Below are 72,089 nucleotides of genomic sequence, written 5' to 3' on the forward strand. Positions count from 1 at the left end.
TTTTCATGCGCAGGTTAATCGGATCTAGAGAGTGTGCGCAGAGTGGAGACCAGGCAGTCCTGAGATGTCACAGTTCCTGAGCAGTAAGATTAATATGGCTCAGTGGGGTTGTGGGTATTTGGGCAGGATACCTGGCCCATGGACCCATTTTGGCGCAGATGGACGTAGACAGGCTTGCCTTTGGTGCGCCTTTGGCGAGCCAGCGACGCGCCCGATCAGCATGCACATGCCTCTCTATGGTCAGAAAGAGTGGCTCCCTCCTCTCTATGGTAGAATGAGTCACCCAGCAATTCCAGAACTTTGCATGTTAAATAAACAACAAAAAGTGAAAATGAGATTTTTAAAAGGTGAGGCAATCAAATTCAGACATTTAATTCAAAGCGTAATTATGCTCTGTTGGCTCCAGTTAACAAGCATTGGCATAGCCAATAGGTCTCGCCTTTGGTCTTGCCTGTGGGACCTTATAAGTATTTAATTATGCAGCACAATATCCTTAGTGGAACATCATATGTTGCATGGCTAAACACTTATAATATCCCAAAGGCGAGACCTATTGACTATGCCAATGCTTGTTATATTTTTTCCGCACACAAGATCACTGGGTCTTGCATGCAGGGAGGAGAAATAACTATCAAAGGGCGCGCCCTAAACAGACGCATTGAAAAATCAGAGGTATCTGATGCATTCAGTACTTAAAATGGAAAAATGAGAGTGCAGGTCCCCCGTATCAGAGTGCCTGCTTGTGTCTGTCGCCAATTAAAAGTATTGCATCACTCTTGAGAAGTGCCGGTACTCTCCCATTAAAATTATTACGTCACTCTAGAGAAGTGCCGGTACTCTACAATTGAAATTATTACATCACTCTTGAGAAGTGTCGGTACTCTCCCTCTCAAAATAAAAAAGTGCTAGTTCTCAGTACCAGCCAATACCCATCTATTTAAAGCCCTGCTGATGGTATTAAATAATGCTGGTATACAGAGTGCGGCTCATAGGAAATCTGTGGAGTGTCAGCAGATTCCATATTTCCAGCAAGCAATTAAGGAGGCTTTTAGTCATTTAACAGCGATAGTTAATGACCAACTAACATATCATCTGTGAAAGGGTTACGTTAATTCTTCAATAAGGGAGGTGACCTGTTCCTAATTCAGGATTAAAAAATAGGATTAAAAAATACTATTTCAGGAAGGAAACAGAATTCACAAGACTTTCACAGTGTGAGGGGCGTATCTTTCACAAGCTAAGAAAATGCCCATCGCTTTCTGAACTGTACGTAATCAAAGTACCCGCCGGGCCATAGAACGGCTTGAAGAAATTTACAATAATTTAAAGCAACCCTTTTGCACCTCCTCACTGTCAGAGACGTGTCATGAGCAAGGGCCTGGATGACAGGTTTAAGGGTGAGGTCGATACTGGCACACAGTACTCTGCTCCTCACTGTGACTGGGTAAGTCGCTTCATCTTCATGTGCCCAGGCAGGTTATTTAAAAATGATGGTTATCAGAAAGATAAAGAAACTTTACACATATTCTAAAAATATCGACAGTGCAAGTGGTCTGACCCTTATCTGCAGATCCTTTGATACAATGTAAACGACTGCACGCGAGAAAAACAAGTTTAATCAAAAGCTTTCGATGTTTATAGATTGAGCTTGTTGGCTGGATTCTAAAATAACCCATTAACAGCGAAGATTTATGGAGAACGCACAAAAGCGGGAATTTAAATAGCACAACAGACATGCTACGCCCTCACCAGGAAGGCCTATGGGTGACAGCTTGTAAGAGGTAACTAAATATATTACAGAGCCATGTGTAATGTGAACGACAAACTGCTTGCAAGTTCATCAGAGAATCGGAGCAAACTTCTTAAAAGCGTCCTCGGAGAGTTTTCGCAAACGAGGAGTGGCTTTTAAACAGCCTACTGTGGATTAAACTATTTGGAATCCTACACCGCGTGCATGCATCGGAGAAACGGAAAGCAATGCCTGAACCATGCTGCTAACAAGCTGAAATATTGCGTTGAGATTATGTGGGCGGTACTATTTAGTCCCATCATACATGCAGAGTGCATAGTCTACTCATTGCTCCCCGTGCCTAAAAATTACTCAAGCTCCCCGTGCCTAAAAATAAATGAATGTGTCTGCCTGTAATGCAACTGAGGTAGGGAGCAGGAGGTGAGCCCGCTGGCTATTGCAAAGTAAGAGACAGAGGAAGGTAGACATTGGAAGGAACATATGGACGCTGCGCAGCCACGATAAAAAAGAAGCACAGGTGGTGGCGCGAGTTGTGCACGCTCGCGATGAGAAAAAGGGCTGTGCACGTCGCGCGCGCGCATGTGCGCATTTTAGCAAGCTGGTCGCCAGCCAGCAGCAGTTTCAAAACTCACTACTCTACTAAAGTCTCTCCGAGCACCGAATGCGTGCTGACTCAGCAAGACCTAAAAAAGAGAACAAAGTGCCAGGATAGTGTTGAGGGTAAATTGAGGAGGCAAGAATGGCATAAGGCCCCCCCTAAGAGTGTACCGACACCTGTAGTGCCTTCTCTCAGCTGCGCGTCCACACTGCTGCCGTCATTATTAGGCGAGGCCGATCAACTAGAGCGCTAACCTGCTTGTGCCTCTTGATGGTCAAGAGAAGTGGCTCCTTCCTCTCTATGGTAGAGTGAGTCACCCAGCAATTCCAGAACTTTGCATGTTAAAATAATCAACAAAAAGTGAAACAGCAATTTTTAAAAGGTGAGGCAATCAAATTCAAACATTTAATTCAAACCCAGACATTTCTGAAAACTAGACACCTAGAGGAGTCCATGGAGGTGTTCTCCGTGTGGATCCCACACCACATTCTTACCCACAATTCCCTTCAAACCTCAGACTTTGCCTAAAATCACAGTTTTTTCTGAAATGTCTGTGGTTGGTAGATTTCCATGGGTGGTGTCTAAACACAGCCCAAAATACCGCAGCTACCCCTACCGCTGATCTTTTCACGTAGCGCTTTGTGGTTCTGAAAATTCTGAACCTGTGTTATAAATATCATGATTCTGTTATGAATTTGGTATCAGCGAACCGCAAATGACGAATGCGGTATGCATGAGTGTTTTCATCATGTTACACCAATGGATTCACTGTGTATTTGAAGGTTCTGTTTTAAGCCTTGGGTTCCATCTTGTGAATAGCAGCCATTTTGTGCATTGCCCTTACAGTAGGCTCTCACCATGGTAGAACAAGTATTTAAGGACATAACCTTAGCATGGGTTTGTGCTGACTTCTGCATGACCTGACGAAAGCTGACCCTGTTGCTTGAGGCTAACCTTGCCAAGCCAGTTCCTGCCCTTTTAGCTGATCAAGATTATAGATCAGAGCACAGGACATTGTAAAGATTTACTACACACAAACGTGCCTATCTTACTTCCATCTGTTCCTGTTCCTGCCTCCACGAGCTATTTATGACATGGGCTGTGTTCTTAATGTTTTGGGTTTATCCGGCCTTGTCAGCTAGAGAATGTACGCATTATGTGGACATTGTTTATGGCCTGGACTTATCTTGAAAGTGGGTTTGTCATCATACAGTGCTTTGTGTGCACGTCCTGGGAGTGACCAACAATAATTTACTTCAAAGAAAGAATGTGTGCCTAGGGCATAATAAATTGTATAAAAGGTCTGTGCGGAGACCAGTCAGGCAGGCTATCTCATTCAGTTGCTTTAGGTGTGACTGGGCGACGTAGCCTCACAATTAATTGTAATAAAGATGTCTTTTCATATTTCAGATTCTCTGTTGATTTATTTGCTGCTTTTGGATGGACTACTTTTTGGTAAGACCCCTGAGAAGGAGTATGAGGATTTTTAATTTTCATCAGCTTTAGGGTCATTTGTGTTGCTGTCTCTTGGCCCACACACACGAGAAGGGTACTGTTATTACCTGGAGATATAATTACCTATTACGGGTAATATCCAAAACGCCGGAAACTGACCAGGAGCAGAGTCGCCATCCCAGCCAGCGGAGCCGTCCCAGGAGCACCATTGCCGCCGACCTTGCTGCAGCTCCACCGTCGAGTACCCCCCCCCGCCGCAGCCTCACAACAACTGCGCTGCCGCCGAGTGGGGGTGAGGGAAAGACTACACTTCCCAGCAGCCTCCGCGACCGGAAGTCGCGTTGAGGCGGAGCGCGCCAGGAGGCGCTTAAAAGCAGCCTTCAAACCTCAAAGGAGTGGGTAATATCCAAAACGCCAGAAACTGACCAGGAGCAGAGTCGCCATCCCAGCCAGCGGAGCCGTCCCAGGAGCACCATTGCCGCCGACCTTGCTGCAGCTCCACCGTCGAGTACCTCCCCCCCCCGCCGCAGCCTCACAACAACTGCGCTGCCGCCGAGTGGGGGTGAGGGAAAGACTACACTTCCCAGCAACCTCCGCGACCGGAAGTCGCGTTGAGGCGGAGCGCGCCAGGAGGCGCTTAAAAGCAACCTTCAACTCCCGCATCGCGGGAGCGCGCGGGGCCGCGCCGGGCTAAGCCCGGGCAAAGGGCGGGCCCTCTGTGGCCCTCCGGGGACCGAGGAGTCCGGGACGGGGCCACCCCCCTGAGATCCTGCCCAGCTGACATCAACCAAGGTAAACGCCCAATGCTAATCTAAATCATCTGCACTCGCAAGCTATTACTTCTTTATTCAGCAATATAGCCAACAACTGAAAATAACGTTGCGAGGATGAGTAAAAGTCGAAATACCCCCGTGACCACAAGATCAGCTACCAGATTGAAAGATGTCACCAACAGCCCTCTTCCCACAATAACCGCCATAGACTTAATGCTACAAAAAACGATCAATGTCGTGGCGGATGCAATTCAGGATTCCGAAAGACGCCTTTCACTTACTCCAGATTTATGTTTCCCCGACCTCTCTTTACACACCACAGGTAACATAAACATTCTGGATAACACTATAAACTCTGAGGAGTCTATTCTAACGTTGTCATTTACAGGGCTTCCTAGTCCCCAAACAAGAGACAACACGCAAACAGCCTTGCTTATTTCACCCTCAGGCAACAGCAGGAACAATAGTCTTGTACCCACCGGTGAAAACAGTAGTAGCACCCATATGTCACCTATAGCTCACTTACACTCAGTAGCCCCTTCCTCGGGTGGTTTTACATCTACAACGACGAAACCGGTTACTAAAGTCAGTCGCTTGATAAAGAGCAAAACTAGGTCTACTAGCATACGAGGCAAACCCAAGTCATCTATTGTAAAAAAACAAAAATCTCACCTCAAGGCCAAAAACCTCAGCTCAGCTAAAGATATTTGGTCTACATTTAGACTGGCTAAACCTGCCCCAGAGAAGGCGACCTTATGTCCTTTCATAAGCAGTCAAAACCCAGACCTGTTCTTGAATAAAGAGACGACAGCACCCATAAACACGTCTATACACACCACAGCCAGGGCTGATCATACAATGATAAATACAAAATCACTTCTGAGTGACCTTGAGAGCTTGATCAAGTCCCTTCTGTTACCTATCAGTGAGAGAGTCTTTAACATTGAGAATGCCTTAGGGAAGTTTGAAAGGGCCCAAAATGACGCAACATCCACCCTGCTTAAAACATTGAAGGTATCACAACCAATTTCTACCTTCACACCAGCCAGTAATTCCCTTACTTTGATTAGAAATAAAAATCCCAGGGTAAAAAAAGCCATAGCTAACCCTACCCTTGCTAGTAAGCAAAATCAGCCAAAGACTCCTCTAACCACCCCAGCGACAACCCAAGATAGAGGTACCATCATATCCCACCCAGTGGCAGCCATACCAAGTAGCTCTCAAACCTTACATGATGCAGAGACAGAAGATTGTGAATGGGCTGCTGAAAGTTCCCCAATCAAAATAGCAACTACCCAGGTAGAACAAACGAGACCAACCAAAAACCCCAAACAGGGCATATCTTCAAATCAATCAGGTGCAACCACGACAAAATCGGTGGTAGTAAAGAGCCCACCTCATGTTAACCTCCCGCCTGAATGTAGCCCGTACACCATTGTAATGATTGGTGTACCTAAACTAACGGGGGACAGGGTAGAAACACATGGGGACCTAAAAAATAAGGTGAGCCATTGGCTCACAACTCATAGACCGATCCCTAAACATATTAATGGTCATATTGCACAGGTAAGAAGAGTAGACTGGGTAGGAAACAGATTTAAATCGACCGAGGGTGATTGTATAGTGGTAACCTTTGGGGATAGCCGTGCTGCCAGCTTTATAAGTAGCTGGAAAAGCGGTGTGACAAATAGCTTGATCCGTACCATGGCTTTAAGTTACTTTTATCCAAATAACCATGGTCATCGTCGCACACAAGTGCAGTCAACCTATGGACAGGAGGGGCTGCTTGAGCCAATAGTTGATAATCAATCAGGGGCCTATACACTGCCTATTGGCCCATATACTCGAACAAATCACATCGACTATAGGCATGAACAGCCATGGCAGAGCAGACCTAGCAATCATCCTAGTAGATATCAGGAGAGAAGCGAGCTTTTTACTCGTCCCCAGCAGCAGCTTTTCTCACATCCCCAATATTTAGACACACAATATGGGGTACCTATTTCTAATAGGTTTGATGCTTTTTATAATATCGACTACTTAGACGAGATCGATTGACAAACCGTATCTCCATCCTCCTACCCTATCCCTGTTGAGCCCCCAACTAAGGTAGCTCCCCTTTATAAAGTATCAAGCACCTGTCCAGAGTGCATAAGTGTTTCCTCCCCGGGGGCCAGTGAAGCGCCTAGGGCAGCCCCTTCAGTACAACTCCAAGTAAACACATTGAATGCGAATGGGCGCAGCCACCCAGGTTCCACCAATTTAACTCAACGCATAGTAACCATTAGCAATGTATCGCAAGAACACTTAATAACGGATCATGGGGTCCAAGCAATCTCTCCTCCCGCAGATCAGGCCCTGATAGCAGGCCTGGGCCTCATCGAACAACGCTCCATACATCTTTTATCCTGGAACATAGCCGGCTTAGCCGTTAAGGTTAATGATCCTGTGTGGTTAGCCTATGTAAAAAATTATACCATTCTATGTTTTCAAGAAACCTGGCTAGCAGATGAAAATGCATACATTGAGGGCTTTCAAAGTTTCTTCTTACCAGCAACCCCATCAAATAGCGGAAGATCCAAAGGGGGCCTGGCAACTTACATAAGCCTTGCACTCAGCTGCCAGGTCACAATCAGAGCATCGGACAACAAACATATTCAAATCTTAGTGCTCAGGAATGGTAAAAAGGCACTGACACTTATTAATTTTTATAATGCCGTGTTATTAAACAAGGAGTGTAACATTCTCAAATTACAAAACTTTTTAGAAATAAAAGCGGACAGTCTACCTCGAAATATCATTATCGCTGGAGACTTTAACGCCTACCCCTGTGGCAACCCTGAAACGACACCTATTGGCCTCTTAGGCTGCAACAGGAGGTCTGGCTTTCATTTTGATCACTCGCCCCGAGGCACCAGTATTAATAACTTAATAGATGGAAGGAATCTAACCGGCGCCATGACCACACTGGAGGACTCACACCAGTTTAACGTCCCCACGTACAAAGGCCACGGTAAAGGCTCCTACATAGACCACATATTCCTCTCAAGAGATCTAGTTGATTTAGCCACTGACTTTGAAATTCTAACAAGCATTTATAGCGACCATAACCCTTTGTCGATCAGGATCGGAGGTGACCTTTTTGATCATAGGAAGCCCCGACCTGATCACGGTGTCTTAAAACCCATCAACGGAAATCGTCGTCTGAAGTGGTCAAAGGTTAACAGCGATTCCCTGTATGACTCAATTACCACTAGTTGCGGTAATGACCTAGATCTTTGTGTTTCTCCATCTACTTTGCCCGAAGCGACTCTGATTGCCTTTGCTGCTGTTGTTGAGAAAATTGGCCAAATGCTGTCAGTACCAACAAAGGGACGACATGAACACCAACCAGGGTGGTTTGATCAAGCCTGCTCAAAGGCCGGACGAGACCTAAAAAAAGCACTTAAGGCTACCCCAAGAGACCCTGTTCTTATTAAGTCATTGCGATTTAACTACAAGACAGTGCTGGCAGCCCGGAAAAAAGAAGTAAAAGCCGGTGTTTGGGAGAAGCTATGCGATCCTGCAATTCTGGGTAATAGCTCCAAGTTCTGGAGCATTGTAAACAAACCTTTGTTTGACGTCCCCTTAAATTCTATTGTCGGGACCAATATACCGGAGGAAGAGTGGATGTCACATTACAGCACAATTTTTAAAAGTGATAATTTGCAAGCAGACTTTGTTTTTAAATCTTCTGATGAAAATGTGTTGTGTTTCACAGTGGGGGAGGTAGAAAAGGGGATACAAGGATTAACCTGTAACAAAGCACCTGGCCCCGATGGTATACCACCCGACCTATTCAAATCAAACATTCTCCTATGGGCACCAGTCATCACCGCAGTTGTAAATGCAGGTATTCTGGCTGGTTGCCCAAAAGCCTGGGGGTCCTCCACCATTGTCCCTGTTTTTAAGAAGGGTGATCGTGGTAGTGTTACATGTTACAGACCCATATCCCTGATTAACTCAGTCACAAAGGTGGTGGGGGGTATTATCCTAAACAGATTAACAGCCTGGGCTAACGACAATAACATACTGTCTCCAATACAATATGGATTCAGACCAGGCCACTCCACGATAACCCAATGTCTGAATCTATATTTAATAAACAGTAAATACACCCTAGCAAGAAAAGGGACGATCCATATGGCCTTTATGGATTTATCGTCCGCGTTCGACTGTGTAGACAGAGGCAGGCTATGGGAGGTGCTGTTAAAAATGGGGGTGGAACAAAACCTGGTCAACCTTCTTGTTGACCTCCACTCGGACACAAGAGCAAACGTCCGTTACACCCATGACTTGAAGGTAACCAGAGATTTTAGAATAACCCGAGGTGTCAGACAAGGGTGCATCCTTGCCCCTTTTCTTTTTAATCTTTATATTAATGAGCTGGAGGAGCACCTACTAAAAACTGGTACAGACTTTCCTTACATCGGCAAGAAGGGCATACCGGTCCTATTATATGCGGACGACGCCGTTTTAATATCTAGAACGGCGCTCGGTCTCCAAATCTTGCTAGATTCTTTTAATGACTTCATGAACTCCCGTGGCCTGAGCATTAATAACTCGAAATCCTTTACAATGACGACAGGCGTATCTCCAAAAAAAGTATATCCTCACTTTGTAAATGGAGATAAAATACCCACTACAAAGACTTTCTCGTACCTTGGTGTTCTTTTTGACCACAAATTAACTTGGGCACCAGCAATACAAAAGAAAAAGGGCGAGGTAGTGCGGGCCAACGCAGCAATACTGGACTTCACTAGAAAAATGGGCAATAGTCCGGTGGCTGCTGTCTTGAAATTATATCAAGCCAAAAGCACCGCAATTGCACGCTATGGAAGTGAAATATGGGGATCAGAATCACTAGGTGCCCTTGAAGTCACGGAGAATAACTTTTTAAAACAGGTCCTAAGGTTACCCAGGGGGACGGCCAACTTCCCGGTACACGAGGAACTTGGCATCCCACATCTAAGTGATAAGCTGGCCGTGAATCCTTTGTTATGCTGGCTGAATAGCTGGCTAAACACAGCCATACCTCTCACCAGAAACATTCTTCAAGAGGCACTACAGTGGGATGGTAGACTTAAGATCCCATGGTTAAAATACGTAAGAATGTGGCTTTTTGAACTAGGTCGACCAGATTTATTTTTATCCCCCGAAACAATAACCAAAACTGATGTAACCTTTGTTAGGAACACTTTTATGATGTCCAGGTCCATGACACGGGAGGAAAACGAATACAAGAAAAGCAGTGTGAGACAGTATGCCTTAACCAAAACCTGTTTATATATGGAACCCTACCTGTCCTGGCCCATGTCCGGTTATGACCGTTTTTTATTAACAAGGTTCCGATTTAACATGTTTCATTTTTTATTAGCTGTACCTAGTGGAGCGCATAGAGGACAAGTGTTGCCAGCTTGCGGCTGCGACAATAAGTCTCCGCAAGATCTGGCACACTTTTTATTTTTTTGTCAATTTTATACACTCCCCCGTAACTTGTTTTTAAAACCTTTACTTAGGCACCTGAATTTTGTACAATACAGACCTGCACTGTGTCACCTTCAAATGTTAAATAGTGAATGTACCATGTTTGTATGTAGCTTCTTAAAACTCGCAGTTAAACACAGAAAAAGCATGGAAGGGTAACTAACTCAGCTGCTGATTGTACTCTTACTTCTAATGTATTTTATTCTTTTTAACCATATTATTGTGTATATGCTTGTGAATGTCTTGTTGTAATACCACTCTTCCTATTTTTTTTATTACTGTATGGATTAACCTGTATGAAATGCTCTTTTATGATTGTTACATGCAAACAATCGAATAAAGATATTCTATCTATAACCTGGAGACATGTTGGATATCTGGGTGGTACAACATGTGCGGATCTCAACAGATTCCGGGACTTTACTGCACAGATAGGAGTAAAATGTGTATTTTAGTCAACTTTTAAGTTTTGAGGTTTGCAAGGCTTCTGGATAGGAAAACCTGGCCACCACACCCTAGGTTCCCACGGTTGCCTAGTTTTCAAAAATGTGCAGGATTGCTAGGTTTCCCTAGGTAGCAGCTGAACTAGGGCCCACAATCAACCGGTACTCACATTGCAAAAAAATGATTCATTTTCAGGGAAAATGGGATTTCTCAATGTTGTGTTTTTGGCCCTTTCCTGTCACGGGCACTAGGCATACTCACACAAGTGAGGCTCCTTTTTGATCTGAAAACTTGTGGGTATGTTGGGTGGTAGGGTAATTTGTGGATCCCAGCTGATATCAGAAGTTTTACTGACATAAATGTGAGTAAAATATGCCTATATTTTTTCAAGGTTTGCAATGGCTTCTGGGTAGGATAACCTGGTGAGAACCACACAACTCACCCCGCCCTGGATTCCCCAGTGTGTCTAGTTAAAAAAATGTGCAGATGCTAGGTTTCCCTAGGTTATGACTATGCTAGGGCTCAAAATTCACAGCTACCCACTTTGCAACAAAAGGATCCGTTTTCAGTCGGAAATTGTAATGCATCCATTTTGCAATTGGGCCCTTGCCTCTCCCAGGCACTAGGCCTACCCACACGTGAGGTACAGTTTTTATTGGGAGACATGTGGGAACACCATATAGTAGATCATTTTGTTCTTATCAATTGGATTTCTCTGCATATGTGCCATCCAAATGTAAGCAAGTGTGTAGAAAAAGAAGACATTTTGAAAAATGCCCTCTGAATCACATGCTACTATGTGTATCCACAAATTCAGAGATGTGCAAATAACTACTATAATATCAGAAATACATAGGTTTGATTCATACCCATTTTTCACTATCGATCTTTTACCATGTGAATTGATCTATACTTGTTGCACAATGAAAAATCTTTGTAAGGTGCAGCTCAGTTGTTGGCTTCGGCTATGTCAGGTTCTTGTGCAACCTACAGACCCTATGTATCCCCGCAACCACAAGAGTCTAGAGTATTGATATATTGCTTTTGTAAATCAGCCATTGTGACACGAAGTTACAGATGAAAACTGTGTCACAAATTGCTGTAATTCCTAAACATTTTCAATATTTTTTTAACCAACCTTTAGTTTCCTTGGGAAAACCTTGAGGGATCTACAGAAACAACCCCTTGCTGAATTCAGAATGTTGTTTACTTTTTAGGATTATATAGCTTTATGGGATCACCCTGGGCTTTACTCCGGTTTCCACCACAAACTGAAAGTAACTTGAAAGTACAACAATTTGAAAAATGCAAAAAAACATGTTTCTGAAAGTTGGGAAGATGGTAACATAAGCACAATATTTTTTTTAATGATGCCACTTTTAGGAGGAAGTAAATTACACTTTTTGCCTATTTTTCCCCCCATATCTTTCATTTAGTTATATGTTGGCTATTTTCTCGGTCCCCTTCTGGGGAACCCTCAATTACTCAGTTCATTTAGAATCCCCATGATGTTGGGAAAAACGGTGCACATTTGGAGTGGATACCTTTTGTGGAATTACCCCAAGTAGCCAAAAAAAATGCTTCTCACTAGGGTGTAAAAGCCTCAGCAGTTAAGGGGTTATGCCAATAGGTTTCCTCAAGAAAGCCATTTTATTAGTCCTTTTGAATATTGGCAACCTTGCCCTAACAGTAAAGCACCTCTGCCATTTGTGTTGCCAGTATTTATGAAACGTTCATGTAAAATTCAGTTTATCGCTATATTTTTCTCTAAAGTTTCTTACAATCCATAAAACCTCATAGGGAAGGTCGAGCTCCGTCAGTACATTTGTTTACCAAAACATATTTGCCTTGCTAGACCTGCCATTTGCTCCCACTTTGGGCCTGATTGGCCTGTGTACTATATTTATTCCTCAGTAGTAGGCTGAAGATTGATATTTCTGCTCAGAAGAATCATTTTAATTTGATGCATTTTAGTAAAATATGTACTTTTGTTCACACGCTGATTTGCTCATATCATCACAACTGAGACACATGTTAAATTCAGCATGGCTCTGCTATTAGATTAGAGACACATGCATGAAGACATTTGGCTGTATAGGAACCTGGAAGTCATATTTCTTTCTCTGCAAACATGTGTCAAGATGACAGCATGTGAGAGAACTATATAAGTCGTGCCTATAGCCCACCCGTGGTGCAAGCCTGCATTACAATTTACTGAATAAAAAATATTGATGAGTCCATGTCATGTCAACTTGTATAGTAACAGACATGCCAGTTGACTGGCCGCCAATGTCAGTGTGATACGGTAGGAGTTCATCGCAGTTCAGGCCTGTGCAGCGAAAGTTCTTATGTAGTCACAAATCCTGCAATTTGCAAAATCATGGGGTTTGCAACCGCAAGGGGTATTTTTAAAATGTTCTAAAGCCCTTTTATGAATTTGAAAAAATATTTCAGACTCCTAACAGTTCTTTTATATCCCTTTCTGATCATGAGGGTTGTAAATGGGACGTTGCCCTCCAGGTGGCGTATCCAAAAAAGATGTATCAGCGGGTTTATATCATTGATGAGTTATCAAAACCTGCCGTTGTGGTGGTAACTGGTTTGAAAACAGGAAGCTCCCATGGGACTACAGCTTGCTCCATATTATCGTTGCAAATGGGAAATATTTTTAGTTAAACCATCTCCTGTTCTTTAGTTGGCGTGAGCTACTTTTATTTAAAAAAAAAAGGTTTCCCATTTTGGAAAGCGAATGCAGTGACGGAGGTCTGCTGTCAGTTGCAGGCCTCTATCCCTGCATTCTGAGGCAGTCACTAGTTGCATATACTGCAGTCACTAGTTGATATTTACTAAGCGGCTATTTTGTGATCCCATGCGAATTGCAAATTTGCAATGCAGTCTATTAGTACACTGGTCACGTTGCAAATTCCATTCCCATTCTCAAACTATGTGGCGTGCACCCCTTGTTTATGAATGAGAATGATGCACCTGGCCCTTCATCTTTATCTTCTCTCTGGCTTGTCTGTTGTCTGTTATACAAGCACTTTGATTCCACCTATCACCATCTGTTGAAAATCAGTCATGACAGGTCTGTCTCTTTGTGCAGAAAGTGACCTCTTTGCTGGTAGGTAGTAGGAGAATACTGTGACTTCAATCAATCAATCAGGTGTTTTGTAAAGCGCAACTACTCACCAGTAAGGGTTTCAAGGCGCGGGTGAGGGGGGACGGCTGTGCGTCTAAGCCCAATGAACATAACAATATGAATTACTGCTTTTAGAAATGTAACAAAGATAATGTTTTGTTTTGCATCTTTCAACTTATTTTAGGAAAGAACAAAGCCATCAAGGAAAAGTCATACACATCAGCCAAATATCTTAGTTTCCCCAACCCAGGCCTCATACACACACCCTCTCTCACTCTCTCACACACTCTCATTTGCAAAACCTTTAGTTTAGCTGGATGGAGAACTGGGGATTGAACGTCTATTGGAGCTATAATTTTCCTTTCATTTCATTTTCCCAACAAAAAAACCGCTTCTCTTGTTATATGCCCTCTGGCTGACGTCAAAGAAGATCAATGTTCTATCATTAAAATTTGATTCTTACCTTCCTTTTTGCTGTTGTTAGTCCGTTGTGCCAGTCATCTGTAAGTGTTATGATTTTTATCATGGGAGTGACTGCTGTTGATAAATGAATGCTCCCCAATAGAGGACATCCGCCTTTTCCGTGTCTTTTGTTTTTCTGCTGTTCTTTGCTTCTAAGGGAGTACCCAACTTTTTCTGCCAGATCATCCACCTAGATGGTGTACAGGTCATCCTAATGTAGGCAGTGAACACGTAATTTCATTCTGGGTAGAGGACCTTCCTGGGCTCCTCTGTAAGTAATGAAACTGTGACTGCATCATTGACTGGACCATCTAAATCTGGATGATGAACCACTTCTGAGTGGCAGTGGTGTTGGCCAACTGCTTGAACTTGGACATATAAACATGAGCTTTCCTCCAGCTTGTGAAATATCCTTTTGAACTTAACTTTTGTGAACTTTTACTGCTGGAGCTTCCAGAAAGTGGAACTGAGTGCCAGGCCTGAAGGCCACAGTTCACACTCTGGTAGCCTGAAATACTACTGACCTTTACTGCGTGGTAACCCCGAGGCAGCCAAAAGAGTCTAGCAATGTGGACACAAACCTTGAGGTCTGCTCTACTCCTCACCAGAGACAGAGACCTGAGGAGATTTGCCCAAAAAATCTACAACTACAAGCAATAGTGAGCTCAAGAGTGAGTATGAATACCGGACATGCTCCCTTTTTGCATCAGCATGCGCTCCACAAATCCCCATTCACTGCTCCTCCGATTTCGCCATACCTTTAGCATTCACTCTGAAGTCAAGTACATCTGTTTGACTTCGGATGCATGCACAGTAAATGAGGCATGCAGGACCTTCAGCTGCACCGATATTGGACCAAACTAGTTCTAGCAGATGAGCTTGTGGCCTAACAACACCAACTCGTGAACACAATGATGGACCGAAGTCAGGGCCAAGACTGCACACTTCATACAATGAAGATGGGCTGCCTACTCAACCCCAATAACCTGTGCTTTGTTTTGTTAAAAAGAAGAATTCTCTGCAGGGCCGGACTAGCCAGAGCGGGCACTGGGCAATCCCCCGGTGCGCCGCATGGGTGGGGCCGGTTTTGGGCCCATGGGCATAGCTGCAAAATCGGCCGTGTACCAAAATCGTCCGAAAACCAGCCCCGGCAAAGATCTTGGCAGCACCTCCAACCCCCGGGGAGGGGCAAGCACTTTGCCAGGGCCGGTTGTGGTTCCCAGTCCCGCCCAGATTCTCTGTAAGCAGTGCACAAATTAAGCAGGCCAGTTTACCATGAAGCTTGCTGGCATGAAGATTGAACACACTAAAATGTAAATGCCCTTTCTCCCCCAAAGATCTGGGACTAACTTTGAATTTGATTGGACAGTTGAATTTATGCCAACTGACCGCGGCCTAGATCTGTGCAGCATTTTCAGTGTTCATTTTGTACTTCATGGAGCTCAGCATGGATTTGTTGAGGAAGACGAGGACCAGAAGCAATATTCATGGCTGTCTTCCTGTGAGGTTAATGATTACACTGCTAGGACAAAGAAAAATGCTTTGCTGCTGAAGTAGACAGCTAGGAGTAACTCCAACATATGTGCTGACATGGATAATTATTACCAATAATGGCAAAATATGGTAACAATATTTTAACACCTCATAAAGCAATAATATAAGTCTTTGCCTGTAAATTATCAGTTTTTGTATATACTGCAGGCTTTGTCATTTTATTCATATGTACAAAGTCTGAAATCTGATTTTTGTGATCTATGTGCTGATTAAACTAAATGTTCTACTCCACACTACCCTCCAAGACTGAGTAAGCCTTGACTGATCAAATTCATTACTTCCTTAAAAAAAGTTCTTCCTTTCATTCCCCCTGATATGCGAAAGATGATCACTGTAGCCCTGGTTCTCAGTAAAACTGAATATTGCAAAGCTTTGTATTTGAGAATTCAGAATCAGTTGCAGCTTAGTCTTCAAAAATAGCAAAATGTGGCCGCTCGCAGTCCATTGAAGATACCTAAAGTTAGCTCTGTCTCAAAGAGCATTTTTGACCTTCATTGGCTACCAGTTTGTGAGAGTCAAATTCAAGGCCTTATGTATAGTCCATAGGGCCCTGCACAATACCGTCCCCCTCTATTTTCAGATGCTGTTTTCGTGGTATACTCCCCATCTTAATTTTAGATCAGGAACAGCCAAATGAGTGTCTATCCCAAAGATAATGAACATCAAGTGGGGAGGTAGAAGCTTCTCCTACCTGGAAAGTAAACTTTGGATTTATTGCCTTTCACTCGGAGATCTGAACCGTCTGGTTCATTTTAGGAAATTGTTGAAGACATGGGTTTTTACTTCTGGTAAGAAATAATTTCTCATATGCTTAGGGTGTTAGCGCTAAGACGCCTCAGCATTCGTGTGCTTTTGAAGATGTTTACTTACTTAAACTCAAACCCTAAAGAGCAAACAGCTGGCATTTTTTTTAAGATTGCAGCAATAACTGTTTCCTGTGTTTCCAAGGACAGTGCCAGCATTTGTCAGAAGTATTGCCTAACTGCCTTTGAAGGCATATGAGCCTTCGTTTGCCATATGAAGTTATTTTGTTATTGTCTTTCATTTTGCTTTTCAATTTGAATATTTAGCAAAAGGGAGCTGAGGATCTCTTCTCGCCAAGGACACACAGGCATGGTCAAGCTTGGTTGACATGGACACACTGGCAGTATCATCGTTATAGGATCTAATTTTTACAACATTGGGGACCACCTTAGAAATTGCTTTTCCAATAAATATTGATCATTGTTGCTCAGGTTTTTTTACAAAAATGTTTTTTTTTATATAGCGTGAACTAGATAGACCCGAAGGACGGATACGTTCATTTTTAGGTCGAGCAGACCTAAAAAGCATGCGAAGCATGCTTTGTCTGCGAAGACATCTTTTGCTGGCGTGTCTGGGGGAATGTGAGACAGCGATCGCCCACGCGCCTCGCTGTCTCAGATTCCTCCTCGAGGGCGCGCACGTCGCCGTGCACATCCCCTGCCTGCTGCATTCACAGCCTCTCTCAATCACACACCGTCACGCATGCGCACACACATTGCCACGCGCACACACTCCCCCCTCTCCCCCCCGGCATACACACACACAGGCAGACACACACACACACACACACACGCACGCATGCACCCCCCTCCCCCACCACTCAGGGGGCTCACGCGCACACACACACTGACACACATATCCCCCCTCCACTCACCGTGCTCTTTTGTCGCGTCACCTCGCTGAGTTCCTTTTTTTCCGGCGCATCTCCACACGCGGGGCACTTCTCTGGATCTTCACGCTACCGCAGGGCTCTCCCTCCGCATCAACGAGCAACATCGGCCTCTTCCGGCTGCGTCACAGTCCCCGCCCATGTCACGGGCAAGGATGCCTGACTTCCTGGTTTCTTCTTCTCGTTAGACTTATGGGATTAAAACACCTTCGCGCATGGAAAGTTATCCTAACTAAACGTGTGGCAAATCGTGACCTGCATTCAGTCAATCACCCTTTCGTTAGTGAGCAGTAGCTTATCTTTTGCTTTGAATGACAGATATAGCCAGCAGAGAACCGAAAATTAGAACCTGCCGGTGAAAATTAATGGGCGGATCGCATGTTACAGTGGTGGCCATACTGTGTCGTATTTAATTATTCTAAGCAAAATTACCAAGTATCTTTTTCACTATGGGCCTACAGTATTATGCTCTATCCTATAATATTAAGCATGTTTGCATAGATATATGTATATAAAAAGTTAGCTGTTGTCTATAATTTCGATTAGAAAATACAATTCCACGTCACTTGTTGTGAGGAAAGTTTGTGGAATATCACCAACTTCAAATTCGGTCTCATTTTTTCAAAGCTTTAATCAACTCGCATTCCCTAAAGCATTCTTGTTGCCCTGAAAGCGGAACTGTTTGATACTGTAGCTACTCCTTCGGCTCGTCCCTCTTTTGTTGTTATCATCGTGGTTCTAGTGATTGGCTCGGTAACAGTGAGCTTTTCTTCAGTCCTTCTTCAATGTCAATCCTTGACCCAGCACTGCACGAGCAGCACGACAGACTCGCGCAGTAGGAGTAGAATGGCAATGAGCTGGTCTCATGCAGCACTGCGAGTGGTGGGCGCCACCTCCTGTAGTCGCAGATGCCTGCATCTTTTCTCAGTCTTGAATTCCAAAAGAAGACCCTGCTGATGAAGTTCGCTTCCAAGACCAAGTAATCATTGTCCTGCTTGTCCCATCTCTGCTGCTACCGATTTTTAGTATCCTTCGCTACCTACCTTTCACTTTCTTATTTTGTATGTATTTCCAATTTAGCGAGCCTTCCAAACCGAGATGACTATCCTAATTTGCGTCACTTGCCCACATTTTACGAGCTCCCCAAGTTTCCCTCAGCCAGACCCCTGTCTTTGTTATGCATTTTGGGACGGGTTGTCGTATTCCAACACCAGCCCACTAGTCTGTTTGCATTGGCTCTACTGTGGTCAGCCGTGGGCATTCTAATGTTTGCAGACAGGGTGATGATGTATATCATTCTGCTGTCGCACAGAGGACATCTTTCCGTGTTGTCAGATTACGAGCTTTCAGTGTATCCATGTTAATGTGTAAAGAGGGTGTTTTGTGCAGCTTCAGACGCATTACTAGCTCGGGGGTGGTCTGATTGTTATCATGGCTTTCTCCTCATAAAAGTTGCAGTTTTATTTCTCTCGTTTGTTGGGAGTCTAGAATTATCGTTTTTCCCAAAATACGTCATGAATTGTACGTGTTTGGTGCACAAGTCACTTGCAGTCAGTAAGAAACACCTTGATTAGAATCAGCTTCCACCCGTGCTGTACAAATAAATGAATCCATTCACAAGCAGTTCACATAGTCACATGCTAGTCTGTGGGGTAGGATGCCTAGGATCACCTTTCAATCACTGTTGGTTAATGTTACTTTGTGATCTTGTTCCCTTAGCCCCTTACCTAGGAATGCTTATTAATACAGGTTTGCCACCAGTATTAAAGAATATATATATTACAATACCAGTAAGGACGCTAATATTTGACAGGTAAGCAAACACGGAGACAAAAAAATAAAATCACTTGCTGATGATCGCACAGTTTTGACAAGCGCTGCATATTGAATCTGGATGTGGGTATAGGCGACAGTTTGTGTTGGTGCTTTATACATGTTTACTCGCTCGCGAAACAGTATTAATGACAAGTATTTCAGGCTGCCTGGGTGCCACGTGGTGGGAGTGGCACAGATGGAACCTGCACTTGCCTCAGTTCCTCTTTAGGGAGTCTCGGAGAAGGAGCGAGCTATTCTCATCTTGCCCAGCCCATGTCATAACAAGCATTTGCAATGCAATAGGTCTCGCATTTGCGAGAGTTTAAGCTAATAGTATTTTAAATGACAATGCCTTTTATTTATATTTTTAAACGTAAAACGTAAATAAAAGGCATTGTCATTTACAATGCCAATAGCTCTAATTCGAGTAAATGCGAGACCTATTGCATTGCAAATGCTTGTTTTTATTAGGCAGGAGGAGATTAAGTGGTCTGCACAGGATGCTCAGCGTCCCTGCCGAGACTCGAACCTGGTTCCTCAGCTCCGAGGTCGACCGCTGGACAGGTTTTCTCATGTATGCTTCTGCTTGGCCTTGCATTTTATCACTGGTTCTTTATTTGTCTGTGTTTGTCTTCTCAGACTAAAGGTACACCATATTATTCAGTTGAAAACAATGAGCTCAGTATTCTTTTCTAAATTACACATACCCTTGAATATGTATATGTAAGCGGGTCCTGCTTTATGTACATGTGTATTGTTATATCTGCATTATTTCCCGAGTTATTAAGTGATACATGTAATGGCTACATTATATCGTTTGCCAATAGCTTTTTTTTCTCAAAATAAGCAAGGGCAATAATGTATGCGTCACGCTCAAATAGAAAAGAATTGTTATCAAGAGTGGTGATAGGGCAGTGTTTTTCAGCCATACAAAGAAATCGCATTTTACTTCCCAAATGAACAGTGCAGGGCTGCTTTATAGTTTACTTGCAGCGTGCATTCTTTTACAGCTACAGCACCGCAGGGTTAAGTGAGGGCATTCCTTCTCTAGAACAGCCCACGGACACTTGGGACCTAACAGAAGAAACGAAAACAGGGTATTTGTGTATTCGCCACAGCAAATAGAGCGAGTATCCAGCATAGCAACAGCGAGGGGCTGTTTGGCCCACGCTGATGTGCAGGACGGCTTCGTCATCCCATAGAAACGTCGCTATTACAGGAAAATGACATTGGCAAGTAATGGCGGAATTAAAAAAGGTATTTTTTTAATGATAGTAGGAGGAGGAGGGACACTATCAGAAACACTGCAGTAGGTGAAAGAAAAGCGGGTGTAAACTACAATGTTAAAAAGAGGATACAGTTATGTTTTTGTTGTGATATTTTTTTTTAATTGTCCTGCTTGCAGCGGATTTGCTTTGATGGCATTCCCGCACCCAGCACACGTATCCTAACATATCGAATTATTACTGCGTCACCAGGAGTCTTCATCTTGAACAGCTGTGTTCCGTGATAGTTTTTGTGGCAATCACGGTGTGCGCGTCTGGACCCACTGTTTTGAGAGAGGGCTGTGACTTTACACTTTTTAGGGTACTCAGGGTGAAGGCTCTACCTTGTATCTTTCAGAAATTGTAATAATGAGCAAAAACAAGATAGATATCTACGGAGTTCCATCTGGGAGTTTGAGCGTTGTCAAGGTAATGGATTTCAAAAGTTGCATTCTATCTATTTTATTACATTTTTGTGCAAGATCAGCACATGCTTGGGCCATTTCAAAGTAGTTGAGGTAATTTCAAAGTAGTTTGGGACTGAAAGGTAGTCGGGCATCATATGGGATGATCTCAAATCCTTCTGTGAGGGTGAACCTGCAGTCATTGTCCTTTTGTAGATATCAGCAGCCCATGATAAAGTGAGCCACCTAGCCCTCCTCAGCAAACTGAAATAATGAGGAATAAACATCTCTGCACTTCGTTGGTTCTTGGCTTTCCTTTCATGCAGCGCATAGAGCCTACACCTTCATTCAGTACACTATGCAAAAAGCCCAGTAACTAGGGAAATTATGGAGAGGTCCATGCTGACCTCTCCTCTGTTCAACGCTTATGTGGCTCCAGTCTCTTCCATTTTTCACTCCTTCGTCAGAGGTTGTCACACTGTTAGATGCTCCAATACCATTGTTTTTTGCCATTCTTTGTTGGAGTTTTCAAACAAAGTGTACATGTTGTGTCTAACAGTGTAAATGCATTTGCCCAGAACAGTCAATGGCCGCGCTCACTTGTGTCAGTGCGTGCCCCCTGGGTTTACACGAAGAAAAGTCACAAAAAGAAGAATGAAGCTCTGTAGGCTTGTACAACACCAGGGGCCATGTTACAGTAAGTGCCCTGGGGGCGCAGTGGGCATTTGCGCCCGCTTTGCACACTCCGGTGCACTTTGATTTTACAGAAGGGGCACAGACGTTTGTGCAGCCCCTTCTGTAATACTGATATCGCTGGTGCACTTAAAACCACAGCGCTACCTTCAGGGGGCTTTTCCTCGTTTTGGGGACTGCCCTATGCAAATGAGGGAGTTCCTATGCCTCTGCTCCCGTGGGTGAAGAGGCAAAGAAGCTCTCAGAAGGCACATTCACAGTGTGCCACCTAAAAGGTGCTGCCCTCTAGAGGAGGCAAAGGGGGTCCAATGGACCCTCCAGATATCCCCTTGCAGGCAGGTGCAGTCACAGCAAGGGAATCTCCAATCCCCTGTAAAAGTGCAAGCGGGGCCACCTGCACTGTGAAAACATAGAGTGGTTGCAAGCAGTGGCTGCATGTTTTCATATGAATGCGCTGCCCCAAGGGCAGTGCAAGTTCGCCGCTGCCCTGGGGGCAGCTCATTCACCGTGATAGGGCGCACTTTCATTGTTTGCACCGGCACAAACAATTAAAATGCATAATACGGCCCTAGAAGAGACAAAAACTAAACAAAACTGGAAGAACAGGAAGCTACAGATCTTAATTGCAAAACCCAAGATTGGGCCACGCTGGGCATGATGATAGCGAAGCGCAATATAGCCAAATACTGGGGGGAACAAACAACACCTACCTATGCAGAATGGTGCATGGACATGGAATGGGCAATGGTGGCTGAAAAAGCGGTCTATGTAAATAGGGGATGTCCCAAAAAATTAGAGCAAATGTGGGGAGGGTGGAACAAATTTAGGGGAAACATTTGTACCCCACCACGAGGAGATCCTTTGTCAGACTACAGTTGAAATAAAATGGTGATGGAACTGGGGAAAGATATAGCAACGATCATGAGGCAACTGGACATGAACACTAGAAAACCTGCATATGGCCTGCAACTGGAACATTTATTGTATGTGTATTGTACGATTTTTTGCAAATGTATTATAAGTCGTGTAATTAATAAAAAAAAGTTTAAAAAACGGAAGAACAATAGTTTGCATGGAGAATACCTCTCTAAAGGGTCAGGCCTCCGTTGACTGCAGTGCCATCTCCAAGGTTCCTATCTGTGGTACCAATACCATTCTCCTGTTCAAATAAAATAGCTCTCTGCCAACCACCAGCCAAACCAGTTAAAGCCTAGGAGTAACCATGGACTTTAACCCCACTCTGACGCCTCACTTCAACGAAATCTGTTATGTGATTAGCAAGACAACAGCAATGGCCATTATAGCATTTCTATCATGTTTTTTTGTAGTAGAAGGCCACCAGAGCTGAGAGAAGCCCTGACCCAAGTCATCCTTCTCTCTGATGAGAGGTAAACAGTGGTAGTCATGATCACCAACAGTGGTCTCCGATGCCTGCTACAGTGGAGAAAAGCATAATACTCTACAGGTGCCTGCCCTCAACTATAGGAAACATTTTAACACTGAGGAGCCTGACTTTCCCCACAGAAGAAAAGTAATGTGTCCTGCTGGGCCTGTGAACGACACTCTCCACAGAGCAAAATGAGAAATTAAAGAAAGCTCCAGCAGAAGCCTTCCCTTCCCAGCAAGGGATGTGAAAACAGCACAAGGGGGTGCCTCTCCCTTCCAAAGTGCATTTATTTAAAGTACTCTAGGGTCTTCTGTCTCCCATAGTAGTAATCAAGGACGTGGCTGCTGGTTTTCTTCGTGATGGCGGCTTTGTAGGATCTGAGGGTGTCCATGGGGAGTACCATTAATGGCTGTTCCTACTGAAGTTAAAGGAAGATGGGGCAACTTCCTCCAGTCCTGAACATTGTGAGCTGCCACATCTCCATTTACCTCGGGTGTGATTAACTGAAGTATACCCACAGATTTCAAGAAAATAGTGTAAACTCTGATCCCTCGACTGTGTCACATGGCATACAGAAGTTAATCACAGTGCAGTCCTGTATGGCGGCCATCTTAGTGGTACATCGTAAAATGAAGAAGGATAAAACGTGCAATTTCCTTACAATGCATGTGAGCGACCAGAGACCCAGCTATGATTGGTGCATGAGGCATAGTAATCCAGGTCCCAGGTGCTTGAGGAACTCATAATGGAAGAAAAGTTTCCTAGGCAGTTCAAATGATACAAATCACATCAATATATTTTCAACATAGCTAGAGGGATAACTAGAACTCAGTGTAAAGGAGAAACAATTGTTTAAAACATATTGAAATTTACTTTATTCATATTTATATTAAAAAGTGGATATAAAAGAGCAGTTCAACATACAATTTTATTCATCATATGTCTGTGTAACTTTATTATTTAGACTTAATTATTTAGCCTCCACACTAAATAATGAACACATCGAATTTGTTTTGTAATGTATTTAATTGTATGTTGAACTTCTTCCTTCAGGAAGAAACTTAAGACATGGCTGCTTCCCCGTTAATATACTAGGGGCCCTACTCTCAGCACAGTACTCACCAGCGCGGGGAAGCCTTTGGGTAGCCATGTGCTTTACAAAACATAAACCATGTTGTGCATGCCACACAGTACATGGATGTGATTTCAGGTCTTCAGACGCCCAACTCCTTGTATGCCCACGTTTCAAACTGGCCACAATGGGAGGGAGATCTTTCTCGGTCCTCCTACCGAACCTTTGGAACGCCCTGCCCGAGGCACTCCGTAAGGAGGGTAATCTACTCCGCTTCAGGAAAGCCATGAAAACCAACCTTTTCAGAACAGCACTCAGCTTAGCTTAAGTCCTGTCCCTTCCCTCCACCCTCTTTCAGTATCCCGGTTGTTATGTTTTGTGGTCAAAAGCGCCTTGAGACCTGCAGGTGATTCGGCGCTATATAAACCCGTTATAACAATAACAATAACAATGTGCCCCTCAGGACATTTTATAGTACTCCACGACAGACAGAGACCCTGTTTGGGGCCCCTAAATACTGTTTCCGAAAGCTTTTTCATGGTGGTCTTCCAGACATGAAACTACTGTTGGAAAGAGATATTGTAATACCGATGGTGGTGCCTGCCTCGGCACCACCACCACCATTCTGGAATACGATTTTGACCGTCGTCCCGTCCGGATCACTGATCCTGGATGACGCTGCTGTCTTCTTCCCGACCGCTGTGGGTCCAACTACTGAGATTGTAATTCAGCAGTTGGATCAAAGGGTGGTCAGAAGCCACTGACTGCCTGTCGGTGTGCAGTCCGACGGACCTCGTAATCGTGGCCTAAGTCTAAATGTAGAAATCTTCAATGCTTCTCTGACCCAAGGCTATCTGACAACGCTGCTCCCTTTTCAGACAACTCCTGTAACCTTGCCCTGCCGAACTTTACCTTGTCAGAACATCATATTCAGAAATATTTCTAAGTCTGAAGGTATGCGCTGACCAGGCCCAATAAACGTCTTTTATATGAACCACGCTCCATCGCGGTGAACCATATTTTTTAACTTTGACCCAATGTTACACGACCAGATGTCTGCGGTTGGCGCATTGATCTTTTCAGTGCTAATTTTTACTAAAAAGTTTAAAAATTCACAACTTCAGTTCTATTAATTGGATTTTTGTTGTTATGGTGTCAAACCATTTAGTCAAATTTACTCTGTTTCTAATTTAGTTTGGGATTTTCCTTGTGTTGTGTTTCACTTTATTACTGTTTGTGTGCTGCAAAATTACTTTACACATTCCTTCTAAGTTAAATCTGATGGCTTTTTGTTGCAAGCTACCCAGAATTAAGCACAGGTTAATTTAATGACTTTTTTTTGGTTCACCCTGGAAGGGATTGTTTTTCTTGACCAGGGATCACACCCCAGTCAACCAACCACCTTTTTCCTCACACTTTATAACTGAAATAAGGTAATCATTTTTTCCTTTTAATGACATCTGTTCAGCTCTTCCTGTCTACAGAAACGTTGCTGCAGCCTCGGGATGCAAGTACATTAGTATTTTTGAATATTCAAACATCTAACGCTGTAGCAATCTGTTCTTTAAGAAAAGTACAGTTTGAGTTTTCCGCCTCCTCCAAGCAAAGCCATTTGCACATTTCAAATTTGCAAAAAGGTCTGTTCTTCCACTGCCCTTCAGGACTGTAAGTCCCCATGGGAAATTTTGGCAGCCCGGCACGTTTGTTTTTCCTGCATTAATAGACCCAATTCCTCCGTTTCTCTCTCCGAGTCTAGCAGGTAGAAAACAATTACATGCTGCAGAAGTCGAATTTCTACCATGTAACGATATTTTAAATGTATCCTTGCATACTGAATATGTTGTAATTGGTACATAGCTCAAACAAGATACAGGCTGCATTGCACATTTCACAGCCATCTGAAGCTGACCTAAATTGCTTTGTATGTCGTTATTGTAAGTAAGACCAAGGTAAGAGAAAACAGACAAGGAAAATGTACATTTTTGGGCCCTTCTTGGTTCTTTCAGGGAGCCCTAGTGACCTGTGTTCACCTTTACTACTCCACCAAGGTCACAGTCATTTTGTGCACTATGAAGGTAGTTTGCATAAAATGCTATGATTCTTTGCCACAGTCTCTACAGTTCCTCTTTAGACTCTTTTATAGTGCAAACGTTAAAAGAGTGATCTTCTCAGCCTGACACATTTACCATGGCTTGTTCACAAAGATAATGTGTTTTTGTCACGGAACATTTTATTGCAACTCCAATTAAAAGCATCCTCAGAGAAGGTTTAGCACGTATGGCTTTGAAATACTAGGCGTTTGGGCTTTATAACACGAACCTCGAAACACACACTTTTTTTTTGTTTTGGATCAATAATACCACATCTTTATTGTAGCTTAATGGAATGTAGTTTAAATAAACATAACGACATTTCTAAACCGTTATGGGGTTATTGCAATTCATAATGCATAGTGTTTCAATACAAGAAGTATTCATTTTTACAAGGTCATTTATTTTGTACCCTTTTTTCAAACCCTAACGCAGGATTCCAGCAAACTATTTCCACAATACATGCTCTTCCACCTCATGCAGTTATCTGAAGTGCATTTGTGTTGAAGACTGAGCGCCTTATTTAGAGCGCTACTAGTTTCACTTGGTGGATACTTTAACCACCTTTACAGTGGAATGTGAAACTCACTTTCTAGGTAGCACTATTTGGTTTTAAAATTGGTTATCTGGTGTTTAAGGTGCTGTTGTTCCACTGTATTTTTTAAGCCTTGAGAAAACCACAGACCTACAAGTTAAAAGGAGGCTAAGCTCGTGTCAGCTGTCTAACCAGTGCTAAAGTGCTTGCGCTCTCTCCTCTAAGCATGATAAGATTGACTTATACCTAATTGGCATTATTAAATTGCGTGTTCGTTCCTAGTAAAGTGGTACTACATGTACTCAGGGCCTGTAAATGATATGCTACTAGTGGGTCTGCAGCACTCACTGTGTTACCCACAAAAGTAGCCCTTTAATCCTGTCTCGATTCAGAAAAGGGGGTGGTGATGGACAGAGTATCTGATATAAACAGAACACTCGTACCCAGTCAACAGATCAGGGCTTGATCCATCACCGTTTTTTAGCTCACTGCACCATCCCCGCTCAGAACCTGGCTACATGCAAATTAGTCCGTCCCTGGCCCATTGCATCATGGGAATAGGGCAGACCAAACTACCAAGCCAATTCTTTTACTGGAAAGGAAACAAGCTTCCGGGGACCGGTTTCTGGCATTACATTACAGTGAGCTAAAAAACGGTGATGGATCAAGCCCTGATCTGTTGACTGGGTACGAGTGTTCTGTTTAATTCAGATACTCTGTCCATCACCACCCCCCTTTTCTGAATCTTTAAACCTGTCTCAGCCTGCCATTGCAGTCGGTGAGTGTGTAGTTTTAAACACCCATTATTGAAGAAAACAACAAACTTCTCAGGGGTCCCACTGATACTTGGTCCTTTTAAACAAACAAAGAAGAAATTGGCACAAAAGCGGTAATATAAAAAGAATACATTTATTCACCTCGGGTGAGGTAGACTAAGTCACACAGAAGCCTTAGCATTAGCAACTCAATGAGGCAGTCTGAGGAGTACAGAAAACAGAGGCCTTATATATGCTTAGGGTTACATAGTCAGCATAAGACCAAGGGGCAGTCCTGGCTCATGTAAGCATGCAAAATGACTAATATGGACATGCAAGATCTGCTTGCTCAACAAAGTGGGAGGAGAGTTACTTCTCCATACAGCAGCAACAATAGCTTGACAGTTCTACAAGATGAGCAGGTGCATTCTACTAGCTAAGCTCTTCTGAGCATGTGCTAAGGTGGAAGATGCTAAACATAGTTCGTTTCAAGGCAGATTACAAGAGCCGTTATCACTGAGGGAGGACAGAGCACATGGCGAGCACGTGGCAGCACATGGCAAACACAATGGCTGCCAGAAATACAAAATCGCTTTCAGCTCATGCTAACAAATCCGTCCAATATTTAACAGATGCTCCTTTTAGCATGAGCTAAAGACATTCCTATGATCCAGTAGGAACATAGAAAATATTTGCACATTAATTTTCATAAATTTATCTACATCCTATTTCATTGCTAGGTGGGCTTTTTCCATTCTAAACATTTCATTAAGTGGGTATATATAAAAGCATAAGCAGGAATACAAAGGGAACGAAGCATTAGGTCATAATTAACATTCAGATAGCAGGAGAAAGTAATGACCACTATTACAAACAGAATTATAATTTTTTTTAGTCCTAAGCAAAAGCAAATCCTAAAATCATCTAATAAACATTTTCAGGGCTCCTATGCATTTCAGTGTCTATTCATTTTAATTTCAGAATAGCCAACAGCACATATCTAATGAAAACATTTTCCAATTGACTTTTACATTTTCCTTTCATGAGGTCTAGAACATCAGCCATATCTGGGACCAGGAGGACCACACAGAGCCATAGGAATTATGACGAAGAGCTGCAAAGGGCTACTCCTCCTCAAAAGTGGGACGACAAAAGGGGTACATTATTGACAAAAAAAAGAAGTCCTTGGGGAAATTTAAGCCACTGTACAACCAAGCAGAGGGGAGTCTTCTCCCTGTGTCCGTTTGAGCCTCACAGGCAGGCTCTTGTTTCCACGGTGGAGCTGCACAACTCGCACCTCAAGAATCACAGTCCCAGTTTCAAGGGAAAAGTCTCTTCTTTCAGGATAGGGCAGTCACCCACCAGGCAAATGCTCTCAGCGATCCTGTCCAGTGTCTCAGGCAGTGCACCAGTTTTCTTCACTTCAATCTAACAAGCACCAGAGACACAGCACCTGTACCCTAAACTCAAGTTCTTCCCTAACTCCTGTATTGCTCTGCTGGCACACTGCTCATTCGTTGGGGCCACATATTACATCCAGTGTACCCAGATATCTCTTGACCAACAAACAAAGGAGAAAACTTGCATTCACTTTAAGACTAGGATTCAGAGGCTTGATGCTAGGATCTCTGAAGCAACTCTTGTTTCAAAAGGGGTCACCTCAAGCAAGGCCTCCTCGCCATTCTGGTCGGTCTGTGACTCTCAGCTGGGCATCAAATATTCTCCTTTCTGATTTGTGACCCCGTCTTTCGCCCAAGACAGTAGCAGGGGTACACAATTCATTTCAGGGCTTCCACCTTCACTGAGGTCCTAGTTGCCAGCAATGCCTGTGCTGGTTACCTTCACTTTGGCTTCAAGCTGGACTGGTGCTGACACTGACTCCCCAGGCTGAATCTGAAGTCCGGGCCCCTCTGGCAATGGTTGTAAAGCAGCAAACATCTATTGGTGGACAGAACAAAAGGTCTTTAGACAAGGCACAGAAACAGTCTATCAACAGAGAGGATAGTGTTAGAATACTTCCTAGTCTTGGTACGCCCCATATATTAGCAAGGCACCCAAGAACCACTTTCATCTATCTATGAGAGAGAAAAAAAAACAACAGCCTGGACCTATTGGCAAATATAAAAGGAACTCTTTGGTGAACAAGAGTAATACATCACCCAATCCCAAGCAGCCAAGGAAGTCTGTATTCATTTACTAAATTGTGAGGAAACGAGAAAAACAACACAGACATACCCTAAACCCTTACATTGGGGTATTCCTGTGTGCTAATCTGAACACCCTCAAAAAAGGAAATGTTCTACACTTTTGCTCATAAACTTAACATTACTTGTACAGGACTGCAGACACTTCTAAAATGATTCTTCTTATTTATTTATTTATTCATTTATTTTAGTGTCCTATAGAGCGCAAACTTGACCCATGAGGATATCAGAGCGCTTTACAGAGTATGCAAGGTCTACAAACCAACATAAAATGAAGAGAAATACTAACACGTCTTACCCTTACTCATTCATGTAAATGATTACAATCATTGATGATGATGATGATAAAATCATGTTTATTTAGACCATAGTCTATAAACCATGTATAAAACTTTGGATCCACATAGTGATAACATAATTAGACCACAATTTATTTTAACACAATTTGCAAAAATATAAAACCATAAAATCACAATATTGGGATAGCTCTAATAATTTTAAAATCTACAACCCAAACTTCCCCGGAGCAATTGTAACATCTAAAAATGACATTTCTGTAAGAAGACAAACAGCGTCAGCACGTGAATTCACCTTATATTTAAAAAATATTGGGCGTAAAAGCGCTTTTCGTACTGCTAAAATCAATGTACAGTCAAGCAATATATCTAAGATATCATTTCTTGCTCCTAAGCCACATTTACAAATACCAGCTGGTTGTATCAAGGCTGCTTTTATTTTTCCTTCAGTCTTCCATGGATTTATGCCCACACGAACCTTTAAGATTTCGTGTCTTAGCCATTTGTTGGACAGAAAATCCAAATATGGGAACCGAACCTCCTTTTCACATTCGCTCCTTACCCAATTGACGATTTTTTTACCCTCATATAATCATGGTCTTGTGATCTAGAGTATTGGAGCCCTTGGTCCCTAGGAATTTTCTTAGTAAAGACTACATCCAGGGGTGGCGGTAAAAGGCTCAATTTTAGATGCGCAGCTACGGTCTGGAGGGTTTTCCTTACATCCCGAACCCAGCATAAGCTGCTTGTTTGGATTTCCTCTCTGCACCATATTGAGACCTTCTGTTCGCCACCAGGCTCCTGGAGTTTCCAGAATCTTAATAAGGACATCTGAATCTTTATGTTCCATGCTATTAGCCCTACCTCCATTCTAATTGCTTGAACCATGGTACAGTTTGGTAGAGACAGCAGCATTTTAAGAATCTTACCTTCTTCGCGATCCCACCCCCTTTTGACGCTCAGATAGAGCACTTCTGCACCGTAAAGGACTTGCTGGGGGGATCATAGCTTCAAATGCCTGTAAGATTGGTCTGTGTGACATATCGCCATAATCTTTATTACATTTTTTAAAGCCACAGACTGATGAAAAAGCCTTTGCAGTTTGTGCCTCCAAATGAGTACTCCACTTTAATGCGCTATCAAACCAAAGGCCTAAGTATTTATATTCGCTTACTATATCTAATTTGTCCTGTCCTAAAAAACAATTACATTTTTTTACTCTCTTCCCAAAACATAGGACCTTTGTTTTTTCCATGTTCACAGTTAAAAGCTTTTTGTCACAGTAATTTTTAAACACATTTAATTTCCTTTGTAAACCCATTTCAGTTTGGTCAAGGATCACAAGATCGTCAGCATATAGAAGGCATGGCACTTTATTTCTATTCATGCGCGTGTTTGCGCTTCTTTCAATTTCCAGTACTGCAGGAAGATCTGCTAAAAAAATTGAAAAAAGCAAGGGTGCCATAACGCACCCCTGTCTAAGGCCATTCTTTACTAATATTTTATGGCTTAGTGATCCCTTTGTATCTCCAATGACCTGGGCCCAGTTGCCGCTATGTAACTCTTTTAAAATATTCAGAATGCCGTCTGGCATTCCATAATTTTCCAGCACTTCCCAAAGGCTATTACGTTCCATTGAATCAAAAGCCACCCGGAAATCGACAAAGCAACAGAACAGTTTACCATTTTGCTCTATCGATTTCCTGGCCAGTGCCCACAGGGGCAATGATCTATTGTGGAATGGCCTTCTTTAAACCCACCCTGTTCCACTGGCACAATAGTCCGTTGTTCTACCCAGTCTTTTAGCTTGCTTAGTATTATTTTCGCAAATATCTTTTCTCCTATATCTAATAGGTTAATTAGCCTGTAGTTCTTAGGGGCATGAACATCCCATTTCTTGTGTATCAGCCTTATTATTGCACCCTTCCAGTTCGTGAGGATCTTCCCTTGTTCTAAATTTATTGCAAACATTTTAGAGAAGAATTCCGCACACCAGGTCTGGTTTGATTTTAATATCAGGGCCGGTAGGTTATCTGGGCCTGCAGCTCTTGTTAAGTTCAAAGGACATTAACTGCTGAGCAATCTTGTTTTAAATCCTCTACTAGGCCTCTCCAGTCCCTTGATATCTCATTTCCAGTTCCACTCCCCGGGGTGTATAATTTCTGTAGATAATCTACCCAAGCCCCCTCTTCCACTACGCAAATCAATGGGGCAACCGAAGATTCTGTAGCTGACTGAATTAGCTTCCAGAACTGACGTATATTCTTAGATTCGATTGCTACCAATAATTTTCCCCGACAAGTTTCTTTGTGGGTCCTTTTGGCATTGCGGATTAATGCGGTGTATTCTCTCTTTATTTTTACAAGATTTTCAGCCCTAGCTTGAACAAACTTTTTGCATAGGCTACGCTCTCCTCTCCTTACTTCTCTTTTCTTGATTAAGCAATTGTGGTTAAACCAATGTCCTTGCTTAGCCTGTAACCTACCTTTGTTCTTAGGGGCACTTACATCAGTCCTTAATTCTACACTTTTGGTTTTCACTACTTGGTTTATTTTCTCAACAAACCATGATAGGTTTTGGCCACTCTGGCAACCTAACTGAACCTTTTGTTACAGTCTAGTTAAGCTTTCGATAAATGCGTCGGATAGCCGAGTGGTTATCCGCTTTGGATAAACCATCTCTTGCAAAATAACTTTATCGCAAGCAGACTGTGGGGATATTACCAACTCAAATTTTATTAATTTATGGTTGCTACATTCCATGGGGCTAATCCTAAAATCTTTTACTAGCTCAAAATTCCATGCCAACATAAAGACATAATCTATAGGGCAGTTTTGAGTCCCATATTTAAACGTTTTCTTTGCCGGACAGTCTTGAGCAACCCTACCATTTAGGCAAAAGAAACTTTTTGTAGCTAAGTAATTACCCAACTTAGCCGTATCAGTCGGTAGTTTACTTTCAGAAAACTCAGCTTTTTTTTACCTCATATGACTCTAAAATTTCTGTTTACCACAGATCTGACAATTTTGGGTTTAATTTATGGTTAAAATCTCCCAACAACAAAATCAAGTCATTCCCATACTTATCACAGAGTGAATCCATATCATTCTTAAAATGTATCAGTTCAACCCCATATTCCTTCTGTGAACTCCATTGCATATACACATTTAGAAACAACATGTTTTCATATTTTTTGTCAGCAAACGTTGTTAATATTCTACAACCCAAGAGCCACTTATACGTCACAGATAACTGGGAGACCTTAGTCACTAACTTTGTTGATACCATGGTCAGCAAGCCACCTGCAGGGCGGCCAGAGCTAGATTTTACTGCCGGTCTATGGGTTTGTCGGAACCCTTCTACTACCGGGGGCACTCCACAGAGCCAGGTCTCTTGTATACAAATGATTTCGTTATTTTTTCCAAGTTCTTTCAAGACTTCTTGTTTTAGGTGAATTCTAGGCCATTTATATTCCAAGAGACCATTTTTTTGCTATGTGGCTGCCCCATTACCTATTCTACATCGCTTAGTGGCCCATTAAATTTGGAATCCTCCAAATAACTGTGTGAGGGGCCTGCAGGGCGTATGTTAATACTCCAATTCTTCCAGGCCTCCATCAGGTCTGAAATATTTCTTACTATATTTAAGTTTTCCAGCCCTTGGCCCACTTCCCTTCCAGGTAGCTTCACTTGTCTCTTTCCTAGCCCCGCATGGTACCGTAAGAAGGATTTCTGCTGAGGAACATTATATACTAGTGCTAGCTCTTCTTTAGGCACTAGTCTAATCCCTTCTTTACGTATCTCCTGCTCTGCGTTCATTATTGAAGTTATGACCAGGTCAGAGTAGAGCTGTACCCTGGTAAACTCCTTAACATCACCAGATACTTGAAATCCCACCAGTTGCAGATCTTCTGAGCCTATTCCTTTTAGATGTGGGCAGTGGGCAAATGTATTAAGAAGGTGGGATCTATTCAAGTAAGAACTCTTCTTCGATTTTTTCCCACCCCTTCCCATTTTCACTTGTTCAAAATAAAGCCACTTATTCCCTTTATCCGCCTCTTCTTCCAACCTTGGTCCCCCGATGTAGTTGTGTGTTAATTCAAGGCCCATCTGCCGAGCTGCTTTTCCCGGTATACCTTATCTTTGAGGGGAGCCTTACGGGCAGGTACGCTCGCTAGCTTGGAGGGCAAGTGACTTATATTTTTTGTCACCTTTTCATGATGGTTTTGCTTCCTACTACAGCTCTCCTTTTTTACTAGCATCCTACCCGAATTCTCAGGTCTTATTCTAGTTAATCTTGGTTCGCTCAATATTTTATGGGGTTCAGTCTTAGGATCTTGTTTGGCTACTTCTATTAACTCCTTCCTCTCGCTTCTCTTTTTGGTCACTCTTGTGTTACCCTTTCTTTGCACAACTCTTCCTGCCTATCTCACACGTTTTGATAAACCATAGCTTATGTATTTGCCTCTTCTTTTTACCAGCATTGACCATCTTGACACCTAAACTTCTTGAACATCAGAATGGGCTTCGATGTTCTAATGGGGGATCCACAATTCTGGCTTCCTCTTCCCCCTCCCTCACCGGGGCCGTAAGCACAGGATCTGAGACTGGTCTTAACATTGATGGAATTTGCCCCCTAATACCATGTAGCCCCAGTTTCAAGGGAAAAGTCTCTTCTTTCAGGATAGGGCAGTCACCCACCAGGCAAATGCTCTCAGCGATCCTGTCCAGTGTCTCAGGCAGTGCACCAGTTTTCTTCACTTCAATCTAACAAGCACCAGAGACACAGCACCTGTACCCTAAACTCAAGTCCTTCCCTAACTCCTGTATTGCTCTGCTGGCGCATTGCTCATTCGTTGGGGCCACACATTACATCCAGTACACCCAGGTATCTCTTGACCAACAAACAAAGGAGAAAACTTGCATTCACTTTAGGACCAGGATTCAGAGGCCTGATGCTAGGATCTCTGAAGCAACTCTTGTTTCAAAAGGGGTCACCTCAAGTAAGGCCTCCTCGTCATTCTGGTCGGTCTGTGACTCTCAGCTGGGCATCAAATATATGTCTTATAGAGCGCGAACTTGACCCATGAGGGTATCAGAGCACTTTACAGGGTATACAAGGTCTATTAACCAACATAAAATGCAAAGAAATACTAACACATCTTACCCTTACTCCTTCATGTAAATGATTACAATCATTGTCAGCTTCAGTGCTCAGAACTGAGATAGGTGTGACAGATTTGTGGGCTATACCTACATTGTACGCTTAGGACCATGCTCTCATGGTATAGGAGCAGCAGGAAAATCTAAAACTGGTAATTTAACAGGGTTCTTATCTATAAAACAACATTTCCTTCAAAACATTTTTTGCTAAGGATCACATGGGCATCTTCCCTGCGTTCTACTTTTCATGATCCAGACTATGCAACATCAGCTCTAATAAGGACTGTAAGTTTATCTACACAGACTAGCTAATAAAAAAAACTAGCAATGCCATTGCAAAACTATGTAGCATGGAATAATATACATAATGGTGTTATCACCTAATACTTTTAGAACAAAAACTACCCACATCTAGCTCCCCTTAAAGATCAAATAAGGGAAACAACAATCTAGACTACTGATCCTGTCATAATTTCATCAAACAGGATGGGCAGTAACATAACATTAATTTATTCATTTCATTAATGCTAACAATGTTTAAAACAGTATTACTGAATAGCCAATTAAATGTTGTATTGCTATTTCACAGACAGTTTAGACAGGCTAAAAAAAATTGAGAAAAGGAGAGAGCAACATACATTTTACCCGGCCTTAATTTGAAGAGGAGCTAGCCTCCTTCCCCCATTTTGACAGTAGGAAACCAAAAACAGGTTTCACTTCTGTCAACACTATCAACCCCTATTTATAGCAACTAGGCATAAACAAAGTTATAGGAGGTACATAGCACTTTTGAGAGGGCTAAAAAACATGAATACCCAAACCCCAATCCTTTTTACAAAATGTACAAATGTAACATGAGGACACATGAAGTCAAACTAAATTTCATTGCCTCAGCTTTTAAGCATTAGTGCTGTACAAATATGGCAAAGCTTATCTGTTAATCAAAGTTCACAAATACCATTATATCGTTTTCTATCACATGAGAGCAGAAAGTGCTTGTTTTTTGCCAAAAAAAGGTAAAACTTCTCCTTTTTCCCTGCGCTGCCATTTTGTCTTTCAAAAAGTTTCAGATGTCAAAATGTTAAGGCAAAACTTGCTCTGGTAGCCCTGCCAGGCTTTTAAATATAGAACTAACTTTTAACTCTTCCCAGCTGTCCTATTCTATGTGCAAAGTATTCCATGCTGCTAACCCTATTCAAAGTCACCCTGAAAACAGAAAGCTGACCCATTCCCCTGTTTGTCAGTTTAATAACTTCTGCTGGTTTTTATACATATTTTCCATTGTAAGAAGTGTGCAATATACTTGTCTAACTATATAGTAGTCAGCTATTTCTATTATACCTAAATGTATGCATTTACTGAAGCCTAAGTCACTTTAAAAGCTGCTCTGAATAGAAAAAATGCTGTTCAAATAGTGAATTTTGCCCAATTTCGACTTTGATATTTGGGGCACTTAAAAATGAATATCCTATAATTGTTTTGCATAATAGTCTTCCTCAGAATGTTTACTAGATAGCCCAGGAGTTGGAAATTAAAATATTCTATCCTTATAAAACTGAGTTTTTTTTACACCTGCACAGAGTGATATTTCATATGCAAATTTCCTGATGCTAGGAGGTGACAGTATGAGTATTAAGCTTTATAAATATTAAAAAACGAATTTAAAAGCACTTATTTTTTAAATAATGTTTCATAATTAATATATATATATATATATTTTAAGAAAACCAATCATTTTGATAACTCCACATAGGAAAAGCAAGATTCATTCCTTGCCTATCATATTTAGACACATTCATTCACAAGCCTAAGCAAAGAAGCCTAACTTGAAACATGTCAAATTTTTGCGCCACTTTTTAAAAGGACAATTATTTAACATCAGAACCACGAATATGCTTATAAAAAAATCTTTAAGAATGGAAATCCCTACTTTAAATGTTTTCCTGGTATCTAAAATAAAGAACCTGATTTTTGTAACTTTTTAAAACAGCAGTCTGAAATGCAGGGGTTTACACCATGCTAGCACTGCAAAATTCTGGCTGAATCAACATCCGTCTCTCCGTGGCCTACAATCAAAACAACAGCTATTTGCTTAGCGGCATTAAAAACACAACTGTTGTAAAGCTTTCTTTAGTGTTGAAATGTAAGTTTGGGTCTAGTCTATTTAAAACTGAGGCCTTTCAATGCATGTTCTATAATATGTGTTTAGTTCAGCAAAAATGTAATCAGATGATGTGCTTGCCTGTTAATATCTAATACAATGTACCTAAGGAAAATGGTGTAACATCTAATTGTTTATTTATTGCAAAACACACCATTTAGTTTTGTTTTTTTTAGACCTATTTTATTCCTATTCAATGTGAATTCTAATTTCATCTTTTAAGCATTGGCAATTTGTACATGTGTATAGTTGCTTACTCTTATCAATTTAATTATAACATACAGTTATTTAGCATATCATATGGTTCATTTCAGGAGTTTTATTTCATTTTTATTTAATATTAATTAAATGACATTTTGCATAACAGACTGATGACAGCAAGAAAACACAAACATACACATTGAGATCATTCCAGACATATACAGAAGGGGTCATACACTTAGGACACACAATACAGCGCGCTTAAGGCTAGCAATCCTTACACAAAGAGCGCAATCGCTATTTACTCAGAGAAGTTGCAATGTAAAACCACGAACCACATAGACATTTAAACACACACTTAACCCACAGATCAACACTTAAGACAGAAACAAAGGACAGCCCACAGACTGTACTTAAAACCAAACCATTTGTAAATACTAGTAGTAAGTCATATTTACAAGAAGAGCTTCTCAATAGTATTCCAAAAGACTGCAAAAAAAACAGCCCAACAGACTGTTTTATTTCCAAGAAGCCAAAGTACACTCAATTCACTAGCTTAGGCTGGCAGAACACCAAAAATATCGCTCTGCATATCTCCATTTAAAAAAGTGCGCAGAGAAAGGATCCTTATTTGTATTATATCCATATTTGAATTCCATGGGGATACAGAATCACCAAGGAAGAAATATGTTTTTATACCTAAACATATTTAGGTATTCCCTCAAGGGAGCCGGCTAATTGAATTCACATCTCACTATAGTACCTTCAAAAAGCAAGACATTCTTCGATGTGTGCTTGAAACAGGCATGCCAAAAATAATGCAGAATATGCAAATATTATACCCAAAGTAGCGCTTAATGTACTCTTCGTACGTTGCGCCGTTCAAACAAATTCAAATAGAGAAAAATCTCCTCATTACCTGCCTACACAAATTGAAATTCATATATCTATCACATACAAATACAAAGTTTGCCAACACAAATTCCAAAATTCCAAAGCCACGGTAAGTGTTACTAAACTACCTTACCAATCCAAGGCATCAAAACCAACTGCAAGTGCCGCAGAACGACTCTTACCAATCAAATGGTTGTCCAAATTCTAACTGCCAAATTCTGAATGACCTAACAGTCTTTTTAGAATACTCACGCCAAAAAGGTTCTCAGTCAGGGGTGACATCATGTGGAGGATCAAAATCAGGAAGACCAGAAATATACTGGGCTGCAGAGACAGAGAATCCCCAGAATATCCGTGCACAGAGTACCTCCTTAGTAGGATCCTGTCCTGTCTTCCGCAGTAGATTTCTGTATCCTGACAAGATCACTCTTTCATATAGCCACTTCTCTGATGAGGTCCACGTTGGAGCGCCATTTGAAGAAAACAACAAACCTTCTCAGGGGTCCCACTGATACTGGGTCCTTTTAAACCAACAAAGAAGAAATTGGCACAGAAGCTGTAATATAAAAAGAATACATTTATTCACCTCAGACGAGGCAGACTACGTCACACAGAAGCCTTAGCAACTGAATGAGGCAGTCTGAGGAGTACAGAAAACAGAGTCCTTATATATGCTTAGGGTTACATAGTCAGCATAAGACCAAGGGGTAGTCCTGGCTCATGTAAGCATGCAAAATGACTAATATGGACATGCAAGATCTGCTTGCTCAACAAAGTGGGAGGAGAGTTACTTCTCCATACAGCAGCAAAAATAGCCTGACAGTTCTACAAGATGAGCAGGTGCATTCTACTAGCTAGGCTCTTCTGAGCATGTGCTAAGGTGGGAGATGCTAAACATGGTTCGTTTCTAGGCAGATTACAAGAGCAGTCAACACTGAGGGAGGACAGAACATGTGGTGAGCATGTGGCAGCACATGGCAGCACATGGCAAACAAAATGGTTGCCAGAAATACAAAATGGCTTTCAGCTCATGCTAACAAATCCGTCCAATATTTAACATTATGACTTGGCAAAAAAAACTTTTGCCAAGCCCAAACCTTCCTTTTTTAATACATATAAGGCACCCCTAGGGTGGCCCTGGACAGCCCAGAGGGCACAATGCAATGTATTTAAAAAGTAGGGCACGTGCTTTTAAGTTTTGCATGTCCTGGTAGTGAAACACTCTTAAATTAGTTTTTACTTCTGCAGGGCCTATCAACCCCATAGAATAACATTGGGGTTGCCTTATTGCATTATCTAAGTGTAAATTCCAAATGGGAACAGATGACAAGTTCATGTTTTTTGTCTCCGGAATCACAATTTAAAATCCTAACTTATGTTGAAGTAAAAATGCAATCCATTAAAAGCCACTTTTAGAAAGTTAACATTTTCTTGCCTTAGCCATTAAGTGCCTGTAGCCTGTCTCTGGTCACTGACTGGGTGTAGATGACAGCTGGGCTTTGTGTATTCCTCCTAGAAAGCCACATACAATAGGGAGCGTGGGTGTGCCTGGATGGGCCATCACTGGCAGGACAGGAGCGAGGAGCTGGGCTCAGCCCTACTTACACCTAAATAAAGTGTGTCCTGCCTCCACACCAGTGGCTGTATACCACCTGCATTTAGTCTGGAGCCAGTATAGGGAAGGCTGGATGTCTGGGGACCTTAGAGGGAAACCGTATGAGCTTCTCCCTCACTTCAAAAGCACAGCTGGGTATACATTCTGGACCTCAGACACTAACTCTTCAGTACACTTCTGGACCTGTGTATACTCTGGCAGGAAGAAAGACTGCTGTGTTGCTAGATGGCTTTCCACACTACTGGACTGCTGCACTGAAGGAAATGCTTCCCCGCTGTGCTGACCTGCTGCCCTCTTGGCTGGGTGAGAAGGACTGGGCCTGCATCTTTTGAACCCAGGACCGGAGTGACTCCAAGGGCTATTTGGCTGCTCTCGTGATCTGAAGCCTCAGCAACAAAACAGGCTTCCAACAACCTTGCATCTGGACTCTGCCATCTGTGCATTTACCCTGCCAAGTGGTGCCATCTCAGTCCTGGACCCTTGGAAGAGGGCTTAAAGTGCTCTGCCAGCTGTTGTGAATCCAGCAGAACTCATGCATCTCTTCTGCTGCATGAGGCCTGCATCACATCCCAGATCTTCTAAACCACTGCATCGCCCTGACTGCTCAATTCATCATTGGTGCGGGCCCTTGCATCTCTCATCAACAGCAGCCTTGACAATGACACCAGACTCTGCAAATCAGCCTTGCAACTCTTAGAAACCTGCGGATTGCCTCGACTGGACGCTGCATCCTTGACACCCGACTTCATATTGCAAGCCTCGCCAACAAGATCCTCGATGATGGTGCAGGCCCTTTCAGCCTCACCGAATCTCTGAACTGACCCATCACGTTGGCTGTGCGACGCACCTTCAACACAGATCCACACAAGGCTCTGCATGCCAGTATTTAAGGTACCTTTTTCAGCAGGCCTAACTCGGTCCCTGTAGCCAGCTTGCACTCCATTGCTGCGGGCCTCAACATGTGACTTGGTTGTGGTCTGGTGCGCCCAGATATCCAGAGTTGGCGCTTTGTGCTTTTTGGCACCATTTTAACTTAAATCTTTAAATAGTCAGTATCGACAGTTCTACTAATTGGATTTTTGTCATTTCGGTCTAGTTTTACATATTACATTACGTGGGTGAGCAACTCCTTTCTGGTATCGGCGAGTGGAGTGCGTGAGCTGGCTGCTGCGGCTCGATTGCACTGAAGAGCCCTGCGGGTGTGGTAGCGATTTCTGAGGGGCCCTCTGTGCGAGCCCGGGGCACATTTGCGAGGGAGCGGTGGTCGGGGCCTCCTGCTGGGCGGAACGCGGGATCCCCGTACCGCCGTTCATGTAAGAGGGAGCGGATGTGAAGTGCCTGTGAGTCATGACTGCCCTGAAAAGAGCAATTGAGGCCTATCACCGGAGTTGACAGAGGAGCAGAGGAACATCACTGGGGACCGTTCTTGGTGGTCCCTGCTGACGATCTGTGCCCAGGGCTTTGCTGACTTATGAAGCTCAAAATGGTGCCTGCACCTGAGGAGAGGTGCTGATTTGGAAGGGCTGCGGGTGGCAATCGGTCGGCCCGGGGATCACGCTCGGCCTTGTGGGTGGCTCAGAGCCTGGGGGCATCATTGCGACCCCCTGAGCACGTAGGGGGCCAGCAGAGTGCAGACACTGGTGGTGAGGAAAGTCTGCATAGCAGTGGGGGCCCAATTCCGGGTGCCCTGGGTTGTGTTGCCCTAAAAGGAGCATCTTTCTGTGGCAGCCAGCACATGGGGACTGGGGAGCGTGCCTGAAGACCAGATCCCCGATCAGTGGGCCCTGACGTGAGCGGGCAGAGGGTCAGTGAGGAACACATGGAAAAGCTCGTACCAGCTTTTTCCCCTCTTTTTGCAAGACAGTGTTTGCTGCCATTATGTTCTTAGCCCGACCACGATTGTGCACCATTAAGTGCCTGACCCTAAGATGGCGAATGAGAGGAGGCATAGGCTCCATTACACCAAGGTGCCCCAGGACATCGGTACCGCTGACTTTGCCTTTGTGTGCTAACAATGCTGCGGCAGTCCTGGTCAAATGTGTCATGGGAATGCTTTTGTGTGTGTGTCTGTGCTTCTATGAGGGGGTGTGTGCGGACACGTGTGTGTGTGTGTGTGTGTGTGCGCCTGTGCGTGTATGAAAGACTATGTTCACATTTGGTGTGTGCTTGTGCATGTCTGTGCGTGTGATGGTGTGGACATGTATTTGGGTGTTTTTGTATTAGAGCATGTGATTCTATGTGTGCTTGTGTTTGTGCACAGATGTTTCTGTTTGTGTGCTATGTCTGTGCGTGTGATGATGTGTGCATTTGTTTATTTGAGTGTTTTTGTATTAAAACATGGGATTGTATGTATGCTTGTGCGTGTGGATGTTTCTGTATGTGCTCCCCCTTGTTTGCGCACATTTGTTATGTACTTGTGCATGTCTGTTCGTGTGATGGTGTGTGTGTGCATGTATTTGTGTGTACGTCCTTGGGTATTTTTGTTCAGGAGCATGTGATTGTATGTGTGCTTGTGTTCTTGATAATTTCTGTATGTGCGTGTCTGCGTGTATATGAGAGAGCACATTTATGTTTGATTGTGCATGTCTGTACATGTGATGGTGTTTGCATGTGCATGTATATGGGTGTTTTTGCATTAGAGCATGGGATTTTATGTGTGTTTGTGTTCTTGGATGTTTCTGGCTATGTGCTTGTCTGTGTGTGTCAGTGCGCATTGGAGAGTGTGTGCTCTCATTGGTGGGTGCTTGTGCATGTCTGTGCGTGTGATGGTATGTGCACGCTGGATTTGTTATTTTTTGGTATCCGCTGTCCTCGATATTGACTTTAACTGCCTGATGCCTAACCTTAGGATGGCTACCGGAGTAACAGTGTACAGTACAGTCCCCTGCCTGACCCCAAGATGGCTTCCATAGTGGTTCCCTACACGTTGTTTTACTTCCCTGGGACAACAATTGGACATTGACCAGACCTTGAACCTATCCCCTAACTTGCCTACACATCAGGACTTGGAACCTGTGGAACTTACCCCAGAATGTGGAGACCAAGCAATTTGGCTGATGCCCTGTAGAGCTACCATATAGCTAAAGAGGAGATGGGTTATGGACTCCCCCTCCCTGACATCACCTACCCGGCCAGACCTTGGGCAGATTTTCCCCTCGTCTCTATGTCCTGTTTTTCTCCGACCCCTTTACACTATCCCCTTACCCTTCTTGTGCGATTCACCTTGTCCCCTATGTTCTTTAAAGGCTTTTCTTGATACTTATGTAATTTTTAACTGATGTAATTTGCAACAATATTGTCCCTCATGTAAAGCGCTCTGATTCCATCGGGTCTAGCCAGCGCTATATAATAACCCTGTAATTAAATCTGTTCCCATTTAGTACTCTTTCTCCCTTTGCCTACCTCCCCAGCTCCTAGCTCCTATCCACTCTCCCCTGAATGTCTCACCTTGCCTGCTAGTCTGCCTAGTCCCCTGTCCTTTGTACCCTTTGACTAAGCACTCCTTCTCCCCTTTTTGGGGAAAGATCCAATATTTATACTCTGGAGTCTCAGCGTACCGGCTGAGAGAGTCCACTGCGCCTAGGGAGCCACTCACAGCTGAGGTGTGTTACGGCAACCCTTGCCAAAGCACTCCCTCTCCTCTTTTTGGGGAAGGATCCAGTATCTAGGCCTTGGAGTCTCAGAGACGCCTCTGAGAGAGTCCACTGTGTAAAGGGAGCCTCCTGCAACAGAGATAGGGAAGCGATACCACTTCCCCTGGGATCGCAGCTTACTGGACTTTGGATGTTGATTTGACTCGTCTACCGGTTTTGACACCAACACAGAGCATAATAGGCAAAAGTGTATCTTACCCCGGATGAGCCTGCATTTAGCTCTTGTAATGCCTAATCGATATAATTAATATAGTTGTTAAAAAGGAGGGTGAGGAAAAGTGCTGTTTTGCTTTTGCAAGACATGTAATACAAATGTGTCTGTCTCCCACATTGAGTCTGCTTACACCTGATCGATGTTGTTTATATGGTGGTGGGATGCCTCTCTGCCATTCTACCTTTTGTTCTGTATTATGTCTCCTATTTTAAACGTCACACTCCAGCAACTAGACAGCCTATTCCCTCTAACTCATCTATTAACCACATCAAACATCTGCACTACCCCTTCCAACACCACTAGTAACACCTAACGTCAATTAATTTAAGCTACCACAAAGAAATTGGAGGGAAGGCATGTCATGATTTGCTTGAGCATATAAAACTAATCCTAAACAAGCATTGGAAATGCAATAGGGCTCGCACTAGGAAAGTTTGGGCTATTGGTCTTATAAATTATTATTATTTTTTTTTTTTAAATAGCTAAATTAATAGCTTTGTCATTTACAATGCCAATAGTTATAACTTTCGCAAAAATGTGGCACCTATAGCATTTTTAATGCAACATGTTTTGTATTTACGTGACTTAGATGTATTGATATTACAAATAACAATGGCTTTTAATTTTTTTAAATAATTAATACTTAAATAATTTATTTAATTTGTAATAGAAATAGCTTAAACTTTTGTAAATAACTTTTGTGAAGATTATGTTCAGTGTTTTTTATTGTGACAAAAATCCAAGAACAGAAGTGAATTATTAACATCTTTTTGTGATTTGTAATAAAGCGTGAAAACTTGAAAACTGCTTGAAACATTGAAAGAACATATTTGAACCAGTGATGCTGTGGTTGCGCTGAGTGATGCTGTGGTTGCGCTGAGTGATGCTGTGGTTGTGCTGAGTGATGCTGTGGTTGCGCTGAGTGATGCTGTGGTTGCGCTGAGTGATGCTGTGGTTGCGCTGAGTGATGCTGTGGTTGTGCTGAGTGATGCTGTGGTTGCGCTGAGTGATGCTGTGGTTGCGCTGAGTGATGCTGTGGTTGCGCTGAGTGATGCTGTGGTTGCGCTGAGTGATCCTGTGGTTGCGCTGAGTGATGTGTGCATCGGTGGAGCTTAGTGGGTGCATTGGTGGAGCTGTTTGGTGGGTGCATTGGTGGAGCTTAGTTGGAGCATCGGTGGAGCTGTGTGGTGGGTGCATCGGTGGAGCTGTGTGGTGGGTGCCTTGGCGGAGCTGTGTGGTGGGTGCATCAGCGGAGCTGTGTGGTGGGTGCATCTGTGGAGCTGTGTGGTGGGTGCCTCGGTGGAGCTGTGTGGTGGGTGCCTCTATGGAGCTGGGTGGTGGGTGCCTCGGTGGAGCTGTGTAGGTGGAGCTGTGTGGTGGGTGCATCGGTGGAGCTGGGTGGTGGGTGCATCAGTGGAGCTGTGTGGTGGGTGCATTGGTGGAGCTGTGTGGTGGGTGCAACGGTGGAGCTTAGTTGGTGCATCTGTGGAGCTGTGTGGTGGGTGCCTCGGCGGAGCTGTGTGGTGGGTGCCTCGGCGGAGCTGTGTGGTGGGTGCCTCGGCAGAGCTGTGTGGTGGGTGCCTCGGCGGAGCTGTGTGGTGGGTGCCTCGGCGGAGCTGTGTGGTGGGTGCATCGGCGGAGCTGTGTGGTGGGTGCTTCTGTGGAGCTGTGTGGTGGGTGCATCTGTGGAGCTGTGTGGTGGGTGCATCTGTGGAGCTATGTGGTGGGTGCATCTGTGGAGCTGTGTGGTGGGTGCATCTGTGGAGCTGTGTGGTGGGTGCATCGGTGGAGCTGTGTGGTGGGTGCATCGGTGGAGCTGTGTGGTGGGTACCTCGGTGGAGCTGTGTGGTGGGTGCATTGGTGGAGCTGGGTGGTGGGTGCATCAGTGGAGCTGTGTGGTGGGTGCATCGGTGGAGCTTAGTGGGTGCATTGGTGGAGCTGTGTGGTGGGTGCATTGGTGGAGCTGTGTGGTGGGTGCATCGGTGGAGCTTAGTTGGTGCATCGGTGGAGCTGTGTGGTGGGTGCATCGGTGGAGCTGTGTGGTGGGTACCTCGGCGGAGCTGTGTGGTGGGTGCCTCGGCGGAGCTGTGTGGTGGGTGCATCGGTGGAGCTGTGTAGTGGGTGCATTGGTGGAGCTGTGTGGTGGGTGCTTCTGTGGAGCTGTGTGGTGGGTGCATCTGTGGAGCTGTGTGGTGGGTGCATCTGTGGAGCTGTGTGGTGGGTGCATCTGTGGAGCTGTGTGGTGGGTGCATCTGTGGAGCTGTGTGGTGGGTGCCTCGGCAGAGCTGTGTGGTGGGTGCTTCTGTGGAGCTGTGTGGTGGGTGCTTCTGTGGAGCTGTGTGGTGGGTGCATCTGTGGAGCTGTGTGGTGGGTGCATCTGTGGAGCTGCGTGGTGGGTGCATCTGTGGAGCTGTGTGGTGGGTGCATCTGTGGAGCTGTGTGGTGGGTGCATCTGTGGAGCTGTGTGGTGGGTGCATCTGTGGAGCTGTGTGGTGGGTGCATCTGTGGAGCTGTGTGGTGGGTGCCTCGGTGGAGCTGTGTGGTGGGTGCCTCGGTGGAGCTGTGTGGTGGGTGCATCGGTGGAGCTGTGTGGTGGGTGCATCGGTGGAGCTGTGTGGTGGGTGCATCGGTGGAGCTGTGTGGTGGGTGCATCGGTGGAGCTGTGTGGTGGGTGCATCGGTGGAGCTGTGTGGTGGGTGCCTCGATGGAGCTGTGTGGTGGGTGCATCGGTGGAGCTGTGTAGGTGGAGCTGTGTGGTGGGTGCATCGGTGGAGCTGTGTGGTGGGTGCATCAGTGGAGCTGTGTGGTGGGTGCATCGGTGGAGCTTAGTGGGTGCATTGGTGGAGCTGTGTGGTGGGTGCATTGGTGGAGCTGTGTGGTGGGTGCATCGGTGGAGCTTAGTTGGTGCATCGGTGGAGCTGTGTGGTGGGTGCATCGGTGGAGCTGTGTGGTGGGTGCCTCGGCGGAGCTGTGTGGTGGGTGCCTCGGCGGAGCTGTGTGGTGGGTGCATCGGTGGAGATGTGTAGTGGGTGCATCGGTGGAGCTGTGTGGTGGGTGCTTCTGTGGAGCTGTGTGGTGGGTGCATCTGTGGAGCTGTGTGGTGGGTGCATCTGTGGAGCGGGTGCATCTGTGGAGCTGTGTGGTGGGTGCATCTGTGGAGCTGTGTGGTGGGTGCCTCGGTGGAGCTGTGTGGTGGGTGCATCGGCGGAGCTGTATGGTGGGTGCTTCTGTGGAGCTGTGTGGTGGGTGCATCTGTGGAGCTGTGTGGTGGGTGCCTCGGCGGAGCTGTGTGGTGGGTGCCTCGGCGGAGCTGTATGGTGGGTGCATCGGTGGAGCTGTGTGGTGGGTGCTTCTGTGGAGCTGTGTGGTGGGTGCATCTGTGGAGCTGTGTGGTGGGTGCATCTGTGGAGCTGTGTGGTGGGTGCATCTGTGGAGCTGTGTGGTGGGTGCATCTGTGGAGCTGTGTGGTGGGTGCCTCGGTGGAGCTGTGTGGTGGCTGCATCGGTGGAGCTGTGTGGTGGGTGCATCGGTGGAGCTGTGTGGTGGGTGCATCGGTGGAGCTGTGTGGTGGGTGCATCGGTGGAGCTGTGTGGTGGGTGCCTCGGTGGAGCTGTGTGGTGGGTGCATCGGTACCCAGAGGTGGGCTGCGCCACTGCCTTGGTATATTGGTGCGAAAGCAAAAATGTTACTGACGACACATACCAATTGATGAGGAGGTCCGAGTCAAAGCCTTTCCATGTGTGCATGCATTTTTTATAACACTAGAATGATTGTCTAGGCCAATCCTAACAAATGCTCTGGACCCCGAGAACATGGAAACAACACTATGCACTCTGTTCAACTCACCCAATTTACCTTTCAGCAATAGGGACATGATTTTGATGCCCTAGATATTACTTTTGAACCGATATAGCACTTTGCCAGCGGTAGTATAATGCCCTGCTCTAGATTTCAATATGAAAACCAGACGAGGTAAGCTGCCTGGCAGACCTCCAACAATGTTTTTTAATTATTCACCGACTAACTTAAAAACACCTCTGTGGACCGAGATATTTGAAAATAACTATGATCAAAGGCAGCAGCACCGAGAGGAACTTTACTGTTAAAATGCAACCCGTTACCATCAAACATGGCCCTGCACGGCTATGCTGCTCATGCTTTCCTGAGCGGCCACGGGATGGCTATTCTGTATGCGCTCTACCTCAGCATAGTCTGCAGCTCCAACCCCCCCCCACTTCTAGGAAAGACAGGCCATCCCGCCTGCCGTAACCATGATAAGAATGTTAATTAATACCCCGCTCATGGACACAGCAGAAGGGGAGGGGGCCGAAGGGGGCACATTCCTGAATCTAGCCAACTAACAGACATAAGGAAAATAAATGACTTTCACATGCGAACGCTAGTCATCAAATATTGTATCGCTTTCTAACTATGAATTAGGCAAACTAAGTAGTTGAGTTTTAAAAACGAATAAGTTATCTTAACATTTAAAAGTGCGGGAACATTTCTACACCATGCATAGGACATGTTTGAGTGAATAATGCGCTATTTCCACTGCCAGCTTCGCCGGTCTGCAAACAATACCAAGAAAAAAAATTCGAGAGAGCAGTCCGAAACTGGTAAAACTGAAAACGCACTCCTCCCTGCCCGTGTTCCCATTAAATGTATTACAAACAATAGCCGATTCATGTAAAGATTCAAATCTAGATAGAAAATGCTCAATGTTTTCCAATTGAGGGGCACAGCAAGCATCCATGGTAAAATTGCAAGCCGAAAATAAACCCTAAAAGCAACATCTGCTTATTAGTGATCCAAATGTCAACGCTTCAGAGTGAGTTTTTTTAACCACTGTTGTGACCTCACTGCAAGCACTCGTAAGCATACCATGTCAGAAGTCCCAATGCAGACAGGCTGACTTCGCTTTTCATCCTTTCAACGTCGAAAACGGAATTGTTTATAGCAGTACTGGTCGCCTTCAGTACATCGAATGTGACGTGCAGTGTCCCAGGTGATCAGTTCACACTTTGTATTCGTGTTAAATCCCTTCAGATGTAGCTACACCCGAGCTGTATATCGTGCACTAATAAGATACGGGTTTGAGATGGTGAAAGAGCTGCTTATCTCTTATGGAGATAGATTATCTGGGGGGAGGAAGGGCTCCTAATGGGAAGTGTAGACGGGGAGAAATTGAGAAAAAAAGCTGAGCAGGGAGGGTGTTATTGCGGCTATCTGTTTGCCCGAGGGGAGGAGAAATGCCGACCTGAGGCAGAGCACACGCTGAGAAGCTTGTGGGAGGGGGGCTGGGCTGCCTTTGATCTGGTAATGCGAGGCAGGCAGGCAGGCGGCTGGTGGCATTGTGCACGCGCTTTGTAGGGCTTGCGCTTGCGCAATGACCTAAAAAGCACATGCACTTGAAGGAATCGCCAGTGGAATCGCCAGTGGTGGTTAAACACCGGATAAGCCGTAATAGAGCTTCGCCAGTGATGCGCAGAAGCGCATCAGCAGGCGAGCCCTAAAAAACAATTGGAGCAAATAAATCTGGACTAGCTTTTAACCTTGGCTTCTGGAGTAGCGTGCTTCCCAGCGTAAAGCTCTTCAACGCTTGGACATGGATCATACCCGCTATATTAATACAATAATTACAGTGTCCTGCTATCCCACTTAGACTGTACCCAAATGTGATCAGTGACACCGGAACAAAATCCAAACACATAGTGTACTGGATACTTTTTAACTCCAACGTTCTTACTTTCTTATGTGACTCAACTTTACCGTATTTTTGTATTGACTGTATTAGATGCATGTAAAGGGCACAAACAAATTAGCCTTCTTAGCGACGAGCAACCCATAATGTTATGCAAAGACCATTAAATGACATGAAATATCCGGACTCTGTTCTGGTGAAGGCTGTGCACTTTCTTTTGTTCATTCCTTCTAAGTGCACTGCTAGGTTTCAATACTCGCATCTGCTTATTTTTTAAATATGACATTGAGATTCTAATGACATTTTTTACAATACCAGGTGAGACAAAAGATTATGGCAGTGCCAGTATTTTGAAGAAAACAACATAGGAAAATATGGCCTAATTTTAATGCAAAATCATATGTTCTTATATGTAAGTGTGTGCTCTATTGTCATATTAGCGAATCAAAGCAACGCTGCAGTTTGTATTGTGTTCTGTTACCTTTTGTGTATAAGAAAAACATGTGTATTCTATTGTGTGCTTAGAATTCAATGTACTGCTGAATAGAGCTGTAATCCCTTGTCCATTAATGCCCATTTTTCAATTCTTCAACCATTTCAGACAAACTGAGGCAAACAAAAGAAAATAGCTGCTAAGTACAGAATTTCCATACCTCTTGCATTCAAGCGCCTATGTCAAGAGAATGGCGTTTGGCAGACCAACACAATTATTTAGTTTCTTTCCGCTATTACAAAGTAAGATAAAACCGGATTGAGTTCCATTCTGTTACCCAGTCAACAATTCGTGCGTTTCTATTTACAGTCACAAGTCAAAATCCATACGATGTTTTCCCTGCAAATCCCAAGTCGCTGTTTGATCTTTGATGAACATTTTCATCCAATCGATTCCGCTGTCTGGTAGCTTTTCTTGCAGAGGACATCACAACAATTGTGTGCACAATTGTATATCAGACAGCTGTACACTACCGAAAATGCTGCATTTTGATTGCTTCCTACCAAGTCGATACCTACAGAGCAGATTCATTGCTGTAACATAAGACAAGCCACATTACAGTACCAACCCACATATCACAAAACCTTTTTTTTTAAAATGTTTTTTATTAGGTTTTACATTTGGGGAAGGAGAGAAGGAAGAAAACAGGATTAACATGAGTAAATTAGTGCTCAGTGGTACACATAGTGATAGCACAAAGTCCTGCAGACCATAGCCACATCAGCAATGCGAACTTAGCATTTGCAAACGTTTATGTATTAGTTTTCAGACTTAGTAGCAGAACTTGGTCAGCACTAGTCAAGCACGCATGGGTAGATTTCCACGGCGATCACAACACCTTCTTAGCATAAAAGCTGCCTGCGAAAAGGACAGAGTTTTAATAAAGAACCAGAGAGTTCACCTAGGTCACAGGCTGTCCCTAAACTGGGAGACATGCTGCTGGAGATGACAGGTTTGGAATCATTCACTTTCCTGCACAGACTGCTGTACATGAAAATTGTTCTTATCCCACAACTACACGTTCCTGAAAGAATGAGTCCATGAAAACATTGCTTTCAATCTGTGTGTGTATACTTTAAAGGTGTTTTTTTTTTTAAAGTAGCATCAGTATTCTACCTCAGTTACAATGGTACTTATTTAAAACAATAAAAACATTAATTATTACCTTTGCAGTTGTCTATAAGCAGGGCCTCTGGAATTTGGTGGCAAGAGAGGCCATGTTATGCGGCAGTGTTGACTAAATTATGCGTCAAGAAAAGGCTTATTATGCAGCATAATGTGGCACATTTTGTGATAGTGTTACTTCATATTTTTTTTATTTTTACACTTGGTAACACAGTCTAGACATTGGCTGCACCTGATTAGTACCAGTTTAACACACAAATATAGCAGTAAGCAACATAAGGGTGACCAGTCAACCTTTCAAAAGGTCCTTCCACTGCGTGGCATCACATGTTGCTGTGTTTTAGTAACTTTTAAACTGTTTGAGCTAGAAACAAAATTATTTTTTGGTTAAAACCTGCAGATTATACAGATTAGCAGTGGATTATGTGGCTAATGCTGCAAATCTATAATATGCAAATATCGCACAATCACATAATTCCAGTGCCCTGTCTATAAGGTTCTCAGTACATTTTTATAGACATATTATTCATACATATTTTATATTTTCAAATGTGTTTTTATAATTTCCTTGTATTTAACTCACAATAAAAATACATTGGAGGCCAGGGCACACTCATTCAGGAAGGTGAAACTAATGAAAATTAAGTGAGAAAAAGTTCAAAGAAAAAATAAAAGTCCAAATAGCTACTCATTTGAAGGGTCTCACTTTCCATAAGAACACAAATCTATTCTTTTTAAATATGAGATCAGTCTGCAATAAGTTTCCTGTACCTACTGTAATCTACTGTCACACATTTAGCAAGGGAGGGTAGGTGGTCTGAGGAAACATATGTGGAAAAAGGATGTTGGACTTAAATTGAGATCGCTCTTTAAATATTTTTAGACCTTAAAAAATATATAATGCCAAAATGACTATGAATCTATGGCTTTCCACTCAGATTTTTAATCTGCTGCTTTCATGTTTATATTTACACCTTGAAGCTAATTAATTCAGCTTGCTCCACAGAAAAAGACTTTAAATTGAACACATCCTATTCGGCAACATGGTACCCATTTTATAATGAAGATATTATGTTAGCGCTCTAGTTGTTCACTAGAAATCTGGTGAAGCTACAGATGACCACAAGGATATCAGCTGCTGACAGAGAGCTGCTGCTGTTGAAAGTATGTTTCACTCAGCCTGCCAGACATATTTCTGGCATGGATGAGTAAAATAATTGAGAATTTATAGAAAATGTGTCATCATTGTAGCATTCCCCAAAGTCATTTGTATGACAAATTGTCATTCATCATTTTATTTATTTACTGCAGTGTTCTCTGTAGGAATTATTTTAAATTCTTCAACACCTATTCCAGCAACATGGCTTACCAGTGTGCCACACACTAGTTATGATCATAGTATGCTAGTGTTCTTGTTGCTCAATGGAACACTGTGGTGAAGCCGCAGTAGAATACTGACGTGTCAACTGACAGACTGCGGCTGTTGTGGGAAATGCATGTGTTACTGGACATATCAGACTTTTTCCTCTCATTGCAGAGGAATCTATGTGAGAATTTGTTGAAAATGTGGCCTCCTTTAAGCTTCTAAAACACTTACCATCACTACCATAAGAAAATCATGTGTGAGCACTACTTTCTCTCAAATCTTGAAGCAGACGCTCAATATTTTTCATATGATTGAAAGCACCTTAGAATTTCCAACAATTATTAAAGTTGCTATCCCATAAACACATGATTTATGTTACTATGAAAATCTATTATCAGCCTTTCTGTGTGCACCTTGTTGGAAGCCTCAAATCCAGGCTTTAATTATAATGCGTTTCAATGGGACAAACATGAGCACCCAAAAATTTAACAGCTGTGGTCCTTGTAATCTTTACCTAATTATTCCAATGAAAACTACATCTACCGAACAATTTTGGGAATTTCACCCGAAATTTTAAAGTACTGATTCCCAACATCAGTATTATATAAGGGAAAGGCTCTCCCATATAGGTGTTTGACTTAGGTAGAGTAGGGCCTTCAACTTCGCAACGGGACTCTCTGACCCCACACAGTTCAGTACTTACATGGGAGTGCCCTCCCCTTTAAATAATATTTCTTAAGCGGTTTCCTCTTTACCATGGTCTCCGAAATCTAAAGCAGTTTGGTATCGGATGAAAGTCTGTAAACCTGTTTGCTATTTTTTTAGTTTTGTCACTCTTGAGTTTGAGTATAAAGTAGTACTTGCCATATGCAGTTTCACTTTCACATTTGTTGTCATTCAGCTGTGATTATGACAATAATCATGTTGACTAAAAAGTAGTACCTACCCTTAAAGTAGTTCCACTTACGCTTTCAATTTAATTGTTTGTGAATCCTGTGTGTCAAATCTATTTCCAGAACATTATTTCAAGTGATGGATCGTAAAGCCTTCAAGAACTTAGAGTGGTGCACAAGTATATTGTATGCCTTTTATTTTAGTTGTCCTGAAATGATTTGCTCAATTTCGTGTTTTTGTGTTGTGCATTTTTTAATCTTATTTTTATTTTATTTTGTTTTTATGTGCAGTGCCTGGTGTTCGAAGATGCTCCCTTTGGGGTTCAGGCAGCACTAACAGCTGGGATGCAGGTGGTCATGGTCCCTGATGAAAATCTGAACAGAGAGCTTACAAAGGATGCTACAGTGGTGTTGAAGTCTTTGGAAGATTTTAAGCCTGAACTGTTTGGTCTACCAGCATATGGTTAAAAGCTGTAACATTGAATTTGATTTTTACTCTGAGAAGGCTCCTCTTTAGTATAATTTTTTTATTAATGTTTCCATCAGTGGATAGTAATGAATAAAAGGCATAGGAATATGTCTCCTTAGTCTTGCTATTTTTTGCTCTCAAACTCATCTTGTACACACCCCACACACTTTTCAGCCACTTCTCTGAGAACAACACCACCCACTCATAAAAATGATCAATGTATTGGTTTTTTTTATGCTGTGTTGTTTGTGTAACAGAACTGTTGTTTGGACAAGTGCTTATATGGCTGAGAAGAACAACGGGAATCTGTAATCAGCTGAAATAAAGTTAACAAATCGCTGTATATGTAGCGTCAACCTTTGTAACCACGTGTAGGCTTTCCATAACTGGAGTGTGGACCAGAAAAGCCAATGTATTTGTTTATTCCGATTTATTGACACAACATCAGTGAACAGTCTCCCTGCTCTAAAGTTAATAAGGCTTCTAAATGAGAAGCATTATATTTTTTAAATAGCTTGGTTTTAAGACCTTTCCTAAATGTTAAGCGAATAGGTGTACATTGCACATACTTTGGAAAGGTATTGCAGGCCAGAGAAGCCTGGAGCGGAAAGGTCTACCTCCCAAAATGGGCTCTTTGAAAACAAGGGAATTAAAGGATTACTGATGAGACAGAGAGCAGTATTCTAGCTGGAGTCCATTTTATGAATCTTTTGGAAATGTAACAATGAGAGTTAACATAGACACACAATGAATGAAACATAGTGTCCTAAAGTAATAGATTGGCAAATAGGCAACCATTGCAGGGCTTTTAGGATAGGCTTAGCAACGTTGGGTGCCACTAAATACCTGGGCTGCCGTGTCTGGAACAATTTGAAGTCTAGTTGGGAATAAACTTTTGATGCCAAGCTAGAGACCATTGAAATAGTTTTACTTTGAAACATTTAGAGATTACACAAATGTTGTCTGCTCTAAGGTGTCAATGGAGGAAATACATGACAAAGACGCTGTATATTAAAAATGCAAAAAGAAATTACTAAGTATGTCTCTAGTGCAATAATGTGAGCACTATGAGCTCTCTGTCCAAATAGTAAACTGTGGTGTATCTTCATCCAGAGTGATAGTCCTTTGTGAAGAAAGATTCCTAAATTAAATAAAGGTTGACATTATACAGATTTTGGGCAGAAGATATTTGGGTGTTACGCTTGAAATCCTTTTTGATGCCAGATAAAATGGGGCTTACTATCTTAGTGACCATCAGAAGAATTCTGAAAAAAACAAACCTTAAGGAGCTTTTTCAAAGAAACGACCTACTGTCAGTTGAAGTCTCTAAGCCTTGTTTTAATCAGTGCGACAACCAATCGGTAAGGGCCAAATTGCGAGATCAAGAGCAGCAACCTCTGTATTGCATAGAGCTGGAGGCTAATTATTTGCATAGCCTCATTTTCAAAAGGTTGACCCTCCAGAGATAATTACTTCTTTTTTAGACTTTGCCATTTTCTGAAAGGTTTTAGCAAAAAGAAGTGGGGAGAGGATGTGGCCTAACTGTTAGGGCTGTCAACGTCCAAGCTGGGGAACTGGGTTCGAGTCTCAGCAGAGACGCTCAACATCCTATGATTCTAGGCAAATCATGTAATTTCCCCGTGCCTAACTAATATGAAGGTGTCTGTCTGTAACGCAACTAGTGCTCATGTAAAGCACTCTGATACCTTTGTGTCAACTTTGCGCTATATAAAACTCCACACAAAAAAGGGAAAAGTTGTACAATTGAAAGAGGTTTGGAACTCTGTACTAAGCTGGTTAGTTAATATTACTTTTACTGGCAAGCAATTTAGAATAAGAAACATTGCAAAAATCGATTTGCTGATATTCTAAAGATTTATACTGCCTGGGGCATGTGAGTAGAAACTCTTATCAAGCGGAATCAAGCTGGAAATTATGAAACCATGAAATTCTTGTTTGTGTTTTGAATGAAATGGGCATGATATAATAAATAATACTAAAAAGAATTTATGATGAGGGCCTGTACTTGACATAAAATTACCCTCTTTAACATATAGGACTTTGATTGCCATGCCTTCATCAATTAAGTTCTTCTTCTGCAGTGGAGTGCCAAATTCCCATCTATCCCTTCAAACACCATTGAATTAATCAATAGAATGCTTTTTATCCAGCCTTGTTATTCTGATGGGAAACTGTATTGTCTCTCCAAGTAGCATGACAATAACCATTGATTTTAGATCATCCTAATCAGTGCTTAATTTGAGCCTGTGGTTCCCAATGCTCGACACCGGCACATAATTAGCAACATTGGCACTTATGACAGTGTGCCACATGGTGGGCTGGTTGTCTGATTTAGAATGTTCACTAATTCAATATATGTTAAAAATGGCTAATACCTGCTGCCCATACTAATGTTATAACTTTCCGGGCCTGAAATATTTTGACTTGTCACACTTGTAGGAGTGTGATGGTTAGTACCTGGTTTGGTACTGTCATTGGTAGTGCTAGCAGGGACAATGGGTGGCACAGGCTGCACCAACTTCCTGATGAGGGCCCTGGCACTTCATTTTTACAAACTAAGCACTGATCCTAATTATGTAATGAGCCTGTCTGCACAGTTGGCCAAACACCACAGATAACTGTGGCACAACTATGCCATATTGTATTGAGAGATGCCATATCTGTGCTAATTGTGATCATGAAGAAGGGTGAAACTGTAAGGGACACTTATCACTAGATCCCATCAATAGTGCTCAATTTGCCGAAAAGAATAATCAAGCTCCCTCAAATTTCTTTAGAAATACTGTCTAGTCCTAGCCTCATAGTTCACAACCTATGCAAGCATATGATGCAATATGCCTTCTTGATTTTAACAAATGCAAATACAGTACTCAAAACTTCCATTTCTTTTATGTGGCGTGCAATCCTTTAATGATAACAAAGCAAGAGTTGAGGAAAATGTTAGAATTGTATGTTAAGAGATCATGGTATTTAATCACTACTATGTGTATTGATTTGTTGTTTGCATTAAGATAAAGGTCAAGTCGGTTTTTTATCTTTTCTCCTCTAATCCTTTGGCTGACCACCACGACTCCCAAATTAAAATTAATGAATGCCACAGTGACTTCCAAACTGGTAATAATGAATGAAAAGTCCATTTAATCCCTTTTGCTGAAATTTCACAAGACCAAACTAAAACCATCCTCCTGCAAACTAAGTCAGGCTCTCCGCAGGATCCATGCCCACTGAAAACTATTCTTTAGGTAGCTGACACTATTTCAGACCACCTAACAGAAATTTCTAATCTTATAATTAAGCCAGGAAAATTCCACAGTGTCTGGAAGATAGCCCATATTCTCCCTTTAATCAAAAAAGCTAACCTCAATCCTTTATATCCTTGGAACTACCGTCCCATTTACAGATTGCCCCTTCCGGTGAAAATAATTGAAAAAGCTCTCAACTCACAGTTGACAGGTTTCATTGAGGACCGGAGCCACTGAGACTCTTGCCATCTCTGATTTAGAAAACATCACAGCACAGAATTGGCTTTGATAAGTGCCTTGGAACACATTAGATGGACACTGGATGTTGGAGGTAGTGCAGTGCTGGTCCTTTTAGACCTCTCAGCGGCATTTGACACTGTAAACAACCAAATCCTGCTGAATAGACTTGAGGATATTGGGGTAAAAGATAAAGCCCTTGCTTTTGACAAATCATTTCTGTCAGACAGAATACAGTTTGTTGCAACTGATAATTTCAAATCCCCATCCTCTCTCCCTCGCGGCGTCCCCCAGGGTTCGTCTCTTAGCGCGATCCTTTTTCACATCTATATGACCCCTTTGGCCAAACTTATTAGATCATTTGGGTTCTCTGCAGTTACCTATGCAGATGACACACAATTAGTGATCTCCGTATTATCTAATCCCTAAGAGATAGCAAAGTGTTTTTACAACTGAATGCAAGAGATCGGAAAATGGATGGCCAAAAACTGTTAAAAGTTGAATTCAGGCAAGACCTAGGTGCTACAAAAGGGGGGGTGGGATCTGTGCACACGCCTGATTCAATGTGACCTCAGTGTCACTATTCATTACATACAAAACCAACGCAAACAATTAATCAATTGCACATGTGGCCGGGAAAAAGTATAGATGTCGCTGAAGTTTGATCAATGCGGGGTATGCTGGTAAGTACCAGAACTTCGAACAGAACACCAAATCTGTATTCTGACTCCCGGCTCGAAAAATGTTCTCTATCTCTGTGGCGTCCGCGTGTGTCCGGAATTATAACCGGCGGAGAGCACAATAAATTCTTGCAGTGCATTAAGTGGCAAAGTCGGCCCGATTGGAGCCCTGATGAAGTCGTGGGCTAAGTGCCCTGACGAAACACGTGTTGGCTGGGCGTTGAAATTAAAAGAAAACATGAAGAATAACATCACTCCAGACTACATGTGCAATTGATTCATTGTTTGTGTTGGTTTTGTATGTAATGAATAGTGACACTGAGGTCACATTGAATCAGGCATGTGCACAGATCCCCCCTTTTGTATCTATTTTGAGCGGATCTAGGTCCCCACTGGAGGTGTTATGTTTTTCCTCCCGTCTGTAGCACCGTCACGGATAGAGAATTAGATATCTTACGTGACACACTGCGGGCGCCATAACTGATTGACCACAAAGAAAAACCCTGTCCGATGTTTGTAAGACCGAGGTGCTCCTCTTTGGGAAGGATACTTCCTTCTGGTCCCAAGACTGATGGCCACCTGAACTTGGACAACTTCCGTCACCAATCACGTGGCAAAAAATTTTGGAGTTATCTTTGACACCATCTGACCTTCAAAGGACATGTGAATACAATCACTTTTGCCTCCTTCTTTACAATGAAATTCTTATGGAAGATCTTTCCTTTCATTCCGAAGGAACTGCAAAAAACAGTAATTTCTGATTTGATACTTTCAAAAATTGACTATGCAAATGAGCTTTTTGTAAATGTAAGAAAAAGAAGTATAAATAAGTTGCTGGTCCTACAGAACTCAGCTGCTCGCCTGTTACTAGGCATACCCAAAAGTGAAATAGCATGCAATATAATTGTCCCCAGAGTAAAAAGAGAAAAATGAGGTGGGAGAAGTTTTATTGGCAGCATTTCCCGTTTCTGGAACACCCTCCCTTTATTCCTGAAAAAGGAAACAGACCTTCTCTGCTTTAAGAAAACACTGAAAACTTGGCTTTTCCATCTCTAGGAGTCTCTAAAGATTGGCCAGCCTCATAACCTGATACTGCCCAGTTTGCAAGCTTGCGCGCCTAGACACCTCAGAGTAGTAGTGTGCGTTTATTATATATTTTAATTTAATTTCAAGAGAGGCCTTTTCTAGTTCCATCAGTGCTTTATTTCTGTTTAGATAGAAAAAGAAACAATTTATGACTCCGTTCAAAGATATGTGCTTGACCTTTTTATCTTCCATTAAAACCGATTTCGACAGTAACATCATTTGCATGTTCCCCATAATCTGTTAGACTATAAAATGCAAAGTGTAAATCAAAATGGATCTGAATATTCATTGTTAAAGAGGCTCCCGCTCTGTGTCCATCACACAAAGTATGGTCACGAGGCCAGGTTTAGTAGGAAGGTCTCTAGTAGGCTGTTTTAAAAAGCAAAAGGTCCATTGTTGGATACGAGCAGCTGTTCTACTGTACATCATGCCTTTGCTGGGCCTGTGCAACAGCTGATGTTCATGACAAAATAGTTCAATAAAGAATTTCCAGCCAAGATAATGTGTAACAGTAAATAAATCTAAGCTCAGTAAAAAGATATTGTCGTTTTTGTGTCAAACACGAACGCATTCTGGCACGGAATGGAGCTCAGCACACGGTAACCTAGATAGACTAGTTTGATAAAAGTTGCTGTTTTGTAACAGATTCACCATGAGGAGGGGGCACTGCTGGACTCTTGAGCACCGCCTCTTGCACGTGCGTGGCATCTACTTCTCCCTCCGCTGCTCTGGCCCCGTTACCTGCCATCTTTGAGGGATGACGGCACTGATGAGTGAACAAATAGTGGGAGAGGAGGGGTGCACAACGAAAAGGTGAGTAGGTTGGTCGATAGAAGCTTCTGAATTCTGGGTGCACTCGTAGGGTAGTGTTATCCGTCTGAAACACTTTAAACTATTATTGTGGTTGTGTATTGTGTCTCTCACCACTGCCCCTTTTTGCTTCCTCCTCAGCTCTCCGTGACCAAGGGCACCTACGCCCGAAATACATTGGAGGTCAATGTTTAAATGTTACGGATAACGACAGTCGGATATGCTGTTTAATATTCGAGTCAACTATCCTCAAATGAGTATAAATAACTGAAATGAAATAAACGAAGATATATACAACTGAAAGCGAAGCACTTTTGTGTGATCCAAATTGGTGTGCCTCACCAGGGGATGTATCTGCGGGGCTCCGCATACACAACCACAATGACACTGATGAGTGCCCATGTGGAACAAAACTCCTGCGCGCGCGCGTTTGCAGAGCTCCATTTGAGATGCGCGCCAAAGCTCATCAGCTGAAGCTGCGGGTTAGCAGCTACTCTGTGGTAATCTTTAGAAATGAATTATATTATCCTCCGATGCGGAAACGCTGCATGTTTCTGACCCCATTTATCCCATATGCAGTATGACATAATGAATCCAGGATTTGATTTCTCCACACTCCTGCTCAGGTTTCTCGCTCTGATCTTTACAGATTACAGAGCTAACCCACTAAGAGGTAATCAAGAGATACGACATCGGAAACGGAGACTGAATGGGTATGTTTAATTAACAATAGCCAGTAATTAATTAGTACATTACTCACTACAAATAAAAAAAAAATCATAACATAAAATGAGGAAAATAAAGATAATAAATTCAGCATTCATCGTAAACAAAACTATTCTATTCTTCATTATGTAACTTGTTAAAGCTGTAGCTCTGTAACATTAGTGTTATTTAGTATTGGTATGATCATTTGAAGAAAACAAATCTAAAATGTGAATCTGCAGCAGTTTTTAATCCAAACTGAACCTGGCTTAAATACGAGATTATAGAAAGCTACTTCATTATTTAACACAACTATTCTTATTTTTCTCAGAGAAAGTGGAAACCTATATAGGACAAAATTGATTTCAGGTTGATCAACTGTATTAGGTCTATATACAGAGCATTATCTTTAACCTTGCGTTTTGTTTTTAGTGGACTTTCCTGTTAATTTCTCCATGGTACTTTGAATAGACCTGTTCTGTGAGGGCAAAACTATATGGCCATCTCACTCCCCAATCGAACAAATGTAGTCCCCAATCTCAGAAAAGGATTCAAAATGGAACATTGTGGCTTTTCAACAGGATTTCTCAGTGCAGCATGAACAACTAGGGGACAATGATGATTCTTCTGTTTACAGTGATGGAGCAAGGATTTGCCCGTAAAGCGCCTTGCTCGTATGCAAAACCCTTGTCTAAACTGCATAATAATATTAACCTCATTATTCGTCATTTATAAAGTGTTTTCCCAACACGCGGGTGTCCCCAGGATGCTTGCTTGTTTGTTTTTCCCTACTAAAACGAAGCTTGCACTTAAAATGGCTGCTTCGCTGAGATTCAGTCTGCGCATGCGTCGGTCATACCCATGTGATGTGACGCACTCGCATTCTGGAGGGATTCTGTGCTCATGCGCACTGATGCAAAATATGGCCGCTTGTCTCTCACCACGCTCTCTGCTTGCTACTGCTGCTTTAGCCTATCTGTCTTTTCGCACTAATCCATAATGCTATAGTCATTATAAAGTAAGGGTTGGTTAGATTTTATCATGGTATACAGTGCGATCATTTTATGTATGATTTTAATTTGTTTTCGCTTACTTTTCATGTACCGCGTCTTTGTGGGCTGGGGCATACATGAGCGACGCCATGATGAGGCTCCTCTGAACCCTGTCAGCTGACCAGGGAGAGTCCTAACTGCGCAGAAGCTAAAACTAGCCAGCTGGCTCCTGGAGCCCGATGCGCCTGGGAACCCATCCCGAAGATGCAGATTACACCTTGAATTGTCATACACTGTTGCTATATGCTGGACTCTTGCATTGTCTTCTGTATTCCTATGCCTGGGAACGTGAACCAGGGGGGCGGGTGTGCAAAATTGAATAATTATGATGGGAACGTTGAATTCTAGGAGGTGGTAATGACCGCACCACCTCTCCTGACCAATCGCAATGTGGGAAACTGTCACTTGCAACATTAGTGGGTGGTCTAAGGGTCCCCAAAACAGTATAATTGCCCTAGTTTAGCTTAGGAAAATTGTCCGACTTGTCCGAGTAGCAGACCTGTCACTGACCCTACGATCTCAATAGGTGCTCATTCTGAAAGTGCTGCGGAGCACTTTGTCCATACTTTCCACAATCTCCTAAGGGGTGGAAAACCCTAAGTGCTGGCGAAGCACTTTGCTGGGGAATTCGAAAATCCAATCGGGGTTTCTGGCGGATTACTTGCAGAAGGGGGTAACGCAGGCGTTGCTGTCCGAAGCTGTGGGTGTTGGTCGTACCCTGGGAGGCCCAGTCCTTTGACCTGAACCTGAGGGGTATCCTGTCCTTACTGTCCGTGAGCTGTACCTGCTCGCATTCTGGCATTCCTTTTCTGAGGGTCCCTGTCCCCGTCTTTCCAACTGACCCGTGGCCAGGGTTGGTCTTCAATCTGATCTAGGTAATTATTGATTGTGGGTTTGCGTATTTCTCTCTCTCTCTCCCCTTTTGTCTGTTCTGTTAAAGCATTCTTACCTGTGATATTGCTCTATTGCCACTGCAAATATATGTGTCTGAATTTTAGTTGGTTCCTTCTCTCTCCCTCTCCTTTAGGAGTTCATTGATTTTGTAAAGGTAATAGCATGTTCCCGTTTTTCCCCTTCCTTTAGTGGATTGCAGTGAACTTAGCAAGAATAGTTTAAACACTTAGATTAAGTACATGTTCTAGGTCTCATCCCCATTCCTATGTTCTAGTATAAAGTTGCAGTGACTAGTTTTGTTCTAAAAACTTCTACCTTTAGTCTTCCCATATATCCTAATGGTCATATTTTTGATGCAAAGTTACCTATTGGTGTTGATTTTAATGTTTGATATGTTATTCTGTGTATCGCTTATTATCTTGGCATCTTCTCTTTGAATTCTTATATAAAGTTTTAAACTTCATCAGGTGTCTGTGGTCATTTTACAGAATTGTGGAAAGTATTCTTCTGATTATAAAGAGTATTTGATGTTAGGCCTGTCTACTATTTTCCCTGATAGCTCTAGGTCCGTCGTAAGAATTGTGCCTGTGGTAAGTCGGGTACATGGTAAGCAGAGGTAAATCCAAACTTGATTACTCTTAGCAGCGTGCAGGAGGAGAAATCCTCACCCGGTTCACCCAAATAAAATTAGTGTGAGAATAAAAGGTTTTTTGCACGCCAAGGGCCCAGTGCGTGTAAAGGAATTGGTAACTCGGGTGACCTGGGGAAACTGCGCGCTCTAGCAGTAATTTCTGGCAGCCAGAGGATGGTTTGGACTAGTTAGATTAGGTAGACAGGATAGGTCATAAGCAAACCGTGAAGATTAAGTGTGCTGCTGATTTTCTACTGTATTGATTTGAAATTTTGAAATGTTTTAAGGATTTATATGTAAATGTGCATGATTTTGCATTGCTGCTATAAATATTGCATGTTGAATTAACCCAGAATTGTTTGTAAGTGTTCAGTGTAGTCTGAATCCCCGGGGAAGTATTTTAGCTAACGGTGAGTAGAATCCGGTTAGCTGTTGAAGTCACTAAGTTCGAGGCATTAGTGCCGGGTTAAAGGAGTAACTGGAAGCACTAATTAGGACCTTTGTTTCTGGAGTGAATGATAGCTACGAGTCCGTTATAAAACTTTCATTGCGATATCACCTAGTAAGGGTCGCATACGAAAGGAGTAGTAGGGTCTCCGAGGCTTGTCTGGTAAGTAAAATAGTTCGCTGGTGAAATCCTGGCTCAGTACATATCCCCGACTAAGGTGGATGAGTCAGAAGAATAACAGGTTCTATGTTACTGGTGTGAAGGGACAGGCAACGAAGTCTATCCAGAGTGAATGAAAAGTAGACAGAAGTGGTTTACTAGTAGCGAAAGAAAAGTCTTTTCTCTTTTTAGAACACTCAGACATAGTGGCAAACGTTGCGTGTTATTAACTAAAACTTGCACTCGCACTTTAGAGAGAGTAAAAAGTTTCCGTTACCTTGTGAAGGAGGGAGTCAGTCGGAGAGCTGCTCTGACGTCACTCCGTGCCGCGCTGGTATTGGTCAAAACAGCGGGTGGGTAGTGGAGCTGAATTTGTAAAGGAGGGGTGAGTGCCGAAGCGTGAGACTCTGTCTTGCGAAAAGGCCGCGCACCCATTGGTTAACCGTATTTGTATTCTCTGACCTGATTGGGTGGTGCGAAATAAAAGTCGCGCTAGCATTGGAAGCACAAAAGTAAACAAAATTAATCCAGCCGAGCTAGAAGCGAGTCTGGAGAGTTGTATGTGGTATCCAGACTTCATACCAAATCCCAAATACCTAGGATTTCATAAAGAGCAGATCTTACGAGGTAGACCGCACATGATGTATGGAATAAAGAGAAAATTGTCATTCTCCGATAAAGTAAAGAATTTTTTCAAAACTGACAAGCCCATTAGAACGAGGGAAGGCGTACTCATTCCCCCGCCAAATACCCCTGCCTCTTTCATGTTGTTTGATAAAGGGTATCACACTTGTGTCTGGCTAGAAAATTGGGCAAAGTATACTGTAGATGACGGAGTCCTAGCATTCCCTGTTGAAGGTACATTTAATGGTCGGATCCTGTTTAACTTAAGGACCCGCATGAATGAATTACACCCTAGACCTAGGTTGACCCAGTACGAAGCTTTGGAGGAATGGGAAATTGAGGCCGCAGAGCGAGATAAACCCCGAATGGATAAGGGGGTGAGTAAGTGGTATCCCAGGCTTCCAACGCCAACCAAAGAGCAGAAAATGAAACAGTGGAGGCAATCTATGTTGACTGAAGGGCTGTTCCCTATGATGGGGGTATTAGAAGAGAAGAGAGGAAAATGTAAAGAAAAGACCCATCACCTAGCACCTATGGGGGACATAGAAGATGAACACCTGGAAGATTTGTTAATGAAGAATCCACCTCCCTATGTTGCAGAATTAGAACCGGTGCATTCTCAAAATCCCTTTACAAATTACCCCCGAAGTAGGAGGGAAAGTGATACAGACGGAACAGCTACAGGCAGTAAAACTAGTGAAAGGGATGGGTTTTGCAGACCTAAGTCCACAGTCCCGAATTATCAGCCATTCGGAGAAAGTCCCCCTCGATTGGTTGCTCCGACTGCCCCGAGTATTTATCCGTCCTTAGTACCTCAGGTATTGCATGGCAATTCTGCTGAAAGGGGGTTGCAGGAAAAAGAGAAAGAAGCCCTGACTAAACAGCGAGAGGATTTAGTTCGAACCATTGCCCAGATGCATCCCCATCCTGATTCCTTGACTATTCCAGTAACTATTGGTCCTGCTATTCCACTGTATAGAAATGACCTGACTAGTCCCCATCCTCCTGTTATCACCCCAATACTGCCTACTCCTAGCATTCAGACCCCGAGGAAGGAAGTATTCATAGATGAGGATCAGGAAAGTGAGTGTGAATCTGTGGTTCTGATGGATCTGCCCATAAGGGAGTCGAGGGCCAGTATAGCAGGGACAAGGAGTCAGCCCAGACAAAAGGAGGTGGTGATTGAAAGTGCAACTGGAGTTAGGAGTGCCACTTTAGTTTCCCCTGAAGAATTGGACAGATGGACAAAGGAGCTAGAGAAGGAGACCCCTCCCCAACCTAAAGCATTGGAAATATATAAATTAAGAATAGAAATAGAAGAAATGATGGCTGGGAACGTAGGAGTTGAGCGCCTAAGCTCGTATAATGAAGAAGAGTTACTATTCATCAGTAAAAGTCTTACCCGGAGTGCTGGGGTGCTCCATGAAAAGATAATGGATACCGCCACAGAAATGGGAGTTGATGTTAGTCGCTCCAAAATTCTTCAGAAACCCTACAGAGTGGACTTCTCAGACAAGGATTTAGAAAGCCTGAATGTGATGGGAAAACAGATCCAAGTAAGAGAATTGTTGAAAATCTTGCAGAAATGGGGCGAAGTGGGGAAATGGAGAACCAGGTGGGCAAAGAAAAAGGAAGGCAGCAGGGCTGGGTCAGTAACTTCAGAATTCGTATTAAAGGAAGTAACCCCAACTGAAAAATTGTGCCCCATGAGAGAGGTCCCGGGAGGAAAATATGTCCATGTCCCTTGGTCCAGACAAGACATTGTGTCATTTACAAACGACTTCCCGAAATTACGTGAGAAACCAGTTGACTGGTACAGACAGGTAGAACGTTTCATAAAAGTTCAGAAGTGTCTACTGAAAGACCTGGATGGGTTTTTCGACATCGTGGTCCCTGTAGATTTGTGGACCGACTGTAAAATTGAAATTGATTGGCCCAGTGAGGAATTTCCCAGAGATGAGAAGACAGGAGCTCCCGCACCTGAAGTAATGAGGAAATATGAGCAAGTCATACAATACCTCAAGAAAAAGGTACCAGCAAAAGAGACAGATTGGACCCGTATAGATAGAACCACCCAAGAACGTGATGAAACGGTGCATTCATTTTATGAAAGGTTACTGCAGGTATTCAAAACGTACAGTGGTATCGATAATGTAGACATGAAAGACATGACCCATTTCAGTTATAGGTTTGTGCTAGGATTAAGGCCTGAAATCTCACAATGGATTCGAGATAACAAAATCAGTTGGCAGGGAAAACCCATAGATGATGTCCTGAAATATGCAAAATACTGCGAAGATGAAATCGAAAATAAAAAGAAGGCCCTCAAGGAAAAGGTCATGTGGGCACAGGTGAAATTAGCTGAACAGCAAGAAAAACAGTTAAGTAAAATGACTTCTGATAATAATGTTCAGAATGCCAATACTGGGGGGGGAGGAAAGCCCAGACCTAAAATGAGTCGTGAAGAGGCCATGAAAAAGTTTCCGTGCCATGGGTGCGGCCAGATGGGGCATTGGAGAGACGAGTGTCCACACCTACAGGCCGGTAATGCCCCTGTAAATGGTTTAAATCCACAGGTGCCGAAAGAGGGGACAAGAAAAACCCAGCAACAGGTAAAATTACCTCCAGTACCCCGCGCTCCTAGACAGAATTTTGAGAGTCAGGGTCAGCAGAATGAGAGGGCGGAAGTATGGGAGGTTGAGAGTGAAAGAAATGCAGTCATTCCACAGTACTTGCTAAATGATACCTTCCTTTGTGAGGATCAAGATTGACGGGGCCTGAGAGGGGAGGATGAGGAGTGCGTACTTGGCGCCTCCTTACCGGTAGACCAGACTGGACCATACATTGAAGGAAAGGTAGAGGGAAAAGACGTCACCTTTCTGTTGGACACTGGTGCTACCCGATCTACTGTAAGAACAGTGGATGTTCCTAACCTACCCCTCTCGGGAGAAGCAATCCAAGTAGTGGGCGTCTCAAATCAGATAATAAGTACCCCTGTAACTGAACCAATGGAAATTTCTATAGGAAATTTCAAGGAAATGCACAGATTTGTGGTCTGTGATTCCAGTCCTGTAAACCTGCTAGGACGTGATTTGTTGTGCAAGATGCGTTGTACCAGTTTCTGCACACCAAATGGCGTAGAAATTCAGACCCCCGATGAAGATGGCCTGTACAAACTGATGTTGGTCAGACAAGATGCTGATATCAAGCCTTTGACAATTGAAGATTTACCTGGAGAACTCCAGCTAAGAGTAGTACCAGAAGTGTGGGATTTCACAGGAAAGGATGTAGGCCTGATGGCAAATGTGGACCCAGTGAAAATAGCAATAAAAACAAATGCTGTATACCCCAAAACCAGACAGTACAAAATGAGTGCAGAAGTAAAAGCAGGAGTAGCGACCGAAATTACCAGGCTGCTCGAAGCAGAAATAATAGAAGAAGTGATGAGCAGCCCCTGTAATTCGCCTATCATTGGGATCAAAAAGCCTAGTGGAAAGTACCGGGTGGTGCAAGATTTGCGCAAGGTAAACCAAATTGTTGTGCCTTGCTGTCCTATTGTGCCCAACCCTGCAGTAATTCTATATCAGATTCCCTGGAATGCAGAATGGTTCACTGTCATTGACCTATGCCACGCTTTCTTTTCCATCCCATTGCATCCAGAAAGCAAATTCCTTTTCAGTTTTGAATTTGACAGCCATATCTATGTCTGGAATCGTGTCCCCCAGGGGTACACCGAAAGTCCATCGATTTTCAACCAGATACTGAAAAAGTGCCTTGAATCCCTAGTGCTGCCAAAAGAGTCTGTTTTGGTACAGTACATAGATGACCTGTTAGTGGCATCTAAAACCCAGACTGACTGTGTCACTGACACAATTGCCTTGCTGAATCACCTAGGAAAAGGAGGACATAAAGTGTCGCCTGACAAATTACAATTCTGTAAAAACTCAGTAAAGTATCTGGGGCACCAGATAGAAAAAGGAATCCGGAAGGTCACTACCGAAAGGATCAAAATAATCAAAGCAATGGAACTGCCCAGAACACAGAAAGAGGTGCGAATGTTCTTGGGAGTTGTGGGTTACTGCAGACAATGGATTGTAGGATTTGCGGCTCTAGCCCGACCCCTGATAAATATGACAAAGAAAGGAGTAGAAGACCCCGTCCACTGGGACAGTGAAAGCATGAATGCTTGGGTAACTCTGAGAAACTGTCTATGTACCGCACCTGCATTGGGTATGCCTGAGTACACTAAGCCATTTGAGCTGTTCTGTGACACAAGAGAGAATTGTGCTCTTTCGGTCCTGACCCAGGAGCACGGATTAGTCAGAAGACCAGTAGCCTACTTTTCGGCCACCCTAGATCCAGTGGCTGCTGGATTACCTGGATGCTTGAAAGCAGTTGCTGCTACTTGCGTCAGTCTGGAACAGAGTGAGAACATTGTCATGGGACATCCCGTCACTGTCTATGTTCCTCACTCTGTTGTCATCCTACTGACTAGAACTAAGACCCAGTACCTCACACCTAGTCGGCTGACTAAGTATGAGAGAATTTTGATTGGTGCTGAAAATGTAACTATTTCCCGGTGCAATGTCCTAAACCCTGCGACACTGTTACCTATCCCTCTGGATGTAGAATCTGATGAGGACGGGGAACATAATTGCATCGATCTAACTGAATATAGCACAAAACCTCGTCCAGACATCCGTGAAATAGCACTACTTGACGGGGATAAAACAATGTTCGTGGATGGCTCGTGTTTGAGACATGAGAGTGGGAGTCTGAGTGCTGCCTATGCTGTGGTTACACTGACAGGAACCATCGAGGCATCTTACATGCGCGAGGTGAAATCTGCACAAGTGGCAGAGCTCATCGCGTTAACCAGAGCCTGTAAGAGGGGTAAGAACAAGAGAATAACTGTTTACACAGACAGCCAGTATTGTTTTGGGGTCGTTCATGACTTCGGCCAATTGTGGTTACAAAGAGAATTCATGACCTCCTCAGGCACACCTATCCGAAATGGGAAGGTGGTGCATGACTTACTGGAAGCTATCCAATTACCCAAAGAATTGGCTGTGGTCAAGTGTGTGGCTCACAGATCTGGAAATGATGATGTGACTGCCGGTAATAGGTACGCTGACCAAATTGCACAGTTTTGTGCCCGACACCATATGTCCCTACAAATTGCCCTGTGGGATGGAACCAGCTGCCAACTTATGTTGTTTGAGAATGTGTCAACGTGGGAAGAATTAAAGGAGTTACAACAAGCCACAGACAGGCAAGAGAAGGGCAGGTGGGCCGCAAATGAATGCGAGTTGAGAGAAGATGGTGTGGTGGTAAATCCGACTGGGGTGCCTGTACTGCCTGATAGTTTGATCGACCCCATGGTCAGAATGATACATGAGCCAACACATATGGGAAGAGACGCGATGTGTCGGGTGTTTGAACAGGTGTTCTGTAATTCAAAGTTCAGGAACCAGGCGGAAAGGCTTTGCCAGAGGTGCCTAGTGTGTCAGCAATTCAATGCAGGAAAGAAGACTGTAGTGGAACAGAGCACTATTGGAAAGGCAGTAGGGCCCTTCGTTAGAATGCAGGCAGACTTCATAACCATGCCCAGATGCAAAGGATATAGATATATCTTAGTCATAGTTTGTCTATTCTCCAGGTGGGTGGAAGCATATCCAGCTAAGAAAAATGACGCTATCACCACAGCCAAATTATTGCTCAGGGAGTTGATACCTAGGTATGGGATCCCAGAGACGATCGAAACGGACCAAGGTGGGCATTTTGCCAACGATGTCCTATTGGAACTCTGTAAAGCATTCAAAATGAAGCAAAGATTGCACTGTGCCTACCATCCAGAGGCTTCTGGGGTAGTGGAACAAATAAATGGCACCCTGAAGTCCAGATTGGGAAAAATGTGTGACTCCACAAAAATGAACTGGATAGAGGCTTTACCCCTGGTGCTGATGAGTTTGAGAAGTATCCCGAACCGAAAGACTGGCCTAAGTCCCCATGAAGTGTTGATGGGAAGAGTGATGCGCCAGGCATGGGTACCCGGAAACAAACTGCTAAGCATTTCTGATGATATGGTGCTAGAATACTGCAAGCAGCTGGGTGACCAAGTGCGTTCTCTCTCTCAGCAGATTGGAGAGACAGAAGACGAGTGGCCAAAGAATCCAGCACACAATCTGCAACCAGGAGACTGGGTGGTGTTAAAGAAACACACCCGGAGCAGTTGCCTGAAGCCAAGGTGGGGAAAGCCACGACAAGTGATCCTCGTCACTACCACTGCTGTGAAGTGTGCTGGTGTACCGAAGTGGATCCACGCCAGCCACACAAAGCGGGTATCTGGAGAAAACGCGACTGGAGCTGAAGGCAGCGCAGCTGAAGAGGCTTCCGAGGAAGAGAGTCCGGAGCTAGCTGACATCGAACTGCCGAGCACAAGTCGAGACGTTGAATGGTATCCCGCCGACGAACCAGTTCATGATCCAATACGAACCAGGAAATATTCCTACTTAGACAGTGAGTGGGATAGTCCAGGTGAGTCAGAGATAGAAGAAGAAGGTCAGGTCAACGAAAGCCACAACACACCTGATCAGGACATAGGCCAAGTAGGGTCAGATCAGGACATCGAAACTCCTCCTGAAACTCCTGAGAGTGGAGAAGGACAGTTAGAAATTAGAGCTGACGTTCATGCAGAAGAAAACGAAGAGATCGAAGAGCATGAACAGGAACAGATAGAACTAGATCAAAGTGCTCAGACAACGGAAACAACAATAACCAGAAATAAAAAGAAAGTGCGATTTGAATCTGAGCAGGGACAGATTAGGGACCAGGCAGAAGAAGTAGATGAAAGACCTGGAACAAGTCAGACAGGCAGGGAAACAGAAGTGCCACAACAAAAAGTAAAAAGAGTGCACGAAGAAGGCGAAGTCTCATCAACCACTGGGAGGCACGGAGGAAGAAGTGCACCCCGATACGTCAAGAGACTAAGGCTCAGACTAAAGACAGTCGAAGAAAACGATAAAGACCGGAAAAGGGCTCAAAGTGAAAGAAATGCAGCCCAAGGCAAATCGCTGAGAAAGAGCGACAGAATAAAGAAACAGAACAGACTGTATCGGAGCCCTGAGTGGACGTACTTTGTGTTGGAGGAAATTGACGAGCCACACCACAGTGGCAACAGTGACAACGAGTCCATTGCTGATCGGAGTTCGGACGAAGACCCTCCTTGAGAGAGCCCCGAAGTGAGCCTTTGGTGCAAAGAAACGAAGAGGGGTAGCAAAAGCCACCTGTAAGCTAAATATGTCTGATCCGAATGTCTCTGGGAGATCCCGGTGTGGGTGTCTCAAAACCTGTTGTAAGATATGCTTATGTAGTGTAGCCATGCTAATAGTAATGTGGATAGGACTAACTGTTTTTCTACCTTTTATGATAAGTAAAGATCCAAACTTGTCCCCTACTGAACCCGAAGCAGTAGATGTAGGGGTTGTACAGACTGCAGAAACACCACGAAGCCTAGTAAGACACGACAAAAGAGTAGGACTGACACACACACGACCTAATTTAGAAGCACCAGATGAGGATGGACTACATTTTCACAAAATGAAAAACAGGAAGCATCTAAATGTTTTTGCTAACCTATT

The 72,089-nt window shown here is 43.3% G+C and overlaps 1 long non-coding RNA gene across 1 annotated transcript; it reads left to right on the forward strand.

The window, feature by feature from the left end:
- The first annotated feature begins 18,226 nt into the window (after positions 1–18,226).
- Positions 18,227–54,890, forward strand: LOC147659590 (uncharacterized). The gene is made up of 2 exons (XR_015307204.1): positions 18,227–18,373; positions 53,683–54,890. It is a non-coding gene; the product is annotated as an uncharacterized LOC147659590 (long non-coding RNA).
- The last annotated feature ends 17,199 nt before the right edge of the window (positions 54,891–72,089 follow it).

Source organism: Lissotriton vulgaris, unplaced genomic scaffold (assembly GCF_964263255.1).
Source record: "Lissotriton vulgaris unplaced genomic scaffold, aLisVul1.2 SCAFFOLD_2568, whole genome shotgun sequence".
Lineage (NCBI taxonomy): Eukaryota > Metazoa > Chordata > Amphibia > Caudata > Salamandridae > Lissotriton > Lissotriton vulgaris.